General features: G+C 37.0%; 7 protein-coding genes across 7 annotated transcripts; 4 read left to right on the top strand and 3 right to left on the bottom strand.

Moving 5' to 3' along the window:
* Nucleotides 1–22,797: 22,797 nt before the first annotated feature.
* On the top strand, nucleotides 22,798–23,606 carry LOC142519450 (uncharacterized). The gene has a single exon (XM_075622479.1). The coding sequence runs from the start codon at nucleotides 22,860–22,862 to the stop codon at nucleotides 23,427–23,429; it is 570 nt and encodes a 189-aa protein (XP_075478594.1). The 5' UTR covers nucleotides 22,798–22,859; the 3' UTR covers nucleotides 23,430–23,606.
* Nucleotides 23,607–25,033: 1,427 nt separating this feature from the next.
* LOC142518903 (cysteine protease RD19A-like) lies at nucleotides 25,034–27,528 on the bottom strand. Its single transcript, XM_075621761.1, has 4 exons — nucleotides 27,021–27,528; nucleotides 26,241–26,360; nucleotides 25,833–26,079; nucleotides 25,034–25,473 (listed from the first exon to the last, which is right to left on the bottom strand). The coding sequence occupies exons 1-4, from the start codon at nucleotides 27,516–27,518 to the stop codon at nucleotides 25,205–25,207; spliced, it is 1,134 nt and encodes a 377-aa protein (XP_075477876.1). The 5' UTR covers nucleotides 27,519–27,528; the 3' UTR covers nucleotides 25,034–25,204.
* Nucleotides 27,529–31,848: 4,320 nt separating this feature from the next.
* Nucleotides 31,849–35,698, top strand: LOC142518921 (purple acid phosphatase-like). The gene is made up of 8 exons (XM_075621783.1): nucleotides 31,849–32,385; nucleotides 32,865–33,065; nucleotides 33,210–33,321; nucleotides 33,928–34,157; nucleotides 34,367–34,505; nucleotides 34,691–34,911; nucleotides 35,144–35,265; nucleotides 35,369–35,698. Exons 1-8 carry the CDS (start codon nucleotides 32,194–32,196, stop codon nucleotides 35,568–35,570), a joined length of 1,419 nt encoding a protein of 472 aa, XP_075477898.1. The 5' UTR covers nucleotides 31,849–32,193; the 3' UTR covers nucleotides 35,571–35,698.
* Nucleotides 35,699–36,889: 1,191 nt separating this feature from the next.
* Nucleotides 36,890–41,210, top strand: LOC142519085 (uncharacterized). The gene is made up of 12 exons (XM_075621987.1): nucleotides 36,890–37,362; nucleotides 38,068–38,177; nucleotides 38,413–38,482; nucleotides 38,784–38,928; nucleotides 39,018–39,155; nucleotides 39,639–39,778; nucleotides 39,869–39,916; nucleotides 40,099–40,209; nucleotides 40,295–40,476; nucleotides 40,552–40,673; nucleotides 40,794–40,870; nucleotides 40,965–41,210. The coding sequence occupies exons 1-12, from the start codon at nucleotides 37,153–37,155 to the stop codon at nucleotides 41,073–41,075; spliced, it is 1,464 nt and encodes a 487-aa protein (XP_075478102.1). The 5' UTR covers nucleotides 36,890–37,152; the 3' UTR covers nucleotides 41,076–41,210.
* A 1,517-nt stretch (nucleotides 41,211–42,727) lies between these two features.
* Nucleotides 42,728–47,227, bottom strand: LOC142518196 (chromatin remodeling protein SHL-like). Its single transcript, XM_075620914.1, has 5 exons — nucleotides 47,049–47,227; nucleotides 46,483–46,828; nucleotides 45,468–45,536; nucleotides 43,553–43,688; nucleotides 42,728–43,121 (listed from the first exon to the last, which is right to left on the bottom strand). The coding sequence occupies exons 1-5, from the start codon at nucleotides 47,119–47,121 to the stop codon at nucleotides 43,095–43,097; spliced, it is 651 nt and encodes a 216-aa protein (XP_075477029.1). The 5' UTR covers nucleotides 47,122–47,227; the 3' UTR covers nucleotides 42,728–43,094.
* A 1,148-nt stretch (nucleotides 47,228–48,375) lies between these two features.
* LOC142518071 (putative receptor-like protein kinase At2g21480) lies at nucleotides 48,376–51,696 on the bottom strand. The gene is made up of 2 exons (XM_075620692.1): nucleotides 50,623–51,696; nucleotides 48,376–50,307 (listed from the first exon to the last, which is right to left on the bottom strand). The coding sequence occupies exons 1-2, from the start codon at nucleotides 51,559–51,561 to the stop codon at nucleotides 48,598–48,600; spliced, it is 2,649 nt and encodes an 882-aa protein (XP_075476807.1). The 5' UTR covers nucleotides 51,562–51,696; the 3' UTR covers nucleotides 48,376–48,597.
* Nucleotides 51,697–52,790: 1,094 nt separating this feature from the next.
* Nucleotides 52,791–56,216, top strand: LOC142518072 (26S proteasome regulatory subunit S10B homolog B-like). Its single transcript, XM_075620693.1, has 10 exons — nucleotides 52,791–52,964; nucleotides 53,691–53,810; nucleotides 54,071–54,207; nucleotides 54,300–54,461; nucleotides 54,542–54,628; nucleotides 54,725–54,811; nucleotides 54,910–55,047; nucleotides 55,152–55,343; nucleotides 55,432–55,530; nucleotides 55,891–56,216. Exons 1-10 carry the CDS (start codon nucleotides 52,862–52,864, stop codon nucleotides 55,963–55,965), a joined length of 1,200 nt encoding a protein of 399 aa, XP_075476808.1. The 5' UTR covers nucleotides 52,791–52,861; the 3' UTR covers nucleotides 55,966–56,216.
* Nucleotides 56,217–65,145: the final 8,929 nt, after the last annotated feature.

Raw genomic sequence — 65,145 nt, 5'->3', positions numbered from 1 at the left:
AGATACAAAGAAATTGTTAAGTCTTGATGTACCTACAAGATGGAACTCAACATACCTAATGTTAGAGTCAGCAATATCTTTGAAAAGAGCATTTGATTCATATGCCAATTTAGATCTTGCCTACGTGAATGATCTCTTGAAACCACCGTATGATGGGATTCCATCGGAATATGATTGGGAAAGGGCTAGTTTGTTGGTCAAGTTTCTTGGACACTTATACAAGCTCAATTTGGCAATTTCTGGCTCTTTATATGTCACTTCGAACATCATATTTCATGAAATAAGTGCCGTTGACATGCTTCTAAAACAGTGGTTAGTAAGCAATGATTTTCAACTAAGTGAAATGTCAAGAAAAATGAAAGATAAGTTTGACAAGTATTGGGGTTCGATTGAAAAAATGAACATGATGTTGTATTATGCAGTGATTCTTGATCCTCGTCACAAATTAGAGTTTGTTGAGTTTTCACTTGATACAATGTATGATGATATCACAAAGAGCGCGATGATGAAGCAAAAAGTGAAGAGTGGAATGCAAGAAATATTTTTCGAATATAAAGTGACACATGGAACTCCAGGAAGTCCGGTACGTTCTGGATTAGGTTCTACATCATTTTCAAAAGATTCTCAATCTAACAATTCAATGACTTCTCGAACATACTTGAAAGATGAGTTTAGAAAATACAAACTTGGTGGGAAGAAACAATATATGAAGTCAGAATTGGAGAAATATCTAGGTGAGGATCCTGAGGATTATGATGAAAATTTTGACATCCTTCAGTGGTGGAAAGTCAATTCTCCCAGATTTCCTATTCTTTCTCGATTGGCACGTGATATCTTCGCTATTCTGTCTCCACTGTTGCTTCGGAATCAGCATTTAGCACAGGTGGTCGTGTTTTGGATGGTTTTAGAAGTTCATTGTCTCCTAGAATAGTTCAAGCTTTGGTATGTAGCCAAGATTGGCTAAGGTTGGATTCTAAGCCAATATGCGTGGAGGAGGATTTGGCTGAAATCGAAATACTTGAGAAAGGCATATTTTTTCTCTCTTTAATTTTCTATATTTATTCTTAGTGATTATGTTTTATTCTCTAATGACTAATCTCTTTGCTTTTTTTTTTTTACAAAGAATTAAAAAACTCAGGGAAGGATTCAACCATAATTGATATATAATTATGAAAAACAGCAACAATCGATTACTGTAAGTTTTTAGATTTTTAATTCATTATATTCGATGATTGTCAATTTTTGAAATTTAAATTAAATTCTTTATATTTATCTACTTTAATAATGATTGTCTTAGAAAACTAATAAAATTATAACATTTCAGGTACTTTGATTTAATTGGATTTTGAGTCTTTGAGTCGGTCCTGAATTGGAAGATGATATATTTGGGCAGATGATGCTTTAGCTTGGAAGCTGGAAGATGATTTACTTCTTGTTTTAATTTATTGTTGATGATTTGAAAAAGTTGATGTTTTACTTTTGAAAATGGTTGGATTGGTTAATATGTGATGAATTTTTTTGTCTATGATGAATTCAAGTGGTTTTTCCTTTGATTGGAATGTGTTTTATTTAGATTGATGTTTGGGATATCTAATCATTTCACTTTGAATTTAGGGAAACCATTTTGTACTAGATTTCAAGTACAGTGTGTAGGTAGCCGCGATTCATCTGTTGTATCTTATGATTCTGTTAGAGTAAATGGGGTGCCTTCTGCAGTGGAGAAGGGAAATAATTGATGCTTAGTCCCACAACCAAGAAAGGCCATGCCAGGGTGAATCCAGCCGTGGACATATGCATTTTTAGATATATTTTCGAAATATGCAAGTTTCCCTTCCCATAGGATATTCAATTATCCACATCATCAAGAAATCCTGGATCCCCAATGCCTGTAGGGGGTGATGCTACAGGTTCTGGGGGTGATTACCCCGTTCAGATGTTCCTTGGCCAGCCAAATATTTATCATTTCTTAATTCAGTTTGATTAATGAGTTCCTGTATGATGATTGCTACTTGCTAGTGATGATTGCTAGTGCTTTAATCGGAAAGGTGTATGCTTATAGTTTGCTTGCTGATGTAGGGATCGATGGACTTGGACTCGGTCTCACCCTGCCTCATAAGTCTCTTGGAAAGTAAGTCATCAATAGGCCTGCACAGTATGATTCAAGCATTTCTTGATGAATCAAAATTCTAACGCAAGGATCAAATCTGACAGAAATTTTACCATACCCGAAAATTTCGGGTACCCTAACCATCGGATAGCACCGATTACTGTTCGGGTAATAAATGTGCTACCCGAAAATTTCGGGTACCCGACCCGTACTACCCGAACCCGTGAAACCCGACCCGACGCCCACCCCTACCCACGGTGCTACGATACAAGGTTGCATCAGAGAAACATTCTGCATCTTTAGATGAAAGCTTTAACCCAGAAACCATAGGAGTGGGTAGTGGATTTGCTTTGTCCATATTTGTTTGTTTCAGCAGATCACGTATGTATTTGGATTGAGATAGGAATAAACCTGTGGGAGAGGACCTTGATACTTCAATACCCAGAAAGAATGAGAGATTGCCCAAATGTTTCAAGGAGAACTTCGAATTTAGTTGATGGATGAGATCCTTGACTTGAGCAGCATTATTACCTGTGATAATTATGTCATCGACATAAACCAAGATATAGATAATCAAACGCTTGTCATGTTTAAAAAATAGAGAAGCATCGGCCTTGGATTGATTGAAACCGAGATGTATAAGAGCAAATTTCAGCTTATCAAACCAAGCACGGGGTGCTTGTTTGAGCCCATAGATTGCTTTGTATAGTTGACACACAAGTTGTTTGCCATGACATTGTTGTTCGAAGCCAGGAGGCTGCTGCATAAAGATAAGCTCGTTAAGAGTACCATTAAGGAAAGCATTATTGACGTCAAGTTGTTGAATAGACCAGCCATAAGAGAGAGCAATGGTAAGAACAACTCGAATTGTGGTAGGTTTTATAACTGGACTAAATGTCTCGGTGTAATCCAGCCCTGCAGTTTGAGAATACCCTTTTGCAACAAGACGAGCTTTGTACCGAGCCACAGTCCCATCTGGATGTGTTTTGATTTTGAAAACCCACTTGTATCCAATGATTGGTGTATCAGTTGGTGCTGGAACTAGAACCCAAGTCTTATTTTGGATCAAGGCATTATATTCAGCCTTCATAGCAGCACACCAAGCTGGATGTGCTACGGCATCATGGGCAGTGGCTGGTTCATGAATGGTTGCAAGTTGAGAAGCAAACACCCTTGGTTTGTAGATACCTGCTTTGGACCGAGTAACCATGGAGTGAACATTCGTAGGGGGGGAACAAGCTGCTCATCAGTGGAAGGGATAGAAATGTCGGAAGTGTTGCTGGGAGGCACAAGAGTTGGAGAGGGTGAGTGGGACGGTGGTTGGGATGAAGAAGGGACATGAAGGATTGGGAAGAAAAGATTAGAAGCCTTTGGGGATGCATGTTGTGAAGTTTCGGAATGAGTATTGGATAAAGGAAATGAACACTCATCAAACTTTACATGCCGAGAAACGTAAATACGACCATCTTGACTTAAGCATTTATACCCTTTGTGTTTGTTGCTATAGCCAAGAAAAACACATGATTTAGATCTAAACTCAAGTTTATGTGTATTGTAAACCCGAAGATAGGGAAAACATAAGCACCCAAAGACACGAAGAAGGGAATAATTGGGATCAAGATTAGATAATTTTTTGAGGGGGGCAGTACCTTGAATGGCAAAGTTAGGGAGACGATTAATGAGAAAAACGGCAGTGGAAAAGGCATCGTCCCAAAATTTTATTGGCATGTGAGCGTGAGCTAGTAGAGAAAGACCAACGTCAACGATATGTCGATGCTTCCTTTCTACCACACCATTTTGTTGTGAAGTGTGTGGACAAGAGAGACGATGATGAATGCCATATTTTTGAAAGAAAGGAGTCAGTGGTCGATACTCTCCACCCTAGTCAGCTTGAAGAATTTTTATTTTGGTATCATATTGTAACTCGACGTGAGTCTTAAACTGATGAAAAATTTGAAACACCTCAGATTTTGCTTTGAGAAAATATATCCAGGTGTATCGACTTTAGGCATCCACAAAACTGAGATAATATTTGAAACCATTAGTCGAAATGGTGTGAGCAGGGCCCCATATATCAGAATATATTAACTGAATTGGTTTATCATAACATGTTAAGGAGGAAGGAAATGGGAGACGATGACTCTTGCCCAGTTCACAAGATGAGCAGAAATTAACATTGTCATTCTTGGAAAAAGAGATATTACAACCAGATAAAACATGTTTTACAGTGGAAATCATAGGATGGCCTAGTCTATAATGCCACTGGTTGAGTGTTGAAGATGCTACTGCAGTTAAGTTTGACACTGGTTCACTTGATTGAAGGGAGAAACAGCCGGGAGAGGTTGAGTATGCAAGCATGTGGCAGAGTGTGTAGATGAAGGTGCTGGTTTGCCCAAGGAAAATTTATACAAACCTTCATGTAAGGTTCCTTTGAGGAGGGTGTTTCCCGTCGCTAGGTCCTTCACAACACAAAAAGATGGATGAAACTCAAAATAGACATTATTGTCTTGAGCAAACTTGCTAACGCTAAGCAGATTTTTAGAAATATGAGGGACTCGAAGAAGATGATTTAGAGATAACGTGCAGTTCGAATCATGAGACAAAAAAGATGAAGAACCAATATGAGTGATCGGCAAACCTGTTCCATTCCCCATAAGAACATTACCTCCACCGGTATATTCAGTTCCAAGAGTGAGATTAGCAAGATCATTAGTAACATGATGAGAAGCGCCGGAATCTGGGAACCACCAGTCATCATTTAAGCTCTCTGAATTTGCCACAGCTACTGCAGCAGATGGAGGTGCTTCAGGCCTATTCCGATAATTGTTTGAGGAGTGATTTCCTCGAGTTCGTTGGTGTGAAACGAATTCCTTGTCAAAGTGATAATAGCATTTCTCTGCAATGTGGCCAGAGTACCCACAAATCTGGCAAATAGGGCGATTGTTGGTGTTTGACCAACTTCATCGACCACCCCGAGCAAATCGGCCACGACCTCTGCCACGGGGTGAAGAGCTCGGAGATGACGATGATGGAGATCCTTTGACTGAAGAAAAAGTAGAGATGTTGGCTGTAGGTATAGTGCCGTCCGCATTGACAGTATATGATTCGATGCGGCCTTCGTGTGACAGAAGTAGAGCACCAACTTCCGAAGGCGAAATTGATTCAATTCGAGAGGTCACATGGACAACAACCGAGTCGTACTCCATTCCAACGCCACCCAGAATATAGAGAACTTGATCATCATCGGATATATAATGCCCACAAGCAGCAAGTGAATCAACATAGCTTTTCATTTTACCCAGATAATCCTTCATGCTGAGACCACCTTTCTTGAGTGTCTGCAGTTGAAGGCGGTACTGCATCATTCTCGCCTTTGAGCGATTAGCAAATAAAGTGGAAACGCGGATCCAAATTTGAGCAGACGAGGAACACCCAATCATCTGACTTTGAATTCCTTCGATCATGGAGGCCAGGAGGAATGAAAAAAGGAGTTGATCTTGCCTAGACCAAGCGACGTATAGAGGATTAGGTATATCGGTACCATTTTCATCTGGGATGGAGCTGGGTGGGATGATTGACTGAGGATCAATATAGATGTCAAGACCCAAGCCTCGAATTCCAGCCAATACTTGAAGCTGCCAGAGAAGAAAATTCTCATCGGTAAGTTTGGTTGTGTTGATTTGGTTGGAGGGATTTAGGATCATAAGGTTGGGGCTGAGATTGGACATTGTGGCTGAGCTTGATTCTCCAGGAGATCTGGCTTCCGCCATACGTGCTCTGATACCAAGTTAGCAAAAATAAAAGAGACGGTGAAGGAAAGAAAAGCTCAGTAGAATTCTATTCCAATCTCCCTGTTTACAATGAATCAATACAAAAGTATTTATACTTACAATCATTAAGGATAAAAAGGTAAAATAAGAATATAGTTTGTTACATTGTTACAACAGCAAGAAGAAAAATCCAGGGCCTTCTAGATGGTGAGTATGTGATCTACTGCACATGTGAACATGTAGCCTCTTGTGCACTTGAGTTTGATGACTTCACTTAACAATCTGCAAGTTAGAGGCAAAAAAATGATACGACCACCTAAGAATTCATATTTAGACCCTCAACAAACAAAATTTCGGAGACAAAACTTCAACAACTCAAAAATTGGTCAGAAAACTGAGATCAGATGATTTTATCTGCAAAATAATGACAACAGATAATTATGCTAAACAAAAGGTAGAAAAAAACATAATGAATCTATTGTTGTACCGATAACATCTTAGCACTTAATGGTTCTAACTATAGTGCTAAACCTTGTCTATAAAGCCAAGAAAAACAAACTTGATGTTATTTGATATAGAACTTAGGACAGATCAAGCTTCTGCTCAAACTGTTGGTGCATTGTAGAAAATCCAATCAGAAGAGGTTCAGTTCAAGTAGTCCAACAAGACAATTTTTGGTCTCGCATTTCTTATTATGCATAACATTTACATCAGTAGGGCTTGCAAGAAGAAGACGGTCATTCAGAGCTCCAACCAGCACTGTACATAATTACATCGTAAAGAGTCGGGAATAGAGTGAAAAAAATCAAAGTGGTATTCAAATGCAAAACGTTACGCAGACAAAGACAACTAATAAGGACACATGTTTAGGAAAAGCATCAGATCTCATCTGCATTCGGCATACTGATCTAGAGTATGGTCCTCACTTTTCCATACCAACCAAGCACATTAATAAAAGTTGAAGTAGAGAATAGAAGTGCGGGTTTAAGCCACAGGAGAGATCTAAAATCAAACTTTGGAAAGCTGGAACAGTGTTTAGAAAAGATTTGCACGTGTAATTTCATTCTGAGCTAATAGAAAATTACTTAAATGCAAATATAAGTTTTATAAAATTGTATACCAAGATAAAGGAGAGAAAAAGAGGAAGATCAAAGAGAAATTCTATTCATGATTGAAATTTAGGGTTCGATTTCAACAGGTGATACTAGACTAAGTGCAGACTTCGAATTTAATCTAAGCCTGAAATCACAAAGGACCATTAGAAGAGGTCAGGGAGAGTGTCCCGACGTAGCACTCCGACGCTCAAATCAGAGACTGAGTATATAATGAGAGAGCAGCTAAAGGTGCTGCTGAAATTAATGAATGAACTGGGCGCTCAAACCTGATATTTATAGGAACGTACTTAGGCCGGGATGGGCCGGGAGTCCGGGATGGGTCGGGGGTCTGGATTGGGCCTAATCATGGGGTATCGATGACGATGTTTTTACATCAGAAAGCTTATACTCCAGGACTGCCAGCGGAAAAATAAAAAAGAGTAGGTCTCTTGTTAGACGGTCTCACGAATCTTTATCTGTGAGACGGGTCAACCCTATAGATATTCAGCATAAAAAGTAATACTCTTAACATGAAAAGTAATAATTTTGCATTGATGACCCAAATAAGAGATCTGTCTCACAAAATACGACCCATGAGACCGTCTAACACAAGTTTTTGTCAATAAAAAAATAACCCCTACGAAGTTCACACAGAGTCATTTAATTGACTAAAGCCCATTTTCCAGTTGTAATTTTGTACTGAATTCATCAGTTAATCATCCGATTAGAAGGAGGTTTAATAAGAACAATTCTGCTTCTACATGTTTATGACACAGAACTGAAGCAGTATCTTAAGAAACAACATGAAACCGGTCTTCTAATGGTTTGCAACCTTAAAGAAGATGAGACCAGCCATAAGATTACATATTTGCTTTCTTTAGATTAACAGTAGAATCTGAATAACTACCTGAAGTACAGTTTCACGTGCTTTCAATTTAGTGAATTTTCTCCCTCTAGCTTTTGTTGAGATGTTATGTCCATCAGAATTAGAAAGGCTGGTATCCTTGGACGAGTTTAGCCAAGCCGAAGTACAAAGTGCCGAAATAAATTATCAAAATTCGTACTCACCTCAATTTAATCAAAATGTTAAAATAAAAATCGAACTTTGAAAGACACGATGACATACATGACTCCCAGAACTTGTGTTGGGGTCAATTTTATATGTTAATTGCGTCTTAAACAAGATTCTCCAAAAGCAAAAACGATAAATCATCTTATGAGTTGTGGAAAGTTCATGAACCTTCTTACAAGTACATGAAGGTGTGGGGGTATTTGACCAATGTTGAAATATCAAAGCCAAAGCAAGTCAAGATAGGACAAAAAAACTGAACAAAAAAACGATCGATTGCATATTCATCTGATATACACTTGTTACGGATATTTAGGCCACATATATGGGTGGCATATATTTGCATATAGTTGATTTCCTTAGATTAGGCTAGATATATGGGTGGAATATATTTTGATAGGATTTTTCGGCTTTCTAGCATGTATAAATATTGATAACAATGAATGAGAAAAACCAACACAGATTATCTAAAATAACATGGTATCAGAGCCAAATTAAATCCAAATCTTTTCGGCACTATGGCTGCCGCCACTCCTCCACCGCCGCCTGCAAAAATCGACTCCAGCTCGCCATTTTACTTAGGGCCACAAGATTGCCCTGGCGATTTCATTACTCCCATCCGTCTGAAACTCGATAACTTTGATGATTGGTCTCATGCTATTCGCGTTGCTCTTTCCTCTCGGCGCAAATTCGGCTTTCTTAACGGCACAATCACGGATATTGTTCCTCCCTGTACGAATGATGATTGGGTAACGATTCAGTGCATGCTTGTCTCATGGCTCATGAATACGATTGACCCCGAGGTACGTTCTATGCTCTCGAATTACGATAATGCAAAACGCTTATGGGACGATTTGCATGAAAGATTCTCGGTTGTGAATGGTCCACGTATTCACCAGCTTAAGGGCGATATTAATCGTTGTGAGCAAACAAAAGTTATGCATGTTGCTGTTTACTTCAGTAAATTGAACGTTTTATGGGATGAACTTGATAAACATGAGCCTTTGATTTCTTGCAAGTGCGGTAACTGTACGTGTCAGGTCGGTAAGCAACACAGCCAACGGCGTGATGATGACAGGTTGCATCAATTTCTTCTTGGCCTGTGTTCTGATTATTATGCACAATTGCGATCGACTCTCTTGTCACAGGATCCTCTTCCCACGTTGAATCGGGCATTCCAACAAGTCGCTCAAGATGAGCGGGTTCGGGGGATCACACGCATCACCGAAGAGAAACCCGATGCAGTTGGTTTTGCTGTGAAAATGGAGCCTCGATCCAAACCACGCCTCGACAAAACGACGAAGGCAGCCTTGACTTGTTCTCAATGCCACAAATCGGGTCATGATATTACAACCTGCTTCGACATACATGGCACTCCAGATTGGTACTTGGAAAAATATGGTTCTACCCCTCGTGACAGCTTTAAAAGGTTATGGCTTTCTTCAATCCTACTCCGATTACTCCCTCTTTACTTACACTAAAGATCTCGTCCAACTCAATGTCCTTGTGTATGTCGATGATTTAGTGATCTCTGGCAATGATTCCGCTGCGATTACAAGTTTTAAAGCATATTTGAGCAAGTGTTTTTATATGAAGGATCTTGGTGTGCTTAAATATTTTCTTGGCATTGAGGTGGCTAGGAGTTCGTCTGGGTTGTTTTTATGTCAACGCAAATACGCCCTTGATATTATTTCTGAGGTAGGATTATTGGGTTCAAAGCCGGCTTCATTTCCGCTTGAACAAAATCATCAATTGACGCGCATCATGGGGCCATGCCTCTCCGATCCAGAGCCCTATCGTCGGTTGCTTGGACGTCTTATCTATCTGTCTGTTACCCGACCTGACTTGGCTTATTCGGTTCATGTGCTGTCGCAGTTCATGCAGGAACCGAAACAGGCACATTGGGATGCTGCACTACGGGTGGTTCGTTACTTAAAGAAATCACCGGGTCAAGGTATTCTTCTCCGCTCAGACAGTGAGCTATCCTTGACTGGCTGGTGTGACTCAGATTGGGCCGCATGTGCTCTTACTCGGCGTTCTCTTACTGGTTGGTTTGTGTTTTTGGGGCATTCGCCAATTTCCTGGAAAACTAAAAAGCAGCATACTGTCGCTCGCTCGTCAGCCGAGGCCGAGTATCGTTCTATGGCCTCTCTTACTTGTGAACTCAAATGGTTGAAAGGCTTACTTCTGAGTTTGGGTGTTCATCATCCAAAAACGATTCCTCTTTTATGTGATAGTCAGTCTGCTTTGCATATAGCGCATAATCCGGTCTTTCATGAACGCACGAAACATATTGAAGTTGACTGCCATTTCGTGCGTGATGCCATCCAAGAGGGTCTTATTGCTCCGTCTTATGTCCCGACATCTGTTCAACTGGCGGATATATTTACCAAAGCTTTGGGAAAAACTCAGTTTGAACTTCTTCTCGACAAGTTGGGCATTCTGGACTTGCATGCTCCAACTTGAGGGGGGGTGTTACGGATATTTAGGCCACATATATGGGTGGCATATATTTGCATATATTTGATTTCCTTAGATTAGGCTAGATATATGGGTGGCATATATTTTGATAGGATTTTTCGGCTTTCTAGCATGTATAAATATTGATAACAATGAATGAGAAAAACCAACACAGATTATCTAAAATAACAACACTTATAGTAGTGCATATATATTAATAGTGCACAAATATGAAAATTATGAAATAAGTAAAGACATAGGGATTGAATCTAGGAATGTCATGTTCTTTAAAAACATTTTTCCTTGCAAAGAAAAGAAAAGAAAAATTCTAGCAAAAGAAAATTAAAAATGGTGAATTAAAGTTCTGCACGCGATGATTAGCTTACACACAATAAAATGCTAGAACAAATTAAGGTTATGAGGAAGAAGAGGAACATAGTCGAATTAAAATGGTTAGAGTTTTGAAGTCTTTTGATCCAGACTTCCACACCTATACGCTAAAAAATGAACAAAAAAGCTTACAAAATGCCCTGTGTAGCCATAAAGAGCCATACTGGAAAGAAGACATCAATACAGAAATGAACTCCATTGTGCAAAACCATACTTGAGAATTGATGTATCTTCCACCAGGTACCGAAAATTTGGGATGCAAATGGATCCTAAAAAAAATACGAAGTTGATGAAACTGTTGAAAAATATAAGATCTGATTGGTGGCTAAATGCCATGGACCTTCACTTCTTCGACAAAATTTCATAAGTCTAAAGAAGTAATTTTTTTATGTTCTCATTGTAATTGCAATTGCAACATTGCATAACCTTGAGATACACCAAATGGATTTCAGAACAACATTATTAAATGGTGAACTAGAAGAAGATACATATATGAAACAACCCGAATGTTATATTGTTTGGGGTTAAGAAAAGAATGTGTTTCGAATATTTAAGTCACTATATGAGTTTAAGCAAGGACCTAAACATGACATGCAAAATTTAACAAAATAATGTTGTCAAATAATTTTAAAATTAACGAGTGTGACAATTGTGTTTATATTAAGGGCACATGAGACTCTTACATAATAGCATGTTTATATGTTGATGACATGTTTATTACAAGGAGTAATCAAGACGTGATCAAGTCAACAAAGAAAATATTTACAAAACATTTTGATATGAAATACATGGACATAACTCATGTTATACTAGGAATTAAAATATCTAGGACTTCAGAAGCAATAGTTTTATTTCAATCTCATTATATTGAGATAATTTTGAAGAAGTTTAATGCTTATGACTATTCTCTGGAAAAAGACGCTTATGGACTTGAGCGTCCATTTGGGCAATAATAATGGAAAACAAGTGTCTAAGTTGGAATAGTCCAAAATTATTATAAGTCTTATGTACATCACTAATTTACTCGACCGACATCGTCTGTCTGATAAATAAGTTGAGTCGATTCACGAGCAATTCAAGTGAAGTTCATTGGAAGCTTATTTATTTATTTTGAAAAATGCCTTTTGTGTTATAAATAAAATTAACAGTACCATTACCATGTTTTTATTTTATTTTTTATATAAATGTAATAACTATTTATTTTAATTTAATCATCGCCCATCCTATAAGTTTTATATTATTAATCATATCAACGCAATATAATAAATTATAAAGCTCAATATAATATTAAAAAAGCAATTATCAAGCAAAAATTTATACAATTTGACCGGTACAAGTATTGATTTTTCTATAAACATAACCCAATACGTATTTCATTTCGTACATTTTTACATACAAAAATAATAATTTAAAATTTGTAAACTTGAATTGATGGTGTAAATGAATCGTATCGAGTCGAATATTAGTGAAATTTTAATACTCAAATTCGGCTCGAATTAAGTATATTCGAGCTCGAGCTCATTTTTTTAAATTTTTTTTGCTTGAGTTCGTCATGAAAAGAAGTTCGACTTCGAGTTCAAGATCTATAAATCAATTTGCGAGTTATTTGAACTATTATTCAGTTATTCGGATAGTAAAGTTCGATAACGAATGTTCGAAAGTTCGAAATGTCATATATATATTTAATATATAATTATATTATATTGATAAAATATTAGTGTTTGCGATTATTGAATAAAATAACTTTGGCTGGAATTCGAAAAATCCGAACATGTTTGAGTTTGATAAATTCGAATATGATTCAAATACTTATGGAACTGTCTCAAAAAATCTATGAACAAACTCGATTCGATTATATCCCAACGTCGTTGCACGTGATACTAAAAAAAATCTCTTTAAACATACACGATGTCCATGTAAGGGTACCACACTACCGGCTGATGGTGTTATTTTGAGATATTTATAGCTCCACTGTATCAACTTTTAACTTGTATGTAAAACAAATCTATCAAATTTCGCCAATAACCGTTCACTTTTCCAAACTTATAATGTGAGACATTTAGCTCCTAATCGTTATTACAATGCAATCTGATTAGGGTTAACTAATTACAACGGAAAACGAGTTTAAATTTTCTTTACAATGAGCCCAAATCATTTTATTTGAATACTAAAACTAGTATTTAATCTCACGTCATAAACATGCCCACACGTAATCAAAACCAATCATATACAAACAACTCATATCCTCGGGACATGCCCCGGTATATAGATACATATACATATATACTGGGAACAAGACATAAACATAAACATCAGCCCAAACTGTGGCTCCCTCCAGAAGTATCCTCTCCGGTCTCCTGATATCCTGGAGTACCTGCCATTGTCCACACAAAGACAACAACAGCCCCCCTTGGGGGTGAGCAAAGCTCCGTATGGAACAACCAATCATATATACCACAGATATCTAAACAATGATATATGATATGCAATGCATGTATGTCGTGGAGGTATCAGGTCAAATGCTCATCCACTGAGCACATGTCAGAATCAAACGAATCGCTATCAAATCAATGCTCGAGCTGGCACACCGGCCTCAATAAGGGATACTCGTATGATAGCGTCGACAAAGCGCCATCAAATCCCAAATCTCATATCCAATCATCGGGGCCACAAATGTCTATGTTTTTAAGGGTCATATAATAACAAACATAGCATTGTGTTCACAAACCCCAGAATCCAATCAAATCATATCAAGGTATCCAAGGATCATAGCTCAACGTGCATGTCATGTATCGATGTTTACATCAAACGATGTGTGTTAACAAAACATTTATTTTATACATCGATATTCAAATCTCAATGTCATGTATGCCACATAAACTCAACAATTAAGGCATATAGACACATATTCTCAATCCAATCAGTCAAATCAATCCAACATATATCATATAATACAGATATCTGTCGTATGTTACCCGGTCGCAACATACCTCAATTCTTCGTTCCCAGTTGATGTAGCCTGAAGATATCGGTATAATACTTTATCTACATCAATAACATACTCATTCCAATCAATAACATAATCCAAAATCATTAATATGAGTTTCAAATATCATTTGAAACTTCAAAAATTCATATCAAATCCAAATCATATCATAATTCAATTCCGACTTCAAAACTTAGTTTCTTGTCGGTTATTCTACCGCATATATTTATCAGAATTAATAACAACTGACAAATAATTATTCAATCTCAACCCTACGATTAAAATTCCCTAATTATAATAAATTAGGAATAATTCAAAACAACATCACTATAATTTTCTCTACTTCGTTAAAATCATACATTATTCAACGATCTTCAATTTCTGTATGATTTCACAATTTATCGGATTTATTCCAAAAATTGATGGATTTCAAACATCACCAAAACTATAAAATTTATATCTCAAATCGAAGACCTCGTGTCAACGATCCCAGAACTGAAGTCGGTTCGTCAATTGGATAAACCGTTAAATCACAAGACCGAAAAGAAAATCTCAAAATCTTTTATTCCTCTCCTCCCCCTCTCTCGTATTCTGTTGAAAATGGTGAATGCGGTGGAATTGCAATTCCACCGCTTCAACTTTATTTTTTTATTTTTTTTATATATATTATAATATAATATATACTGTTTAAAATTTTAACGTCGGTATACGTCTTTGGACCAGTCAAACGATCCAATTTTTCAAAACTCAAAACATGAAACTTCTATGTCTTTGAGTTTTCTACGTTATATCCAAATCTCAAACCATTTGGACTTCATATGACCAAGATATGTCATATTTTATTCTTAAAAATTAATTCATTATTTTTCAACTTATTTACGAAAATGCCATCAATACTATTTTATTTTCGGGGTCTCACATTTCTCCCCAACTTAAAAGATTTCGTCCTCGAAATCTCAAACATCCCTATATACATAACATTGACAAACATATAATATGTCACCAGTTATAGTACATATCAAAACTAAAATCAGTAAATGGATCATCATACATTGAATACAATGGAACAGGTGGAATAGAATCAAACAAGTGCGGATATGATTATCTCATTTTGCTCTCCAATTCCCACGTCGATTCTTCCGTGCCATGCCGTGTCCATTGTACTCGAACTAAAGGAATCGATTTGTTACGCAATATCTTCTCCTTTCGATCCATAATGCGAATAGGTTGTTCGACATAGGAAAGAGAAGGATCAAGTTCAACCTCATCAGGGACAAGTACATGTGATGGATCTGGTTCATACTTCCTCAGCATAGAAGCATGAAACACATCGTGAATGGCAGATAGAGCTGGTGGCAATGCCAACCGATACGCAAGATCACCAACTCGATCAAGAATCTCGTATGGCCCAACATAACGAGGAGACAATTTCCCTCACATGCCAAATCGAACAGTGTCTCTAAAGGGAGATATTTTCAAAAACACTCTGTCATCTTTCTGGAATTCCAAGGGTCGTCTTCGTTTATTTGCATAACTTGTTTGACGATACTGAGCAGCTTTCATCCGCTGCCGAATTAACTGAACCTTATCGTTCATTTCCTGTATCATTTCAGGCCCAGTCAATTGTCTCTCACCAATCTCATCCCAGAATAACGGTGATCTATATCGTCTCCCATATAGAGCTTCAAACAGTGTCATACCGATACTCGTCTGAAAGCTATTATTATAAGAAAATTCAACTAATGGTAATGCATCTTGTCATCCCATTCTGAAGTCCATCACAACAGCACACAACATATCCTCTAACGTCTGAATCGTACGCTCGGTCTGGCCATCAGTTTGAGGATGATAAGCAGTACTCATAGCCAAACGCGTACCCATCGCTTCTTGAAAACTACCCCAGAATTTAGAAGCAAATCTGGGATCACGATCAGATACAATTGAGACTGGCACATCATGCAGTCTCACAACATTCTCGATGTATAAACGGGCCATTCTCTTATAAGGATAAGTCCGTTCATACGGAATAAAATACGCAGATTTCGAAAGCCGATCAATAATAACCCAAATAGCATCAAAGCTCTTGGGCAAACGAGGTAAATGAGTCACAAAATCCATAGCAATATATTCCCAATTCCATTTCGGGATTTCAAGACTATAGAGCAATCCTCCCGGTTTCATTCTCTCGGCTTTTACTTGCTGACAGACAAGACATTTAGAAATAAATTCAGCAGTGTCCTTCTTCATACGTTTCCACTAGAATTGAGGTCTCAATGTCAAATATATCTTTCGGCCTCCAGGGTGAATACTGTATTTGCTACAATGTGCTTCTCGAAGAAGGGCAGATTTCAAATCAGAATTATCAGGAACTACCAGCCGACCATTAAGTCGTAAAGAACCATCAGAAGAAATCTGGAATCCAGACTGATGTCCAGTAGATACAAGCTCTTTCGACTTTTGGATCTGAGCATCGCTTCGTTGGGCCTTTTGTATTTTCGATATCAAATTCGGCTCAATTTGCAATGCTGAGACAATGACAGAATTCCAATTCGAGTGAAAAGTCCAACCAGAAGTACAAATATCCTCGTGTACTTTGGCGACACAAACAGAAGTTAGAACACAATCGTGAACTTTCCGACTAAGGGCATCCGCAGTAACATTCACCGATCCAGGGTGATATTGAATCTCACAATCAAAATCCTTCAGGAGATCCATCCACATGCGTTGCCTCATATTCAAATCAGATTGAGAAAAGAGATATTTCAGACTTTTATAGTCCGAATAGATAACAAACTTTTCTCCATACAAGTAATGGCGCCAAATCTTCAAAGCAAACACAATGGCAGTCAATTCGAGATCATGAACCGGATAACGTGTTTCATGAGATTTCAATTGACGAGACGCATAAGCAACCACTTTGCCATGTTGCATCAGAACACAGCCCAAAACTTTACCAGACGCATCTGTACACACCACAAATCCTCCGGTACCTGAGGGAAAAGTAAGTACAGGTGCTTTGGTCAATCTCGTCTTCAATTCAAGAAAACTAGCTTCACATTCATCTGACCAAATGAATCGATGATTCTTCTGTGTCAGTTGAGTAATAGGTTTAGCTATCTTCGAAAACCCTTCAATAAAATGACGATAATATCCAGCTAAACCCATGAAGATACGGATCTCAGGAACATTCGTAGGTCTCGGCCAATTCAATACAGCTTCGACCTTCGCAGGATCAACAGATATGCCATGTCTCGAAATGACGTGGCCCAAAAACACTACTTTGTCCATCCAAAATTCATATTTGGACAATTTAGCATATAAATGACTAGTACGAAGAGTTTGAAGTACCAGTCTCAAATGTTCAGCATGCTCCTTTTTCGATTTCGAATATACAAGAATATCATCAATAAAGACGATAACGAATCGGTCAAGATAATCTCGGAAGACACGATTCATTAAGTCCATAAAAACAGCAGGAGCATTCGTGATATCAAAAGGCATAACCAAGAATTCATAGTGGCCATACCTCGTACGAAAAGCAGTTTTCGACACATCTTCGTCTCGAACTCGTACTTGATGATAACCAGATCGAAGATCAATCTTAGAGTAAACAGAAGTACCCTGAAGCTGATCAAATAAGTCATCAATACGAGGAAGTGGATACTTGTTTTTCACAGTAGCCCGATTCATTTGCCTATAATCGATACACATTCGCATCGTACCATCTTTCTTTCGAACAAATAAAATTGGAGCTCCCCAAGGTGATACACTCGGTCGAATATATCCCTTATCGAGAAGATCCTGTAATTGTTCTTTCAGTTCTTTCAATTCCAGAGGTGCCATGCAATAAGGAGCTTTAAAAATAGGTGCAGTCCCCGGTACACGATCAATACTAAACTCAACTTCTCGATGAGGAGGAAAATCAGGAATCTCATCGGGAAATACATCCGGGAATTTTTTCGCAACAGGAATCTCAAATAAAGAAGGCTCCTTCTTAGAGACATCAATAGCGTAGATAAGATAACCCTCATCTCCGCTAGTCAAAAGTCGAGACATTTCCAAGGAAGATACCAATGGAATTTTGGCTTGGGAACCCTTGCCATAAAAATTCCACTTGGGTCCATCAATCAGTCGAAATCGAACCACTCCATGACAACAATCAACAGTAGCTCGATTTGTCATCAAGATATTCATGCCAACAATACAATCAAAGTCCTGCATTAGGAGGACAATCAAATTCAGAAATACCACATTATCCTCATATATCAATACACAATTATGCACAACCTGCTCAGACAAAATAATCTTTCCTGCTGGCGTGACTATCGATAGTGTATCATACAATGGGGTACACATAATATCATGTGATGCAACAAATGCATGAAATATGAATGAGTGAGATGCTCCTGTATCAAATAAAACACGTGCAGGATAATCGCAAAGCGTGCAAATATATGCAATCACGCCACCAGGAGCTTCTCTCGCCTGATCCTCGGTCATGGCGTACACTCGAACTTGATGAGGAACTTGGGCAGTCTGACCACCAGGTCCTCGATATCGTGGAACATTCGACTGCTGAAAAGAGGGAACAAGAACAGCAGGTCTCATCATACTAGGACCACCTCTAAATCCTGGCTGGGGTTGAGAAGAAGTTGTACCCCTGTTCGGACATACTCGAGAGAAATGACCTTCCTGCCCACACTGATAACAAGTACCAAACATACCTCGACACTGCTCGATAGTATGTTTGCCTCCACAATGGCTACAGTAAGGAGCAATCACAGGACTCTCTCTCTGTGATCCACTCGAACTCGAAGAAGACGAAGAAACAGAACCAATCTTCTTAAACTTCTTACCTTTTGGACGCAATGTAGGCTGCTGAGCTGACACTGGTGGTGGAGGAGTATACTGTGGACCTCCCCGCCTAAGTCCAGCCTCGGCTGCCTTTGCTCGTTCAACTGCCTCTGCGTAGCTGGTAGGCAATCCTGAAATGACAAAAGTATATATAGCAGGATGTAATCCATTCACATACCTGTTATATTTTGCTTTTGCATTTGCAGCTACGTGAGGTACATACTTCAACAGAGTCGAAAACTTCGAAGTATATTCTGCAACAGTCATCGTTCCCTGCTGCAGACTATTGAATTCATTCTCTTGGGCAGTATAATAGGATGGAGGGGAATACTGCTCCAAAAACTGGGCCTTGAAGACATCCCATGTGACTTCAATCCCGGCCTCTTTCAATCCAATCTCAGCGGCTTCCCACCAAGATTTAGCTCGGTCTTTCAATTGATACAAAGCAAGTTTCAGTCTCCGAGCCTTGGAATACTCAACAATGTTAAACAAGTGCTCGATATCCTTTAACCAAGCCTTTGCTCTTTCAGCACTCTCAGTGCCAAAGAAACTCGGTGGTTTCAGATCCTGGAATCGAGCCATTACTACATCCATGGACAATCCTTCAAATTGTCCAATTATCCTCTCAGTACTGCTACTCGCAGTTTCATTTGTGGGATCCATCTACAATCAAAGGATGAGTATCACAAATCAATATCAATTTCACATCATCATCATCTCATATCATCAATCTCATCAGTAACTTACTCAAACTAAATCAAGTAGTAGCAAGTAATACAAATAAATCAAACACATACGCACAATTCATTTGTGCCTATTCACGTGTACACAAGACTCAATCGAGCATTCCCAGCTATGCTCTGATACCACTCTGTGTGGGGCCCTTAGCTCCTAATCGTTATTACAGTGCAATCTGATTGGGGTTAACTAATTACAGCGGAAAACGAGTTTAAATTTTCTTTACAATGAGCCCAAATCATTTTATTTGAATACTAAAACTAGTATTTAATCTCACGTCATAAACATGCCCACACGTAATCAAAACCAATCATATACAAACAACTCATATCCTCGGGACATGCCCCGGTATATAGATACATATACATATATACTGGGAACAAGACATAAACATAAACATCAGCCCAAACTGTGGCTCCCTCCAGAAGTACCCTCTCCGGTCTCCTGATATCCTGGAGTACCTGCCATTGTCCACACAAAGACAACAACAGCCCCCCTTGGGGGTGAGCAAAGCTCCGTATGGAACAACCAATCATATATACCACAGATATCTAAACAATGATATATGATATGCAATGCATGTATGTCGTGGAGGTATCAGGTCAAATGCTCATCCACTGAGCACATGTCAGAATCAAACGAATCGCTATCAAATCAATGCTCGAGCTGGCACACCGGCCTCAATAAGGGATACTCGTATGATAGCGTCGACAAAGCGCCATCAAATCCCAAATCTCATATCCAATCATCGGGGCCACAAATGTCTATGTTTTTAAGGGTCATATAATAACAAACATAGCATTGTGTTCACAAACCCCAGAATCCAATCAAATCATATCAAGGTATCCAAGGATCATAGCTCAACGTGCATGTCATGTATCGATGTTTGCATCAAACGATGTGTGTTAACAAAACATTTATTTTATACATCGATATTCAAATCTCAATGTCATGTATGCCACATAAACTCAACAATTAAGGCATATAGACACATATTCTCAATCCAATCAGTCAAATCAATCCAACATATATCATATAATACAGATATCTGTCGTATGTTACCCGGTCGCAACATACCTCAATTCTTCGTTCCCAGTTGATGTAGCCTGAAGATATCGGTATAATACTTTATCTACATCAATAACATACTCATTCCAATCAATAACATAATCCAAAATCATTAATATGAGTTTCAAATATCATTTGAAACTTCAAAAATTCATATCAAATCCAAATCATATCATAATTCAATTCCGACTTCAAAACTTAGTTTCTTGTCGGTTATTCTACCGCATATATTTATCAGAATTAATAACAACTGACAAATAATTATTCAATCTCAACCCTACGATTAAAATTCCCTAATTATAATAAATTAGGAATAATTCAAAACAACATCACTATAATTTTCTCTACTTCGTTAAAATAATACATTATTCAACGATCTTCAATTTCTGTATGATTTCACAATTTATCGGATTTATTCCAAAAATTGATGGATTTCAAACATCACCAAAACTATAAAATTTATATCTCAAATCGAATACCTCGTGTCAACGATCTCAGAACTGAAGTCGGTTCGTCGATTGGATAAACCGTTAAGTCGCAAGACCGAAAAGAAAATCTCAAAATCTTTTATTCCTCTCCCCCCTCTCTCTCTCGTATTCCGTTGAAAACGGTGAATGCGGTGGAATTGTGGAATTGCCATTCCACCGCTTCAACTTTATTTTTTTATTTTTTTTATATATATTATAATATAATATAATATATATTATTTAAAATTTTAACGCCGGTATACGTCTTTGGACCAGTCAAACGATACAATTTTTCAAAACTCAAAACACGAAACTTCTATGTCTTTGAGTTTTCTACGTTATATCCAAATCTCAAACCATTTGGACTTCATATGACCAAGATATGTCATATTTTATTCTTAAAAATTAATTCATTATTTTTCAACTTATTTACAAAAATACCATCAATACTATTTTATTTTCGAGTTCTCACATATAAACATACCGAACAAGAAGAAATTAAATAGTTCTCCCCCTAAGTTTGTATTAATTTCGAAGATTAGTTTAAGCTGTCGTAAGGATATTATTACACAAACGGTTGATCTAATGACTCATATTTTATAATATTAAAACTATCAATCAACATAAATATTACTCATATTATTAAGATATGAACAATTAGACACACGATTTTAATAATAAATAAAAACTTGTGTGAGACGGTCTCACAGGTCGTATTTGGTGATACATATATCTTATTGAGTCATCCATGAAAAAATATTATTTTTTATGTTAATATTATTATTTTTTATTGTGGATATCGATAAGATTGATCCGTCTTAGAAATTACCGTCTCATAAGATATTTATTATTAATAATAATAGTTAAGCTAATTTCGGTCACGAAGAATTGAAAATAACAAATTGCGTTTTTTATTTCTACAATAATTCAGTCAATCACGACAATATTTTTCTTTCTGAGAGGACAACTTATTGCGCAAGCTACCTTCGCCACGTAAAATGAACCAATAAAATCTCAAGTCCACACGCGTGGCCAATAAGAGATGAATTACTGCCACGTGACTCCGAAAAAGCCAATTTTCATTTGGCTTTTCTTCCGATTTTAAATGGGTAAATCGACAATTTGCAGTTTGCACCATATAAGCTTTTCACTATTCGAATCAAAAGGTAATGTTTTTACTTTTAAATGATAAACACATGGGACCTTTTTATATTATTGACTGATTGAAAAATATTTGAACAAACAAAATTAACCCAACAATCTTATTACATTAAAATATATATACTTGTTTATTTGTACACATATTAAAGAAAATCAATGAAAAATATTACTTTTTATGCTAAGAGTATTACTTTTTATTGTAAATATCAATAAGGTTGACTCGTCTCACATATAAAGGTTCGTGACCGTCTTACAAGAGACCCACTTAAGATTAATAGACACAAGAAAAATGCTACTAATTATAGCAATGGAACTACATATTTGAGACAACAGAAAATTAAAAGAAATCTATATAACTAGCATCGAAAAAGTATATATTTTGTAGAAAAGATATACAAATTTTTGAAATGTGAGATGAGTTTATTATATTAGATATTGAAGCTATATCTTAGGTCAAATTTGGGACATTTGTCTCTCGAACTTCACCAAATTCATATTATTATTTTATAAAAATACCAAAAAAATTAATTTAAATAGTAATTTGTTGGTTTAATGGTGCAAAGTGAAACATAAAGTATTTCAAGGGCTAAACGCGAATTACCATGTAATTTTTTTCCATAAAGCAGCGTGACAGCTGAGGGGAAGGGGGATAACCGAGAAACCGCAACAAGTTCCCACTCCGGAGGAATCGAGAAATGTTGAGTATTTTGAGGAAAACCATGGTTAACAACGGAGGATACAGCTCCACCCACCGGCACGACGCCGTCGAGGACCTTACCGCCTGGGAGCTCGTCACCCCTTCTCTCTCGGACGACGAAGACCTGTACTCCTTCGACAGCGATGACGCCGTCAGCGATTGCGATGACTCCATCGGCGGCGAGAGTGAGGAGGATCGCAAGGGAGAGGAAGACCTGCGTGATGTGTCACATCTGGACGACGTCATCTCCATGCAATCGCTTTCAGTCTCACCTCAGCCCGTGGTGTGTTTTCCTGTTGAAGACGTGATAGGTATTCATGTGTATGATGATGATGATGCTGGTGATGAGGAGGAGGATGGTGGTATGGATGATGACAACGACGACGACGTGGATGACGAGTTGATTCCATGGAAACTGAAGGACAGATTTGGTAAGCAGAGGATAAGGAAGATGGGGAAGCGAGGTGGGCCAAAAGTCAGCAAATCGAAGAGGCTGCCACATTACCACAACAGGCCTGGATGTTTGTATGGAAAGCATGGCCTCGGTGTGCAGCACTACTACATTTAATTGGGGGGAAAATCTGTATGTTAGATTTGGATTAGTGCTGATTGTGATTGGATATTGCTACTGCTTAATCTGTTTCCTCTATTAGTGGCTGACGTGCTTGTGTATGTGAATATGGATATTTGACAATCTAATTCAGTGAAGATTTATAATTCAGTTATCTTCGACTTTTAAGGTCTGTAGATATGTTGTTAAGCAATAAATTTCATCATTCTTATGATTGGATTCAAAATGGATACGTTTTTACAAAGTTTTTTATTCAGAGTTCTTGGTACATCAAGTTGTTTGCTTTTTTGTTTGGGTTGTTGAATGTGTGGATATGTTGTGAATGGAGATATCTGATTCTTGATGTGAATCGACATGGCTATTTGGATCTTGACATGCCTTGGTTTTGATGCTGACTGTATACTAAGATCTCAGACAGGTTCTTTTTAATAAACTTTGAGAATCGGTTTCTCTAGGCAATGATTTTTGAATCACTAATAAATTTGAGAAACTTTTGCATCTAAAATGTTTATCTTTTGGATTTTGTATCTCCTCTGATTTATGGGCTGATGATTTTCGTGTTATTTTTTTTGGGGATTTAATGTCGAATACCTTGGCGACTCGTGGAAGTTCTATCTATCGATTTGCTTGATGCTTGGGCTATCATAGAATTATTTCAGGTTGTACATTTCCTAGCTAATTACAGATCAGAAGCCATCTTTAATTTTCCATTTAGTTGATTATATATAGGTTTAAAATGTGTAAAGATCACCCATCTGATTTAAAATCAAATATTGGATGCCTCTTCTTCATACTCGGTTGAACAGGTATAGATAGAAGTTTTGTGCATGTAGATAATTAGGGTATAGGTATCCACAGCCAAAGTTTATTTTATGATTATGATGCCCTGAGATCTCCACCCCCTCTCCGGTAATTGTATTCCTGGGGAAAACGTCGGTTTATTAAGGTGGAATCTTCACTTATCGGCAGAGAGAGAGTCATTTTCAGTCGATGGTGGAGGGGTGTGGCTTGATGAAGACTCCTCCAAATCAAAAGTGAAGGATAAGACATGAGTTAATCTTGAGAAATGCCTCAGGTAGAGAAGAAACTTGGCAACCATTGATCGTGTGGACAACAACTGCCAAAAATTTATAGTTCTTTTATGCCTTTTCCCTTCGAGGGGGGCTTCAAATTTATTGGTGAAGTCAAGGAGCATATACATTTTGTGCATGGATCAGCTCGTTGCTTATTGTCGGCATCATCATCTTCGTGTGATTGTTGGAGTTTATTGGCTAGAGTTCCAGCCAATAAATCGTTTGGCCTAATTTTCATACATAAATGATGTAAGTTACCCATGGAGTTCTTCATTGGACCTGGCATAGACCAATTCCGCAATGCATATGTGTTATAATTAAATTGTTTGGTCTAATTATTATGACCTGAGTAGTTAGTTATTGCCACTCAATATGTTAAAATAAAAATCATACTATAAATGTAAATTCAAAATATATTGTATGAAGAAACTAAATAAGATCTTACTGGAGAAATAGTACAGATTACAAATCGATCTTCTTCTTCTTCTTCTTCTGTTTTTTTTAGGAGAGCAAAGATTAACATCTTGATTCAACAAGCAAACAAACATTGCATAAACATTGTAATTTCTCTGTAAATCGACTTCTTACAAATTTGTTCTTCCAATAATATAATCCAATACAAGCTCACCTCTATTTACAGGGTTGGTGTGAGACAATAGAGTAAATTAACTACAATAGATATGCTGCTAGTGTGAGTTACTAGTACTTAACAGCAGCAACACTTGAGACCATTGAATCCACCCCACAAATATTGCGGCCACGACAGATTTTATAATACCCATTCTCACCCCAATTTTCTCCCCAAGAATTCTTGATGATCCAATATTGTTTTTCCTTCATTCGAATGGGGGCATAGCCAGATTGACCATAACCAACCAATAGAACACCATGATCCAATTGCTTTGAACATATGTATGGGCATGAAACTCCCCTCATGTATGTTTGCATGTATACCGCATTGATAGCCACTGCATTAAGAGAACAAGGAGCAGTTGATGCCACATAATCCTATTTGAAATTCAATTCTATGGAGCCCATATATAGTAAAATCAGGCGATATTTTGATGAGATGGTTGGCTGAATGTTTGTCGAAATACTAAGTACTGAAATTGGAATTAGGGAACTCATTTAAATGGCTAGTTGGTTTTTAATCTCCTGCTAGATGTATAGCAATCTTGAATTTTTTTTCTTCAAACAAAAATTTACCATTCTTGATTTTACATGCCCCCGGTTCGATTCAAATTCAAAATCTAAGCCTTGGAATCATGACTGGATTTCATATTGCGACTTGAACCTGAAAAGGATGTAAAGGAGGGCAGATACATACCAGCGAGAGGACCATGTTTGACAAGATTGGCTGCGATTTGGTCTTCATCAAGGGACACTACACTAAAGTTAGCGACCTTTGCGGCAATCTGAGTCTTGTCAAATTTACATGCTCCACGGTCCGTGCCGGTGTACGGGTAGTCTTTTTCACGCATGAGTCCACCAGCTTTAAGAGTGTATTCAAAAGCGCTATTCATCAATCCACCATTGCAGCCTGAATCACATGAATCCTTTTCTTCGGGATCGCACTAAAGAAAGTACACAACATGGAGTCTTTGAAGGTCAGATACATATATTTCCTTGAGTATCAAAGAAAGTTGATTTTTTTTTTTTAAATTTGAAAAGGGGAAGATTGTTCGTTTTTGTTGCTCTGCCTTTGGAGATACGGGTAAAATTGAAGTATACAAACCTCATGGTCGCAATCCACAAGCTGTTGCTCACTGAGGCTCTCGAGTTTTCCAGTTGCAAGAAAATTGGCACCTTCTATTGCTCCGGTTGTGCTAAAAGACCAGCACGATCCACAAGAACCCTGTCCAATCAATCACGCAGCAGTTACAAAATTAAGATAAATTCGAAACAATGTCTTTAAATCAATAACCCTTGTCCAAACAAACTCGGCCACTGAACTAATTTGTTGATGTCTTTGGAACAATCGAGCATGTGAAAAAAGCAAAAAAAAAAAAAAAAAGCAGAGTTTCCGCCTCGATCAAATTGTTCTAAAAAATACAACAGTTCGACAGATCAGTCATTTCTATATATTAGGTCGCACCTGTTAGAATATTCCCCATCGTTGTAAAAACAAAATATCAAACAGAAAATGGAGCCAGTGGCTTCTTCTTCTTACTCTTGATTATCTATTGTAGAGAAAACAGCTGAAGAAATTTAGCCGGTTTAAAATAATAATAAGACGATGCATGTGATCCTGCAAAACAGTCAATTACTTAAGTTTTACGTTACGCTTAAACCAGCCAATTATATGATGAATCGAGTCGTTCATTGAATCAATGTGCCCTGGTTTGATACTTTGCATATTGCAAAAACTAAATCGCACCGCTCCGATGATAATTAGGTCTGTTGTCGGATATGAAACGAGTAACTATTGAGTCGAATCGACTATAAATCAAACAGAATAAATGTAAAAATTATTCATATAAAAACTTTGAAAAAAAGAAAGTAAATCTACACGCACCTGATTCTTCACCGGCGAAACAGCACCATGATCTCGCCAATCCAAGTCCGTCGGCAGATCATTCGTCGGTAAAATCTCCGCCTTGTGAGCATCAGAAGGTAATCGTAACCTCCTGTTCACACCAAGAAGCTGGCTGCGGAACTCACGCGACGTGAGATCAGAAAATTGCGTGACGCCATGAACGGCGGAAGGATCCAGCTTCTGATGTCTCCTGGCTCGGTGCAGATTAGCCCTGAAAACCGAGAACCTGTAATCGTGCTCCTCCTGCGTACGATACGCTTTGTTAAACCTCCTCTTGAAGATCGCAAAGTGATGATCGGCATTCAGCAAGGAGTTTTCGTCCAATACGCCATCCTCTCCGCCGTCCACCACCTGACGGATCAAGAGATCTTCGGCCGCTCCGACGCCATCAGTGATGCCATATTCAGCAAGGGCGGACCGAAACGACGTCGCCATGAGGAGGAAGGAGAGGAAGAAGGAAGCAAAATTTCCAGCCATAGCGCTTTAAGAGTTTGTTTCTTTACCATTTGTATATGGCATATTTATAGGGAGGGAAAGGCTAAGTGGGGGGTTAAATAGGACACGTGTCGGAATATTATTGGTTCGTGGAATGGTGGTTGTAACTTTACTTCTTTAGTTGGTTAAAGTAAACAAATTTAAATAATTAGGTCATGCGAGTGATGACATTTTCTATGGATAATGTCGGACTTTTGAATTAGTTTCATGAATTATTACTATTTTTTAATTTAATGACGTAAATGTAAAAGAATATAATAATAATACGACAAAAATTTGTGTGAGACGGTCTCAGGGGTCGTATTTTGTGAGACATATATCTTATTTGGGTCATCCATGAAAAAGTATTACTTTTTATGCTAAGAGTATTACTTTTTATTGTGAATATCGGTAGGATTGACCCGTCTTACAGATAAAAATTCGTGAGATCGTCTTACAAGATACATACTCTAATCATAGATGTAAAACATTATTATCGTAAAAAAAAAGTTTGAGAATCACGATTTATCCCATTGTATATTTCCTACTTGAAGATATTATTAATATTATAATAGCGAACGCAACATACGCGATACATGTGTATTTTGAAATGGCTTCCACCAAAAATCCTAAGATCTTACTTGAATTTCTTCCAACAATTTTTCCAAGATTGGTTCAAAGGATTGAGATGATGCCGTTTCTTAGCTTCCAAAGAAGTATAATGGAAGTGAGCAAAGGACGGATTTCAACACATATTTTTCATCTAACATTTGACTCGAGTTGATCTACAAAAGATTAGAGTTATAAATAAATATGTTATACATATATATTATTTTATCATACATCATTAATAAACCTATTACATATTAGTCAAATGGTATCTAACATGTTCTCTAGAGTTATATCAAGTCATTCGAGTATGCTAAATAGGAGAAAATCAAAATAATATTCACAATTATAAATGAAATTCGACTAAAAATTCGAATAGTTTCGTGTTCAATTCATCCTTTCTATTCGATCTCGAAATAATTCAAATGTAAGGAAAGGAGAGGGGCAAGATCACTAGGTTGATAGTGAAATATGCCAGGAAAGATTTAGGGGCCATAGTCTTTCCAGACTACTTAATTTCAAATTAGCATCAAATTTCGCATGAGCGACGAGCGATAATGAAAAATTTTATATGGAATATATTTATTTTATTGGAGTAGACATCCATTCATTTGCAATGAAAAATGAAGACAGAATAATTCAACATGTTTACTATGTAACACAAATTTAGAGAAAATTGCATTTTTAGTTATGTATATTTGCTTATTTGCTCCTCTGTGATAGTGAATTTCAGTCTATATCTTCTGATTTTTGAATATTTTAATTATTATTTTTTTATCAAGATTGCTGATCATACATTACACACATAAACATCACATCAGAGCTGTAATAAAAAACTGAGAATTGAAAGTTTATTGTATAATAGTTGTTTAAACATTTTCTTGATATTTTTAAAGATAAAACCTTTTTTATATAATAATTTTTCAAACACATTTATTATTAAAACAACTTATAAAACATTTTGTAAAAATATTTTATAAGTCCTAGTTCAACAGAGCCTACGTGTACAAAACAAAAAAAAAAATATCAAACCGCTATAATCAAACAAGAAAAAGTATCAAACCGGTAAATATAGTTTCAAGAATAAAATTTTCCGGATGGAACTTCCAATTTGACTTTGGCCCATAAAGTTAGGAGTCACTTTGGCTTTGTGCCGGGGAATTGAGGGATATAATTGTGGGTAATAAAAATATATGTATTTGTTAGGTTGCATTTGGACTAAAATAAATTCACATTTGAGGGAGAGAGTCGAAAAATGAATTTGAAGGCTTCAATGGTCATTGGATTTGATTAAAAAAAAATTTGTTGGAATATTTCGTGTTCGCAATCTTGATTTTAATGTTAACAAAACTTGTTATTTTATTTCTAACGAATTTACCTAAGTGCGTAGGAAGCTACCGAATCAAAACTGAAGTTATCGAGACGTAAACTGAAAGTACCAACTGATTGTCCACACTGAACCAGCCCAAATGATATATCAAAGAACAATTAAACTGATTGTTCAGCTGATAAGTGGTTTAGCAAAAGACCTTCAGAAGCCCGGCCAGCTGATGAAGAGTTCAACTAATGAAGATCTCAGCTGACCAGTTCAACTGAATCAGTGAAATCAGTTTAGCTGACGAGCCAACTGATTTCACCATACTGGTTCAAGACCAATTCAGATCATCAGTTAGGAGCCGACCAGTTTGCAGAACACGACAAGATTATATAAGTGAAATCCAGTTGTGCGCATTAAGAAAAGCAAATGGCCGATCAAAGGACAATAATGAACGTTGCAACAGAGCTTAAAGTCGAGATGTTCCAGAATGACTGTCAGAAAAGACAAGACACAAATTTCGAGAAACATATTCAAACTACAACGAACACATTTGATGAGTTTTGATGTACTCTAACATTGCCTCTATAAATACAAGATCAAGACCATCAACAATTAAGAGTGTGAAGAAAGGGTGTGGAAAAACAAGTGTGCATATCAGCTTACAAGGAGCAACCAGCGCAGATTTGAGGGAACAGTTCAACGTGTTATCAGCTTAGATTAGAAAAGCAATTCCCTCAGTATGTGAGAACAATTTTGTATTGTATTCATATATCAGTTCTCACACACGCATACACCATCACTCACGTATACACAGAGAATAGAGCGTATTGAAAAGCTGAATGAGTCTTGCACAAAGATATTAAACTTGTGTATGTAGTATTTAACACATAGACTTTAAACAAGTTTTGGCTCGAAGGTGTTGCCTTCAGTCTTGACTAGGAGTTCAGTTTAGGCAGTGGCGTAAGTCCTAAGCTAAGTGGGTTTGTATAAGGTGTTGTATAAATCAAAGTCTTTTAGTGGAACTTATCCAATGTGGTAGAACGAGTGACGTAAAAGCAGTTGAAGTCTCCAAATATGCATAAACATATCTTGTGTATTTAACTGTTTAACTATTATTTTAAACTGATTTCATCAATTCGAGCTGATATCAGTTCAGTTCTCACCATAACTGAACTGATAAGCAAGAACTGATCCCCCATATTTCAGTTAATCAGTTTACGCAAGCTAAAAGCTTTAAACTGATCAGTTTTCTTAATGAATGATTACTTCGAGTATTTTTCACTTGGTTTAAAACCAAACTCGATTAATTTATCGGTCTTTACATTCTTAGAACACGAGCTATTGCAGCTCATTGAGAATATTGTGTTTGAAGCATCCTCGTAGGTGCCTATAACCGATCCCATCAAAACTCAAGATTGAGATTTACATATTAAAATCAATATTTTTTTCCATATATTTTGAATTGATTTGTGGTAGTGATGAAAATTTTCCATCTAAATAGAAACTCGATTTTTTTTTTTAGATGAAAATTTTCCATCTAAATAGAAACTCGATTTTTTTTAAAAAAAAAAAATGGAACATCTACATATAAAATCCGGTTTAATGTATAGAATCAAGTCATGGTAAACAAATTACAATAAAATTCTCTCATAAACAAGAGTAATGAGATGCTACAATTCATGTATTTCATCGATCATATTTAATTTTTGAGTAGGTATCTTGGAGAGAATCATATAGATTTGTATTCATGAAACGAGTCAGTCTGCTCATATTTACAATAAAAGTAATATTTTTGACATAAAAAGTAGCATTTTTTTATTGGTAACCAAATAGAACATCCATATCACAAAATTAATGAGATCGTCTCACAAGACTTTTTTTTGTTAATTTTTTTTAGCTTTATTCCGGCATACTGGCTATGTATTCCCACCTTGTAAGAAATCCAATAAATAAACATGATTCCGTTCAAAAAAATAAATAAACATGATTTTTTTTATAGTACAGATTACAAGTAATTCCTTTTTTATAAGAAAATCCTACGTATATATCAATATAGCATATGAAAATATTAGTATATGATAAATTATGAGCACCCTAGGAATCCACTAAGGGGTTGGTTTAGGGTTTGCAAACACAAATCACAAAATTCTCTCAACAAAGTTAACAATGCAAGTAAAAAAAAGCAGTAATGCGATTGTTCTACGAAAATTCTACGCATACAATACAAGAAGTGATCGAATTTTAAGCTTCGGATTTCCTTAAATCTTATGATTTTGAACATGGAGAGGTTAACTCCATATGAAGCATAATCTAGTTCGCGAGATGCGTTGTCTGTATGGACATGAGACCTTAAAATTTCCGCTTAAAATAGTGTTCAACGTCGGCCTTTTCGCCCAGGGAAAAAAAAGATAGGATGTCCAACAGAAAGCAGCCTTTCCAATGAAAGATTGCATCTTTTTCTTCGAAATTTTGTCGCAACTCGAGAAACAAATTTCCACGCTTCCCAAGATCAGAAGCCCATTAAATGGTTCCCCTTTATCGCTCAAACGAAAAAAAATTCTTCACTCTTCGTCACACTAATTAATATCAATCTATCTACAATTTGTTTGAAAGTGGAAACTAATATTCTTCAAAAACAAAAAAAATACAGAAAATTTTTATTAATTCTTCGTACTCGTACTACCACCCGAATGCAGTTCACTTGAAGAAGAGAGGTGTTTGTGTTTCGGGTATGCGCACAAGGACAAGAAGATGGGTAGTCATGTGCCGAGAACAGGGATTCGTTGTTTGATTTCGGTGCTGATTGCTGCTGTTCTGAATGCAGCGGTGCTGTGCAATGGAGGCGATACGAGCAGTTTCGTGAGAAAAGTTGAGAAAAGTGGCGATATGCCGCTTGATAGCGATGTATTCGCGGTGCCTCCTGGCTATAACGCGCCTCAACAGGTTTCTGCGCACCATGCTCAACTTTTTCTTGTTCTGCCTTTCCTATTTATCTTGTTTTTAGTGTTCCCATTTATTATTTTTATTGTGTTTCTTGGATCTAGGAATTATAGCGAAAAAGACTGCTGTAAAGTTTTTATTTTATTAATTATTACTGCATCACGAGAAAAAAGTCTTGATTTTTATGCATATTTTAAGACTCTGTTGGTGTTGTTTTGTGGTAATATATATCAAGCATTCCCAGCTTGTTCATCTTTAATAGCAGAAAATAAATTACAATATTAAAAATCTTCAACTGCTAGATCATGAATTTCTTATACTTTATGGTAAAATCTTGATTTATAAAGATGCTTTCGAGGTGGACAAGTTTTCTTGTCACAATTGCTACTGGTATCGAATCCACCCACGAACTTTTCGAAGCAGCTCGGATGTATCATGTATGATTGAACGTGTGTATGCTGTTATTTTGTTATTATTATAAGGTGCATATAACACAAGGAGATCATGAAGGAAAAGCAGTGATTATATCGTGGGTTACGGTGGATGAATCTGGTTCAAACAGTGTTCATTACTGGGCTGAAAACAGTAAGCATAAGAAAAAAGCGAAGGGAATTGCAACAAGTTACAAGTTCTATAATTATACTTCAGGATACAACCATCATTGCGTCGTTAAGAATTTGAAGGTAAATTTCTTAAATTGTTTTGTTTTCTCGTGAACAACGTTCCTTTTCTTTTAACTAAAGTAATGTTATATATGTTCTCTAATTAGATTCGAAATTGTGGCAGAATTTGACATGAAGTTTTTACTTTCGATGGTTTTATGGCAGCATAACACCAAATATTACTATGTGGTTGGTATCGGGCACACATCACGAATGTTCTGGTTCACGACTCCTCCCAAAGTTGGCCCTGATGTTCCTTACACTTTTGGTCTGATAGGTATTGATGTTTTTTCAAGTCTTATTAGCAGATTATGGTTCTTAAATAATTGATGCTGTAATCAATGAAAGATTCTTTGCCTTTGCTGAATTTTTTTTTTAAAGCCAAGAGTTTTTCATTTGAGATAGGTGACTGCAGTAATCGCCTCCTTCCAAATACAAAGTCAGCATGACCATTTTGATCATGGCAATGCGCCGTATTTTGTTAGTTTATTCAACCTTTTACCTTATTTTTGGTCTTGAATTAATTTTTTAAAGAAAATCTTGAAATGCACTCAAAGTAAGATTGTTGACCACTTGAAATGGCATTTGTTTGGCTTCACATTGAATGACACAGTGATGCACATTGTCTAAGCTTGAGCTATTGCACCATTTGAATTATGTAGGTTATAATGTAATCACGGGTTATAACTTTTAAAACTTGGCCGTATGATTACACTACCTAAAATTACTTAAACTAGTCAACAATCATAGTGATGAGGAAAACACTAGATGTGATCAAAATGTAAGTTTGCAAGTTGAAAAGACTAGTGTTTTGGTGTTTGATTAAATGTTGATTTTAATGCACACAACTCAATATATCAATTGAGCGTTTTGTTTGTTGTAGGCGACCTTGGCCAGACTTATGACTCCAACTCGACACTTACTCATTATGAGCAAGATCCAGCTAAGGGACAAACCGTGTTGTTTGTTGGAGACCTCTCTTATGCAGATACCTATCCTTATCATGACAACGTGAGATGGGATACATGGGGAAGATTTGTTGAAAGAAGTGTTGCCTATCAACCTTGGATTTGGACAGCCGGAAATCATGAACTTGACTTTGATCCGGAAATTGTGAGTACCGTGAAATTGGTTGTTTCATGAATGATATGAACTCCTTTAGATGACTACTTGTTTTTGTACTTCAAGACTCATATTCTACATTCTATTTTCAGTGTGTGTGTGTGTGTGTGTGTGGAGAACATGAGATGAAGTGGGATTTGTACCAGATTTATTTGATTTCCATTGTAAAATTGATGAAAGACGGTGGTTTTTTATCGCAGGGTGAAACAGAACCATTCAAACCTTATACCCATCGTTACCACGTTCCTCACAAAGCATCATATAGTACATCTCCATTTTGGTACTCTATCAAGAAAGCTTCAGCACATATCATAGTTTTGTCATCATATTCAGCATATGGTAAGGAATTGTCATTCAGAGACCCAACGATGATGAACCTGGGCAGTATCCCCCATCAAATTTTTGGGTTCACCCCGAGCTCATCATCATTAAATATCATTCTATCTCTCCATGATGGTCGTTTGCTTTACACGATTAGACCAGAAAACATTTAGAATTGTGTAAAATATACTATTTCTTTTTAGGCAAATACACTCCTCAATACATGTGGCTCGAGGCCGAGCTACCAAAAGTTAACAGAAGTGAAACACCGTGGCTGATTGTTCTTACACACTCTCCATGGTACAACAGCTACAACTATCACTTTATGGAAGGAGAAACGATGAGAGTTTTGTATGAACCATGGTTTGTTCAATACAAAGTTGATGTCGTTTTTGCGGGTCATGTTCATGCATATGAACGCTCTGTACGTATACTCACCCTGTACTTTTATCGTTCTCTATATACAAATATTGATCGTGCTAGTGAGTCTGCCGAGTTTTGAGTTCTACAATGTGCCATATATACAGAATCTTATAATTTGTCCTGTGATTTTATAAGAACTGGAAGAATTTTCAGCAAATAAGATTGTTTGTGACATGAGCTCTATCTATTCTTTCTTCCTAATTGTATCATATGTTGCATTGTTTACATGACAGGAACGCGTGTCGAATATTGCATACGACATCGTGAATGGTTTATGTACCCCAGTGAGTGACCAGTCTGCCCCTGTATACATAACCATTGGTGATGGAGGGAATATTGAGGGCCTAGCCAATAAGTAAGAAGACTATATCAATACGTACACCCTCTCAGGTTCAATCATACATGATTTGCAGAAGAACTTTCGATTACAGATGATATATTTGTCATTCTATTTTCAGCATGACTGAACCACAGCCTAAGTACTCGGCGTTTAGAGAAGCAAGCTTTGGCCACGCGATATTTGATATAAAGAACAGAACCCATGCTCATTTCAGTTGGCATCGGAATCAGGATGGATACGCGGTACAAGCCGACGCCATGTGGTTTTACAACAGGTACTGGCACAGGATTGATGATTCTACAAGAACCATGAAATCTTGATAGTTTTTGGGTTTTATGTGATATTTGGTCGATGGGAACCTGTTGTGCAATTTTAGCGATGAGGATTGTGTGATGATACACATAAAAGGCAAAAAAAGTTGATGAAATTACCATATTTAAATTTCTTATATTTTCCTAAATGGTCCCTCAATAAATTACCATCGTTTTCGAATTTTTTGAAATTAAAATTGTCTAATTAATAATATATCATCAGTTCTAATATTTAAAATTAATACAATAAACTAATATTGTATATGTTTATATTATCTTATTGGAAAATATCTTATTGAAAAAAAAAACAAGTTCTAAAATGCGTGACAACGACTAATGTTCACGATCAAGCTTCAAGTTTTACAAATTTAAATGAGTTTAGCATGAGTTTAAGTGAGTTTAATACGAGATTATATGTGAAAAATTGTTTGTAGTTTTTATTAATAATTTTATTTATATCAAGTCTATTAATAGATTAAATAACATATTAACATACATATTTTAAAAATGTAAAAACTTGTGTGAGACGGTCTCACGAGTCATATTTTGTTATACATATATCTTATTTGGGTCATCTATGAAAAATTATTAGTTTTTATGCTAAGAGTATTATTTTTTACTGTGAATATCGGTAGAGTTGACCCGTTTCACAGATAAATATTCGTAAGACCGTCTCACAAAAGACCTACTCTGGGCAAAAACTTGTGTAAGACGGTCTCACGGGTCGTATTTTGTGAGACAGATATCTTATTTGGGTTATCCATGGAAAAATATTACTTTTTATGCTACGAGTATTGCTTTTTATTGTGAATATCGGTAGGGTTGACCGGTCTCACAGATAAAGATTTGTGAGACCGTTTCACGAGAGACGTACTCTTAAATGAGAGTCTGACTACGAATCTATACTATTTTATTAAGTTTGAGACACTTGGAGTAACTAACTTTGGTGTCATGGTCTGTTTTAATAATTATATATATTAATAAAATGTTAAAATTTTAATGTAAGTTATATATAGTTCAGCGGAAATAATTATTATTTTTTGGGTTTTAGGTTATATGTTCAATTCTCACTGAGGTCATTTTTTTATTATTTTATTTTTCAATTTATATATCAAAATTACACTGTAATCTCACTATTTTTTATAATTATATTTTGATCCTCATTTAAATATAAATCAGATGAATTATAAAAAATATTATGTAACGCGTGCGTCGATGCACTAATATATACAAACAATATGGCATTCGGAAAAGAATTAAAAAAAACTACTATTTATAACATGAGGGCATGTAGTTTATTATTTGTGATGGTCGCTCGCGTTATAAGTAGTCATGACTCAATGACATGTTAGAGTTGAGTTGAAAACTGGAAATCTAGCCAAGAGAATTATCTCCGTACGAATTTTAAAGCGCGCGGTGCAACCCCGGTCGAAGATCAAAGGCTGCAACCGAAGAACTGTCAAATCGCCAATTTTCTTCCCTGATTCTGCAATTGAATTTCCTCCATCATCAATCAAGCACACAAATCATAATTATAATCTCCATCAACTGATTGATGAAGAATAGTATTTGAGAACGAAGCTTAATTACAATGGCCGATCCTACGGTCACCAGAAACTCGCCGGAAGTGGTAGACCAGAGATCCGGAAACAATGAAAAGAGTAAAGAAGAAATGATTTTGGATCCGGAATTGTTCAGTTGTTTGCTTCAACCATCTCCTCCTGACTCTGATCCCAATTACATCGGAATTCGCCGTTTACTCCTCCATCAAAAGGCTAAATCCGGCGTTTTCGGCCGCAAGGTATGCTTCTAATCTAGATTTTTTTTGTGTGTGTGTGTATCTCTAAATAAGTATAAATGCCAAAAAAAAAAAAATCCTGTATCTATTTGGAATTAGATGTTTTGATTGGATATCGTGAGAGATTGTTGTTGGAGCTGTGTTGACCAAAATGCGTTTCATTTTTCGCAAATTACAGCATAAATTGCTATCTTTAGCATATTGTTCCAATTAGATAAGAGTTTAAATTTGGCCGTAGTTGTGTCTGATTCGTTTGAGTGTGGAAGATAACAAGCGAAAAAGGTAAAAACTACGTATCGAAAACATGCACACAGATCAGTTTGTTAAGATTCATAGTTGAATGAAGTGTATGCTGGAAACTGATCCTCTAGGGGGCTAATAATTCAGGGTATTACTGGTTCTTGGGGCTTCCTACTTGCTGTCTATCCAGCTTGATATTATAAACAGATCGTGTGAAAGCGCTCGTAATTTTCTAAATGGGATCAAGGCGATATCGTAATCTAGAATTCTAATAACCATGTTATAACTTACAGTATTGCTCATTGAGTGAATCTATGCTTTAAACTTATTTCAATGGAAGGAAAAATAGAATAATCGAATTTTCATATTTTATATACAACTTTTTGTTTGTTGCTTTGTGTGTATAAAAGTTATTTTTGTGAATAAATTCTTTACACCATGAGTAAATGCTGGAGTTGGTTGTTGTAGGACTGGAGATGTAATGGAAAAGGTTATGTCGCCTACCGTAATTTTATTAATAGGCCAAGAAATTGGGACAGCGTGCAGACACCAAGTCACCCGAGCACTCCAGGAGATAGGTATGAAAAATCCGACTTGATTTAGGTACACACTAAGTTTTCACCGAATGAGTGTTAACTTGTGTTTGCTCGCCATTGTTAATACCACGCAATGTCAGTATTTTTGTGTTTGAACTTTTAGTTAAATGTTGTTAATAAGTTTATGACCATGCTTCATTCTTCATGTATGGTTATTGTTTAAGTTTTTCTTCCATACGACTCTCACATCAGGTTAATTTACTGGTTGATGCATCAGCGGACGATGGATATCATCTCCCCCGTCTCTATCCCATGTGTTTGATGTGAGCAGCTGGAGTATTAGCAGGGTACGGGACATTCATCTATTGAGTCATTTCAGTCTTTCCTATGCTTCTGCATCAAGATTTTTAGTAAAATCAGTAATAGATCATCGGAAGTTCATTAGTCACCATGCAATTTTTTAGTAAAATCAGTAATAGATCATTGGAAGTTCATCAGCCACCATGCTTCAGACGCTAAAAATCATGCCTGGGGCCAAGTATTAGACTAAATGAAGAGAAGTTAACTTAGTTGCTTATCAGTAGCCTCCTTTATTTGGTTCTATCTTATCAACATTGTTATGTCAGTTTTACTGTCCATTATTTCCAGGATCTTCGAAGTTCTAGTCAAGCGTTGAGTCACAGCACAAGTTTTAGTTCTAATGCAAGTGATATAGAGCACCCAAGGAAAAAGGGTGAACCTGCATATTCATTTGTAGGAATGCACTGCATATTTGACCAATGCAAGGCCATGGGTAATAATTCTAAGAGAGCAAATATTCTATTTTCTAATGCTTATTTTCATAGCTGAAATGTCTTTAAGAACACAGTTTAAATTTCACAGTTACGGTCATAAAGTTCGGGCATATGAGTTCTGATCTGCTTGCTTACGGAGCATCAGATGGAAGCTTGACTGTATGCACTGTCTCGACGCCACCATCAGTTCTGCATCAGTTAACAGGGCATACAAAAGATGTCACAGGTTGGATTAACTGGTACTGACTATATGATCTTGCTATACTTCTGTGCTGTTTTTTTCCTTCTGGGTTTGTCACAAATGCTTCGGGAGCTTCTATAAAAATCACATACATTATATTTTACAGTACATTATATTTTACAGTGTTAAACTTTAAGATAGAGGAAATAAAGAAAATCTGAAAATCAGCGTGCAATCAAATGTATTGTGCTAGGATACACGGATGTTGGTCGTTTTACCTTGCTTCAACTATTATAGAGAAAAGTGGCTGATTTATTTTATTTATCTATAAATTAAATAAGAATTTATGGTTTGAGTTGGCCTGGGCTAGATAAGTTGTATTGATACTTTTATCGTGGTGCAACTATGGTAGGCTGATTCTTGCTAGCTGAGTTAAGTTATTTACATATGATATTCTATCAACATTTCTACTTTAAAGTTGCCAAGTGTTCTCGCATTATTTGGATCTGAAGTGTATACCTTGTTCAGATTTTGATTTCTCGGCAAACAATCAGTATATCACTTCTTCGTCAATTGATAAAACTGTACGAGTATGGGATACGTCAAAAGGGCTTTGCATGAGGGTGATTTATGGAATTTCTTCACAGCTATGTATTCGCTTTCATCCTGTAAGTACACGATAATATTATCTATTTCAATGTTTTCGCTACTAGCAGATTCCAAAATATCCAACAATTATTACTATTTAATTCGTGCAGATGAACAATAATTTCCTCTCTGTTGGCAACTCAAATAAAGAGATCACGGTAATGTTGTGTTAGTTTCACTTTGTTTTTTCTTGTCTGTTTTTAGATTTCACATCCATGGTTGCAAAATTTTGGAAAAAGTTTAGGCCTCACAATGTTGGGGAGTAAAGTAGCACTTTTTGTTGCATTTTATTTCCATCGGATAATTCTATTTTTTGTATTACCACATTCTGGCATTCTAGGTGTTCAACTTTAGCACTGGCAGAATGATCAATAAATCAAATTTTGACAGTGAGGTTACCGCTATGGATCATGACCACACGGGTCAACTTATCTTCTGTGGTGATGCTCTGGTACGGTGGTACACCATCAGCTAGGGTGATTTTATACTGCAAATAACCTTTTTTAAGACACGCCCTTCTTCAACTGATTCTACAGGGATGTGTTTACACGGTTACAATGAATTCGCGTACTGGTGTTCTATCCCGGTCTCACCGCTATCGAAGCAGTGGCAAGCAAAAGTCCCCAGTCACTACCGTTCAGTACCGAACGTTTTCTTTGCTCGCAAATGGTCCAGTATTACTGACTTTTTCTCGAGATGGAAGTTTATCTTTCTTCAGGTTAAAATATTTTCCAGAATTCACAATCTAATTTTAGAATCTCGTTTTTGCTTGAACAATTTTTTGTTTCTGCAGTGTGTCTTTGGAGATACAGGGATATTTGACCCTCCGCTGTGCGCTGAAATTGTCAGCTCGTTTGCATAGTATTCGCGCCTCTTTCTGCCCTTTGCTTTCCCTCGAAAAAGGAGAATATATAGGTACAAATGCATACATGCTTACACTTGATGTTACATTATCTTGACATACTTAAGTGTAATTGACGATTAATACCGAATTAACCTTTCTGATTCCTGAGATTGATCTGTACAACATTGTAGTTGCTGGAAGTGAGGATACTAATGTCTACTTCTACGATTTAACTCGACCAAGGCACGCATGTGTTAACAAATTACAGGTTTTTTTTACCATATTCTAGATTTTACGGTTTTTAAACCAACACGCATACATACATACATACATACATATTGATGATTAATTCAAAATTTCAGGGTCATGGTTACCCAGCTATAGGCGTTGCTTGGAATCACGGGGATAATTTATTAGCTTCTTCTGATTTTGGCGGCACTGTGATTGTATGGAAGAGAGCTAAGACAAGTTAAAAGGAAGTTATCGATTCTTTTTCTTTTGTAATCACGTCGATGTTTGCTAATATTAAAAAAATTATGTAGCAGAAAATCTCCTACCTCTATAGTCAAAAGTGGAATTAATGAAAGATCAGATATAGGGATGTAAATGAATCAAACCGTTTGAGAGGGATATTCGGAGTTCGGCTCGATAAAAAGCTCGTTTAAGCTTGTTTATTAATCATATCAAACCAAGCTTAAGTTCGATTTCGAGCTCGAAAAATTAATCAAACCAAGCTAAAACTTGAGGATATTCGGCTCGTGAGCTCACAAACATGTTAGATAATAGGCTCGCGAGCTCGAACTCAAGCTCGGCTTATTTAGGTGGCTTGTAAACTCGAGCTCGACTCGTTTAGGTGGCTCGTAAGCTCGAACTTGGCTCATTGTTGAGTTGAAAAATAAGAATATTAGTATTAATGTCAATGGAAGGAATTGAAGTATTAAATGAGTGGAATTATCGCATTGTTATTTATATAGTGATATCAGTATATGACGAATATTTATTATCTGGATGCTAGATGTATTATTTTGGGATGTTCAATAATACACTGAGTTTATGTTTTTTTTAATTGTTATTTTTGTCGTTTTGGTTATTTATGAATGAATGTATATGTTATCTTTAATTTAAAATTAGATCATAGATATATTTACTTTTTAACAAGCTCAAACTCGAGCTCAATTATATGCCACAAGCTAAAAAACGAGTCGAGCTTAAGCCAGACTTGTTAAAACATGATAAACGAGTTATTAATGAATCAAGCTCGAGCTCGACTTGATTAACATGATAAACGAGCTTTTAACGAGCCGAGCTCGAGTTTTTCTCGAGTTTAGTAATTTCAAGACAAACCGAGCTCGAGCCTGATAATAGAAGTTCGAAGCGGAGCTCGAGTCTCAAACAATCTTAAACGAGTCAAGCTCAAGCTCAAGTTTGATACTGTTTGATTTCGTTTGGATCGTTTATATCTCTAATCACGGATAACAAATTATTATTTGAGTATTAAAATTTAACTCGAATGAAGATGACAAATTAAGTTGTTTGTATAATTTATAAGCACTGTTTCTTTTTGTTTCTGGAATTTAGTGCATATGTTATTGCGAATAATCACCGTTGGTAACAGTCTTTGTGATTCCATTTTGACCCTTTTTTGGTTCTCCCCTCTTGATTTGGTACTAAAATATGGAGAAGGCAGGCGAAGAGAGTGTACTATAATGGATGGGGCTAAACTGGGAGGATTTTTTAAATAATTGCACATAAATTTCTTATGGGTTGCCAATCGATCCATTGGGTCTACCGTCAAACATCTTTCGCTTGCATTTTCGCGTAATCATGAACAGTGCTTGTCATATCGGAAGACGTCGATTATGAGAACAATCTAATTATTTTTAAAATGTTAATTTTGACACTTGAGACAGCCCCCAGTCATTTTATCAAAATACGTTGGTACACCTCAGAACTATGCTCACTGATTTCTGTGTTGAGTTCATATATCCATTCTTGAAAATTTGCTCTATACAAAAATAAATAACAAGAATTCACGTAAATAAAATAAAGGGAACGAGAAATCAATACCAGATATAAAATTCGATATTTGCAAACCCTAAATTCTGAAACTTGGAAGATAAACATGAAAAAAACCCTAAATATCCATAAATATACACGCGCTGTTCATTGCCTGTATAAACAACTAATACATAGAAACAACAAATCACCAAGCATACTACACAACACAGACCCCTTCATCTATGACTTCATTGGAGTTGAAAGTTGAAATAAAAAGAGAAATAAGACGAAAAAAAGGGAGGGGGAGGGGGGGGGGGGGGGGGGGGGGGAGAGAGAGAGAGAGAGAGAGAGAGGATCATATCTACATAACATACTTACACTTAACCAAACACATCCTCAAGGTTTAACCGTCTTCCTAACAAGATAGAGACACGTTGTCACTGCTGACTTGGTGTTTGTTTGCATCCTACGGGAACATACAGGTTCATATAATATCACCTCCGGCGGCGTTTTGTATCTACCTGGAAAACCCAAATTGACATATATTTGAAAATGCAGAAAACCTAAATGCAATTATCAATACAAGATTCGAGGATCTAAGCATGTGTTGCTATGGGTGAGCAGATGTCTGTCCGGGAAAAAGTAATATAGATATTATCAACTTCAAAGATTAAAATATTTCACGCCTACATAATCTAAATGATCTTGCAATTAACATGGAATGCTTTTTAACTTGAAATCATCCCAAAATGTATTTTACTGGCAAGACGAGGTAGTGTCATCTTTAAGTGCAACAACAGATAATCCTCATCTGTTTCAGTCCAGGTCGTACCCTTAAGTTTAACTATTCGTAATTGCTGAGATTGATCAATGTCGTGAATACTGTTATTTAACTGAATTTTTTTAACAAGAGTTACAAGGGGATCAAAGATTGCAGCAGTGACTGAGTTACCTTTGCATCAGCATGTCTAGTAGAAACATGAGAGTTATGTAATTTCTTCTGATCCTCGGATGAACAGTTATGACAGAAAAAGTGGTCAAGTCTTTTGGCTTCATCAGGCGTCATGTCTATACAAATTGGATGGAACCTGAACAAGATCAAGAATGCTTATTTCACTTCCATGTATGAAGGTTTTTGGTTCAAGAATCCACTACGCACAATGTTCAGTGTAGGATTAGAAGCATTAACAGAATGCCAGCATCCATATTGACGCAGCAAGATTTACAATCAATTGATCGAACCTCTCAACCCACTCACTAAATTCGAAACAAGTTTTGGCACCCGCCGCATAGGTTTTTATTGTTATAGTCCATGGCATTAAATATCTAATGTTAAGACCAAATTCTTTCCCTCAGCAAATATGGTAACATTTTACGTTCTCCATTCAGTTGGCAACTAAGATAGCTCTAACTAAACCGGGTTGTAGCATGCTCTTAAAGTAAAAAAAATTAAGCATTTCCATTTCAGCCAATTCCTAATTTAACACCTCCGGCATGAGACCACGGAGAAATATTCGAGCCTTCTTATGAGGCAAAACAATAAATCGTAAAAGAAACACTGTGTTTAATCCATTACCTGATAGGATCCCAAGAATTGCTTAGGATCATCACATGGCCTCGATAATTTTACCCCTCTGTAATCCTACATATAGTCTGCAAATTTTTAAAACCAGCTTTTCGTCCCGTGCAATCCGATCCCAAGTTCAGAAGTCATAAACAGGAATCACAATAGTAAGCAACAGAAATTATATTTGTTACTTAATCGGGTGCGTCCTGTTTCTACATATATGCGGGATGGATCTTCCTTGTGGACAAGGATGCAGAGGTAGCATTCTAGAATGTATTACATCAATACAATTTGTTGCGTGCTTTCAAGTTACATCCTCACCATAAAGTAGCACTATTTATGTTTTATTCATGTTAAAAACTGTTGGATTCCTCATGGAGCTGCCAAGGATTTATTTGTGCGGGTAGTATATTTAAACAGTCAAGCATATGTATTCTTTCATTTTATTTTTTTTACATTATGAAATGGGATGTCACACAACATAAGTGTCTGTGAATTAGGAAAGGCATACTTATCAGGAACAAGCCGGAATAATTGTCGCTCAACCACAATTTATTAAAAAGCTGAGAATAAAGTGACAAAACAAATTTCAAAATGAACAAACTAGAGTGACATCCGACGATCATAGGAAAAGTACCACAACAAAACTGGATAATCAAAAATTGCAATGCCAACCAAAATTTGAATGCCCGAGAAAGTCATTCAGAAAGTGAATTCTTAAAAAAAGAGACAAAACCTGAATAATTGGAAATAAAGTAAATGACCTTACACAACAGAGAGCTTCATCAAAACAGGTGTAAGAGAGTCTTACCTATGAAGTTCGAGAACGGTCAACTTGAATTTTTCGTGCCTAAACTAAGACCAAGGAAAAACATTACTGAAACCCATGGTACATACAAGTTTCTACCGGTGCATATACAACAAACACTAACACGTGTGTCTCGCTTTGGAAACATTTAAATACAAATACAACCTGCCATACAGTTATGGAGAAGACTCAATCCGTAAACCAAATTCCAGGAGAGGAACCAGCATAGCAGAACAACATACCAGTTTTATATGAACTGCTGCTTATCCAAAATAGTGTAACCTTACAGAAATGCATACAACATAGTTTTTAGCTCGACACAATAGAACAGAAGCTAAAACGAGTAGAATGTGACACTAAAATCTTAAGGAAGATCCACAGAATATTGTTGTATTACGAATCTCTCCACAGCATGAAGCAGATCAGATATTACAATACAAGTGCATGCCAAATAACCAACATAAATTGATTTTGGGGTGTATGTGGACTCACCAATCACTGCATTCTTCACACTGAACCATAAGATCGTCAGGATTGTAAGGCATCTCACATTTACAGTAGCTGCAGCCATTTAACGACATGGAAAATTAAATAAAACAATGCAAAAACCTTAGCCACGGATCAATAACTAAAACTAACATACTAGAAACCAAAATGCTACCTTATTTAGTGCAAAAAGGAAAGCAAATATTGCAGTCCACCAACATAAGACACAAACTGAAGTTCCAACATTTATTTGTCACATGCGAAACAGAAAAGAATTGGCTAGCCACAGACAAGGAGTGATAGTCAAGCTTCATACATGCCAACAACCATCTTGCATTTCAGCTGAGGCAAAACTTAACAGCATTCCAGTACCTAATCAACGTCTTTCTATTAAAAAGCTCGTAACCCAGTATTCCCCAAAAGGCGAAATCAACGTTTTTACTCACGGTACAATTGAACTTAGCAACACAAAGCCACAATTTTAGACACAGGTAAAGATTGGAGGTGCTGAAGCGTCCTAATTGCTCGAGTGAAGTATATTCAGTTACTCAATTCAATTAAAATTAATCAGTAAACTTTATAAATTTATCTCTTCCCAGTTAACACTCCGGTTTCTGTTCCATCAAGAGTTTTCACACCAGAAAATGGTTAAAAGCAGCCAAAAAATGGGACACTTTCAGACCAATAAGAATCTTTATTAAAATAAGGTGATGACTAAAGCATGGATTTAGAATCAAGCCAGAAATATTATAGCTTCTCAACAAATATATATATATATATATATACTCATTTAAAGCAGGTATATTTCAAAATATCTAAAACTTCCCCTACTGTTGTATTAGGTGATGACATAAATTTTAAAAACAACTACATAAATTCCAATGTCAATTCTAAAATACTAGTGATATTGATTGATTCACATATCCTTCAAAGTCCAAATTTACATAAAATTCACCAGGAACCCCTTGAATACAACAGTTCAACTCAGGCAAAACAGGATGTACTCCAAGAATAAACCTACACTGCAACTCTGTCGGGATTGAAGGCACCAGTAGAAGAATTGTACTCGAAACGGCTGAAGAAATCATCATTCCCAACGGCATCAAGCTTAGTGTAGCTCTTGAAGCTGTGCACCGTGCACTTCCCCTCAACAGTATCGACGCTCTGATAATCAAAGTGATCAGACAAGAACACCTCTTTTAAGCTGTGAAATTGCCGCCGGCCTCCGATAGACTCCTCCGGCCGGTAATACCACCTCACATAGATCCTCACATTCGCGCCGCGGCTGTCCGCCTCGATCCTCTCCACACGCGCGACGTACGACGGCTTTGACGAGTCCGAAGGCCTCATTAAAACACAGTCTCCAGCTGGACAAACAAAAAAATAACCGTACAGGTCAGTAACACCAAATTCGACCTCACAAATTTAGGTAGAAAAACAACAGAGCTAACAACTTGCGATTCGAGAAACAAATCGAACTGATCGATTAACAAACAGCTCTAATTTGAAATTGAACGAAACAGACAGATAAGCAGCTCAGCTAAGACCAAATTCAGATAAGAATTTGAGGAGTATTATAAAACTAACGGCGAATAGTTTTCCCGATGTGCTTTACAGTGATGGAATCAAGAGTACGGCGCGCAGATTTGGGTTTAGCCATGTCCGATGCGGCGGAGAAGTGGTGGAGGAGAGAGTGTGTACATGTAAAGAAGATTGCCGAGGTAGAACAGATAGAACGCCGCTTTTAATTCTATTTTAATGTAATTGAAAAATGTTTTAATGCTTCGCTCATTAGATTAATTCAACGGTGGCGATTGATTTATGGGTTTCGACGTTGATTTCCGGTAAGGGTAAATTTGAAAATTGAAAGAAGTTTGGAGGTGAATTTGGGACAAAATTCAAAATTGTACGGAGCATGCCTGATTGGATATATTATGATACAATGGGATTAATTTCAACCTGCCTTTTTTTTCTTCTCTCATGTTTACCCTATTTTAAATTATTATTTTTTATATAAAAAATAAATTTATATAAAAAAATAAATTTTATATTTTATTTATCTAGCAACATATATGTTTTTTTTATGAAGCAAATACCCGCCAACATATTCAATCTTAGAAAATTAGACAATTTTAACATCGTTTATTTGTCATATCAGATTGTGTAAATGAAATATCTTGAATTATGAGTCCACTCGGATTTAGACTGTGTTTGCAATCATTAAAAAATGATTCTTGATTTTTTATTTTAAAAAATCAGTCTGGTGTGTTTTTTAAATTCAAAATATGTGTTAGCTACTGTTTAATTTAGTTGAAATTAAGGTAATGTTTAAAGAAGAACTTATTTTAAATACTTCCAACCTTCTAACAATTGAAAATGTTTGGAAATTGTACGTAGAACTTGAGAAACACTTAAATAAGCTCTTGCAGAGTTGGTAGGACGTTGATTCTATTTCTACCAGAATAATTATGATAAAAAGTTGGTCTTAGAATAGCTTGTTTATCAAACAATACTCACTTCTGACTTTTAGTTTTTTTCACTATTGTTTTCAAACTCTATTCTCTTCTAATTTTTCTTCATTTCTCAAAAATCTATACATTCAATAGGTTTTTTTTTAAAAAAAAAACAAGTTGTTTGTTGTCAACGCTCCATTAATAATTGACAAATACTTGTGTGCGACGGTCTCACGGGTCGTATTTTGTGAGACGGATCTCTTATTTTGGTCATCTATGAAAAAATATTATTTTTTATGCTAAAAGTATTACTTTTCATTGTGAATATCGGTAGAATTGACTCGTCTCACAGATAAAGATTCGTGATATTGTCTCACAAGAGGTTTACTCTTAATAATTACCAAGATTTTTTTAGTAAACCAATTAATGAAAATCAACAATTATGACAAATGAAATCCGTGTTTACAATCGTTTGATCTTTTATTCTTTTACGTAGACATTCAAACAATTATACTATAATTTCTGGTAAATATTACATAAAGTGGTGATACATACACCAAAACAAAGATGTGTGCTTATGGAACACAAATGGATGATGCAAGATTATTGGTTCTAAACAATTTTTGCATCAAACCATTTTATTTTATTTTATTTTTTTGCAATCCATCGGTTGGACAGGTGATTTAACGGCCATTGAGTGCAGCAAATTGGGCAAACATTGCAGTTCCGGAATGTTCCTCGATGACTTGAACTTCAGCAGAGCTTTTTCCATCCTGCGGTGTAGAAATTGGCCTATTATCCGAGGCAGGAACAGCTGGAGGAGTAGGCATGACGACAGGAGGAGAAGGCGGGCTCGAAAACACCCTATTTTCTTCGCCATTGTTACCCTGTGACCAGTTTTCTTGCAGCTGCAAAGCGTACTCCAGGTTCCACAGCACATCCCCCATAGTAGGCCTGTCCACCCCGTATTCGGCTAAACATTTCTCCGCTGCCTCAGCAAGTTTATTCATTGACTCGGGGTTGATATGACCAACCAATGTTGGATCGATGATCTTCTCTAATAGCCCTTTTCTCTTCCACTGCATCGCCCATTCTGCCAAGTTCACTTGCTCTCTGGGTAAGGCAGGGTCGATGGCGGGACGTGTGCATAAAGCTTCCAAGAGGACGACACCGAATGAGTACACATCTGATTTATCCGTAAGTTGCTGCTTCCGGAAGTACTCAGGGTCCAAATACCCGAAGCTACCCTTCACCGCCGTGCTGACGTGTGTTTGCTCAGTGTTCACGTCCTTGGACAGCCCAAAATCAGCCATCTTGGCGATGAAGTTGTCGTCTAACAAAATATTGGTTGTTTTCACATCGCGGTGAATGATCCCTTGTGCGGCACCAGTGTGAAGGTAATGTAGCCCCCTAGCTGCCCCAATACAGATTTCGAGCCTCTGTTTCCACGATATAGGGGGCAAGTTCTTACCGTACAGGTGGTCTCTGAATGGTCCATTCGACATGAACTCGTACACGAGAATCATCTCCGAGTTTTCGTCGCAATAACCAATCAACGAGACCAGATGACGATGCCTTAGTTTCGAAAGCATCTGAATCTCAGTCTGGAACTCGTTGAGCCCTTGCTCCGATTGTGGGTTGCCTCGTTTCACCGCTACTTTCGTGCGATCGTCGATCACTCCAAGATAAACGTTCCCGAATCCTCCAACGCCTATAATTGCGCTGGGATCCCAATTCTTGGTGGCTTCTTGCAACTCATAGAATGAGAAGTACCTGCCTAAACCAGTAGTAGACGAAAAAAACTGGCTTTTTCGAGACCCCAAAGAAGTCTTGCTGCTCGACATAAAGCTTGTATCCCCTGCATGAACTGGTAGCAACCAAGAGGAGAAACTGTTCCTTTTCTGCCAATCTTGAGGTCTTTTTTGCCATTTCACAGCCATTGCACCCAATCCAACGAACGCACCAAACATCATGGCAAATCCAACGGCTGCCACTGTCCCTTTAACTTGGCTATTACCATCTGCCTTCTCCCCATTGACACCAAATTCTCCATCAAGACTTCCAACAGAATTGTTCATCTTCAAGATCTCTAGACCATTGAGAAGGGCGTTTTTGGTACCGGCGTTTTCCCCCATCGGGCCTACTTGAACTGTCAATGGGTCGAAACCCGTGACCATGGATGAGTTCAGGACAAAATCGGCATAATAGGCTGCTGTTAATCCGCCTGCTTCGGTGGATAAATCGAGCCCCGTTATACTCGGCTTACCGTTGATATACACATTAAAGTATAGGTCATTTGGAGATTTGCTCACTATGTCTGCAAAGTGTAATCGAACGAGATATTGGAACGAAGTATCAATGCTCATTTTCCATGTGATGTTGAAATTAGGAACCTGGATATGAAATTTTTGTCAGATGCAAGAAAACTAATGCAATTTTTTGTACTGTTTTCTAAAATTTATTCTTCATTGCCAAATGAAGAATTTTCTCAAAAATGAATTTTTACCATTATAAATTTCTCAACATCATCGTCAAACACACATCTGATTCAACTTTTCTACACCTTCCATAAGTTATTTTACGACATTTGATAATCGAATATATTGAATTTTACAAAATTATGTTATTTCTTGAAACGTGGATTGAAATATTTTTCTAACTATTTAAAGAGAAAAATTTGTTATCGCAAGAAAATCAGCGTCACTCACCTGAACATTGGCGTCGGCCATTTGGGTCGCGGTGGCGTAAACCACCGGCGGCGCAATTAGCGGTGACTCACCATCAGGATACGTTATCACGCTCGGGTCCACAGATACGTCGCTCCCCACGACTTTCGGCTCCAGGTACGGCTCATCCGAGTCCCACGTTCTTCCTAACGTGTCGTTTTGAGCCGTGATCACGGGGCCGCCGACATTGAGTCGATACACCGTTTGATATGCGTTTTTCATAAGCCCCGAGTAATCGCCTTTTGGAGATACGGCGGTGGCGAGATCGCCGAGCAAAATATCCGGCGCTGAAACGAACTCTATAGCGTTGATGTAAGCCAAGCCGCCTTGAGATGGCTCGAAGGTTAGAGAGAACCTTTCCGTGGTTACATTGACGAGGAATTCTCTGAATTCCCACGTTTGATTTTCGGGGAGCTTGAATTCGTGAATGAGTACGAGGTTGTTGCTGGTTTTTACTTGGAATTTTGCGTTTTGCAGGTCCTTTTCGTTGTTCGGGACGGGGGCGAAGTGGAGCCGGACCCAATGCCAGCCGGGCCGTGAGGCATGGAAAGTGTAGGTAGCTTCGGTCTCAAAAACTTTGGCGGAGAGGTAAATCGGTGATGGGGCTGCCGGGAAAGCTGTGGCGGGCGCGGAAACTTGGACATCGAGGCCATTGTAGGATAAGTAGTTGCTGGTTTCTTGATCGCCGAGGAAAACACGTTTCCCGGGAAGGGTTGTGGCGGCGGAGCTGCCGCAGTCGAGGAGGTAATTGTCCGGTGGGGTGAACGAGTCTGATTTTGCAGGGGCGTTGATTCTTGCGGCGTGAGTTGAGACGACACCGTTTGACACGAAGGTTGAAAGAACCAGGAGGATTGCCACGGCGGAAGACAGTGGCTGGTGGCGGAGATAGGCGATACACCGCCGTGGATATGTGTTTTCCATATCTGCAGCTGCCCTCCTGGGAGGATGAAATTTTCTGAGGGATGACTATGGAAGAATGTGGGAGAAAGATATAGGCATTGTGTTGATTCTGAACCTTTTTTTTGTTATTATTTTTCTATTTTTTTTTTTTTTGAAGAAATTAATGTTCACTTCGAACTCATTTTGTGATGTCCAATGTTGTCGGATGATTGTGGGGTAGAGGGAGGCTTCGTTTGAGCTTTTGGTGCCTATTTTTGGCAACAAATATTGGAAGGTTGGAGGAGTGTATGTCGAGTTAAATCACTTTTTATTCGAACAATGACTAGTCAATTATCACCTATTCATTCTCCTCTTATCCTTCCATGGATTCTCTGATTCAAAATTTGAATTAACTTTATATTATACTGTAAGTAGGTCTCTTGTGAGACGGTTTCACGAATTTTTATTTGTGAGACGGGTACTCTATCGATATTCACAATAAAAAATAATACTCTTAGCATAAAAAGTAATATTTTTTCATGGATGATCCAAATAATATATCAAATTAAACATGTCATTGATCATATTCATTTTTAGATCCATCAAAATAAATTCACTTGTAAAAACACATGGATAAATTCACTTGTAAAAACACATGGATCCACATTTTTTAATTCATATAAACTTTACACAAATTTAATACAATACGTCAATTATCTCGTATTACATCAACATTGTCTAATATCAGTCAAATACTGATAAAATAAAATTTATAAAACATCGAAACAACTATTAAAATCAAATTTGGACTACTTAGATCAAAATACAAAATAAGTCCACTTACACGACCAATATTACCACACATATTCGTGACATTAAATATGTGATGCTCATGTAGTTCAACTTAATTAGATTTAGGTAAAAACTTGTGTGAGACGGTCTCACGAGTCGTATTTTGTGAGATGAATCTCTTATTTGGGTAATCCATGAAAAAGTATTACTTTTTATTGTGAATAACGGTAGGGTTAACACATCTCACAGATAAAAATTCGTGAGACCATCTCACAAGACCTACTCTTAGATTTAACACTACTGCTTTTGTTAGTCGGTATTTGGGTCATCTTGGTCGATCTAAGGCCCACGTAGGACAATGCTCTTATTTAGATGGTCAAGTCCAATTTTTAAATTGGGCTATATAATGGGCTTCATCAAATGTAGGCCCAAATCTCCATAATTCAACAGTACAAAACTGCACCTTTACGTGCACAGCAAGCTGAATCATCTGCTGCTCACCACAGGAGACAGTTTGTTTACCCGAACAGGAAGAAAGAAGAGAGCTGCAATGGCAAGCGAGAGCGACGAAGGAGGCCGCCGTAAATTGGCGATAGCGGATTATCGGAAAAAGCTTCTTCATCATAAAGAACTCGAAGGCCGCGTTCGATCCGGTTTTTTTCTCTTAAAACCTAATTTGCTACGTTTTTTTTAGTAATTTAACATCATTTCGTTCGGGTAGAGCTGATTTTTTATTGATTTATTTGGCATTGTGCTATTATGAAATTGTTAAGAGATGTTTGTTTGATATATTTTTTTTTATTTAAAGAGAGTTTTCCTGCAATCTAATGTTGTGGTGTTTGGGTTTATTTTCAATAACATGAATCTAGCTACATTCAGTTCAGTGCGTTTTAGGGTTTTTATTTTGAATCGTGAATTTACTGGTTTGAGGTTTAAGATTTTACGTTTTATACTGGTTATGGAATCTGGTTATATGATGCTGCTGAGCTAGATTGAGGTTTTTCACTCATTAGTCATGAAACTTAGATCTGTAATCGTAGTTCATTTGTGTAATCTCTACCTGCATTGAGATTTTTTTACTAGTGTGGCCAACTACTTCCTTGGCTTTCCAGGAGCAAGCTTTGTCATTACTAGATTAAAATGTCATATTCACTTGTTGATGAGACTGGTTGGCTTTGGGTGATAGGAGTGTTGATCCCATCTGTATATATTCGGTACTTCATACAGTTAGAGTTTCATAGCTCTCAGTTTATGAGAGTAGTACTTCATTACTTACGATAGATCAGACGACTAGCTTCGCAAGTTTTTGCCTTATCTTGTTTTTTATTGAAGATTGTTTACAAAAAACAGTGGCTAAATGACTGTTGTCATTACTGTAGTACGGGATAATTTGAGATCTACAAAGAAGGAATATGCTAAAACAGAAGATGATTTGAAGTCACTCCAGAGTGTCGGGCAGATCATAGGCGAAGTTCTGAGGCCTTTGGACAATGAACGCTGTATGGGGTCTCTTTCTTTTATTCTAATTTTTGGAAATCGTCGTCACTTTTGAATTTTATTGTGACAGCACAATATCGTTCCATCTTTTTGATGTTTTTCACCAATTTGTTGGTAATTCGATAATAATTACAAATGGTTCTTACATCACAGTTTGCTCCTGATTTTGACCGATTCTTTTCGTTTATCAGGATATTTTGGGCTTTTTTTTCGTTATTTTCTTATTTGGACTGCACATAGACATTGTTTGTTATCTGTTCAGTGATCGTGAAAGCCAGCAGCGGACCAAGGTATGTGGTGGGCTGCCGCAATAAGGTTGATAAAGAGAAACTTACAGCAGGCACAAGGGTTGTTCTTGATATGACCACACTCACAATCATGCGAGCGCTTCCTCGTGAGGTACATGGATGTGCTATATACAAGTTCTTGGTTTTGGCTGGCTGCTGGCTATGTTTCAGGTTGATTAGTCAACTCAACTTTGTGCGACTCAGGTTGATCCAGTTGTATATAATATGCTTCATGAAGATCCTGGAAATGTGAGTTATTCTGCTGTGGGTGGTCTTTCAGATCAAATTCGAGAACTAAGAGAATCTATAGAATTACCTTTAATGAACCCTGAACTATTCCTTAGGGTTGGCATTAAACCTCCCAAGGTAACTATTTATTGTCACGCTGTGGATGAATTTCATGTTTATTTGGTTTTTGAGTTCATCAATCACATGGATATTTTCAGGGTGTACTTCTGTATGGACCTCCTGGAACTGGAAAGACATTGTTGGCCAGAGCGATTGCTAGCAACATAGATGCTAATTTCTTAAAGGTGAGAACATAGTGTTCTCTCATACAGTCATACTATGCTTATCTTCAACCTTTTGTTATCTTGGAAATTTGAAATCATAAAGTTGTACTTATTCAGGTTGTATCAAGTGCAATAATTGACAAGTATATTGGTGAGAGCGCAAGATTGATTAGGGAAATGTTTGGTTATGCCCGTGAACATCAGGTGAAGATTTGATTCAGTTCCAACTTTTGGCTTTTATTTAGGAGTTTGATTAACCAAATTTGATCCACGTAAAAGATGATCGCTTCCTTCATATGTAGCCATGCATTATTTTTATGGATGAGATTGATGCCATTGGTGGGCGTCGTTTCAGTGAAGGGACAAGTGCTGACCGTGAGATTCAAAGGACACTTATGGAATTGCTGAACCAGCTTGATGGTTTTGATCAGCTTGGAAAGGTTTAGTTTGATATTGACCTTAGAAGCAAGTTTATTCGGTTTCACTTCATTGCTACTTGAGAAAACCAAAGGTAACCATTGACATTCTTGAATGACATGTGCAGGTTAAAATGATAATGGCGACAAACAGACCTGATGTTCTGGACCCTGCACTTCTTCGTCCTGGCCGATTGGATCGGAAAATTGAAATCCCATTGCCCAATGAGCAGTCGAGAATGGAAATTCTCAAGATCCATGCAGCTGGGATAGCAAAACATGGAGAAATAGATTATGAGGCTGTTGTGAAACTAGCTGAGGTAAGCTAAGGATGTGCTGATATAATCTTTTTTTCTATTTTTTCTGAATATTTTCAACATACGCTATATTATTGACCTGTTGCTCCAGGGTTTCAATGGAGCTGATCTTCGTAACATTTGCACTGAAGCTGGGATGTCAGCAATACGTGCAGAGCGCGATTATGTCATCCATGAAGATTTCATGAAGGTAAAAACACCTCAATTTGAAATATGAAAATAAATTGTACGCAATTATATAGCCTTTTAATTGACTAAAAATCTCTCATGCAAGTGGAATTCATCATTTCTATACCTATTTAAGCTTTTTGTGACGCCTTTTTGGTTTTTCCTAAAATATCCTATCCTCCCATTTTATATTAGTTCACAATTTTTATTTATTTCAACTTTTTTCTCAACTATAGCTTCTCTTGTTTTTTATCCCCTAAAGTTTGGGTTCCGAAAGATGAAAAACTCCCCGTAGTAGGATGTGTTGGTCACTATTTTGCATTCATGAGTTCTGCATTCATCATTCGTACAGTGTGTTTATTACTATGCTTCTATGTTTCAGGCTGTGAGGAAACTGAATGAAGCTAAGAAGCTTGAATCAAGTGCGCACTACAACACTGATTTTGGTAAAGAGTAGGAGCACGAAGGAGACTCTTTAACTGGTATCATCGCTCCAGCTGTGCTCTATACCAACTGCTTTGCGGAATATCTTTCGCTGAAAACTGACTTGCAACCGGATACTTGATCTTTAAAATGAATGGTTTCCTGGATCTATGTACCTCCCATTAATTTACCTGGTGCATCTTCATTCATTCTTATTTACAGTGGATTGTTTTAAGCTACCAAAATGCTTTTGGAAGGTATTGTGGGATCATTTCATCTTGAGAATTATCGTGTGCTGAGAAACCTTAATGGTCAGAGAATCAACAAGTAGCTAATATTCTCTAATTACACACAGCAAACAAGATTGATTTAGGTGGAAATGGTGCAGATGCAATCGTTGCTGATAGGGAAAACTCACAAGACTTGTGATCGTATGAAGGTCGGGTTGGTAGAGCAATCAATTATTTTCGCAGGCTATTCGTCATTATTAATATTTATGAATCGAACATCGAAGATTAACAAGAATTGGAGAATGAAATATATGTATTCTCGTTGTCAGAGAAGAAGACAAAAGTTGAATACAATTTATGTACAGATGACTATTATAAATACTAAGAATGATCCTACATGTACATCAATTTGTTCAAGACAAAAAATTCAATATAAAAATTTATTTTGTCAAAATCTCATTATTTATTGAATATAAAATTTCGCGATATAACAGTAAAATCTCGCGATATAATGAATATAAATATAGTTGGATATATTGCTTGTACCTTTAGCATTCTTCTGAATACTAGTGCATTGACACACGCGTTGCGTGCTTGTATAATATTTTTTATAATTTATTTGATTTATATTTAAATGAGGATCAAAATATAATTATTAAAAATAGTGAAATTTTAAAATAAAAGAATAAAAAAATGATCCCAGTGAGAATTGAATCTATCTATAACCTAAACCCAAAAAACAATGACTCTATCCACTGAACCACGTATAACTGGTATTAAAATTTTAATATTTTATTGATATATATAATTATTAAAACAGACCATGACACCAAGATTAATTACTCTACGTGTCTCAAACTTAATAAAATAGTATATATAAAATGTTTTGGTAACTAATTCATGAGCTGTCATTAACTAATTGGTGACAAAGTAACGAAGCTTGATGACATCTGTTAAATAGATGTAAAACGCTCCCTCAAGATGGACAATGGATATCACGAATGGCCATCTTGGACAATACTGTATATTTAGTGAAAACGTTTGCAAGTTGACGTTGAGAATGCACATCAATCAGCTTGATAGAACCGGCAGCAACCTTATCACGAATGAAGTGAATGTCAATCTCGACATGTTTCGTGCGTTTATTAATTGTTGGATTGAAGAGCGGTTTTGGTTGTCACAAAACAATAAAGTGGGTGAAATAGCTGGAATAAAAAAAATCCAATAAAAGTTGTTGGAGCCACACTAACTCACTAGCTGTTATCCCGATTGCGCGATATTCCGCATCGGTAGAGGAACATTCAATGTTAGTTTGCTTCTTAGATTTCCAAGAGACTGAGGAATTACCAAGGAATACACAGAAGCCTGTAGTAGACCTCCGTTAGTCAGGACGTCTGGAAACGCTTTAAGTTGGAGTGGAGTTGAATAAGCAAAAAACAGCCCTTGACCTGGAGTCCGCGTGAGGTAACGGAGGAGGTGAGGAGTTCGTGGATGAGCAACAAATTGACTTAATATGTGTACAACAAACGTAATATCTGGACGTGAAATTGTGATACATAAGAGCCTACCAATTTCTGTATTGTGAAGCATCTGCAAGAATTTCACCATCAGTGCTATTGAGTTGTATTTTTGGGTCCATGAGAATTCGAACAGGTTTACAAGCAAGAAAACCAGTGTCCTCGAGCAACTGCAAGGTGTCACAACGTTGAGACATAACTATGCCATCAGTAGAATGATCAATCTCAAGACTAAAAGTATTTCAAAACATCTAAATCCTGTAAATGAATAACACATTTCATATCTGCAGTATCTTGAGAAAAGGAGCCAACAAGTATAATATCATCAACCTTAACAAGTAATAAGATAAAATGTGACCTAGAATCCCTTAGGCATAGTTTGGTACATGAGATAAGGGAGGGATTGATAAATAATCATCCATATCCAATGTTTGGTACCTTTTTCAAAAGCTCATGATATAAATAATTTTTTAGAAGGATAAAATGTCCCTTCTATTAGGTGTGATAATTTTAATTTAATGATAAAATACACTACAAATGACTTAATTACCCTCAATTTATAAATGATTTTTATAAATCTATGATAGTAGGTAGAAATTAAAATCAAATAAATATTTTTGTTTATTTGATTATATTATATAATATGATAATTATATAAATGAATTCAAGATAATTATATAAATAATTTTTTATAAATATCAATAAAATTATTAGTATCACTCGATTAACCTTAAAAATTGATATTTGGCTTGACTCACAAAATCAAGGGCTCAATTATCATATTATATAATATATAAAATTAAGTAAAAACAAATAAATCATGCAAGCACTATCGGCACATGAACAGATAAAAAATATGCAACAACTTTGAAATTATTAAATTTATTATGATAAGGTTAATTTTGTTATTACAATCTAATATATAAATTTAATCACTCTTATTAAAATCATACTAAACATTAAATATAATATCCTATATCTTATTTATCCTTAACTTATCCTTATATTATATATCACATTTTTATCCTATCATGTGTACTAAACTATGCCGTGAATAAGGAATGATCGACTTAGATTGAGTGAACCCAAGCTCAAGAGATAAGATGAGAACATGGAGTACCATTGGGCTTGCTTGAGTCCATAGATAGACTTTTGTAATTTACAAACTAATTTCCATGACCAGTAGAGGAGATGCTGGAACACTTGTAACCAAGAGGGAGGTCCATGTAGACGTCTTCAAACAAATCGCCATGTAAAATGTATTATTGACATCCAGTTGGACCAAGTTCATTTTTTGAATGGCAACTAAGGATAAAAGAACCTTCACAATGACAAGCTTTGCAACCAGTGAAAACGTTTCAACGAAATCAACACCATCTTGTTGGTTATACCCTTGAGCCACTAAACACGCCTTGTGCCATTCAATTTCACCCTTCGAATTATGTTTGAGTTTGTAAACCCATTTGCGACCAATGGAGTGCTTACCGTGAGGAAGTGAAACCACAGTCCAAGGATTATTAGCCTCCATAGCATTCAATTTAGTTTGCATCCCAATACTGTTGGTCCCACGTGCGGAATTTGAGATAATAAAACCCGAAAATAAAGAATAAACTGGACACCGAGATTTACGTGGAAAACCCCTAAAAATTATTAGGGTAAAAACCACGGGTAAGATGAAAAGAATTCAACTATAATATTTTGTGGTGTACAACTCACTCACGGTGTTTCCAAAGAGAACACACACTCTTAATACAGGAGAACAAAACACCTCACAAATATTATAGAACTAAGCACTCAAATGCTTATAGGATGAGAGAAAACTCGAAGAAGAGATGATTTCAGAATGAAGGAGGAAGCTCTATTTATAGAGCCCCTTGTCCGTGTGAACACGCGTTTTATACGCGTAAAACAATTCCTCTTCAAATTTGCCTACAACCAACCCACATTTTTAATGCATGTATTGACTGGTCCCCCCTCATTTATTTGCCCACTTGACCGACATTTCTCCCACTTGGAGATTTGATTGAGAATCAAACACATCTCCACACATCTTTTCAATCTTGCCATTCCCTGCTGCTTACGTTTCTGCTAGACCACTTGAGGATCTACACCACTCAAACTTATCAGTGTTCACTGGCTTGGTCAGAAAATCAGCTATGTTATTCCTTTGTATGGATCTTCTGCATATCCACACTTCCTTCCTCTACTACTTCTCGCATAAAATGAAATTGTACTCCAATGTGTTTCGTCCTGGAATGAAAGGCTGGATTCCTTGCGATGTGCAAGGCACTCTGACTGTCACAAAACAAAGAAACATTTTCTTGTTTGTGCCCGATCTCATCCAATAACCTTTTGATCCATATTGCCTCCTTGCAACCTTGAGTAGCTGCCATGTATTCTGCCTCTGTTGTAGATAACGCCACAACTGTCTGCAGTTTTGAAACCCAGCTTACTGCTCCCCCTGCAAGTGTAAACACATAACCAGTAGTAGATTACCTCTTATCAGGATCACCTGCATAATCTGAATCGACATAGCCCCTGAGTGTAAAATCCGATCCTCCTTAACATAATGCAGCATTTGAGGTACCCTTAATGTATCTAAGGATCCTCCTAACAGTGCTCCAATGCTCTCTTCCAGGATTCGTCATATACCGACTAACTGCTCCCACTGCTTGAGCAATGTCCGGTCTTGTACATATCATGGCGAACATCAAACTTCCCACTGCTGATGCATATGGTACTCGAGACATCTCCATCCTCTCTGCTTCACTGCTAGGACACATCTCGGAGGATAACTTGAAGTTAACAGAAAGAGGGGTCGAAATTTGCTTACTATCTTGCATGTTGAAGCGTTGGAAGACTTTCTTCAAATAATTTTTCTGGGAAAGCCAAATCTTTCTGTTACTTCTATCTCGGTGAACTTGCATCCCTAGAATCTTGTTTGCTGGTCCCAAGTCCTTCATATCAAATTCCCTAGCTAACTGTGCCTTCAATCCTTGGACCTGATCTTTGTTGGGGCCTGCTACCAACATGTCGTCCACATACAACAGCAAAATGATATAATCATCACCAAACCTCTTGAAATACGTACAAGGGTCTGCACTCAGTCTGTTGTATCCAAGGCTCATGATATAGGAATCAAATCTTTTGTACCAACACCTCGGCGCCTGTTTGAGACCGTACAGAGATTTCTTCAACATGCAAACCAAGTTCTCTTTGCCTATTTCTGCAAAACCTTCTGGCTGGAGCATATAGATTTCTTCTTCAAGATCTCCATGAAGAAATGCTGTTTTCACATCTAGCTGTTCTAGATGTAGGTCAAACACCACACATAATGTCAATACTACTCTGACTGTTGTAAGTCGAACCACAGTAGAAAATATCTCATTGAAGTCAATGCCTTCTTTCTGAGCATACCCTTTTACCACCAATCTAGCACGATACCGCTTCACTTGGTTATTGTCATCTCGCTTGATCTTATAGAACCATCTGTTACCGATGGCTTTCATCCCTCGTGATAGTGTAACAAGATCCCAAGTTTTATTCCTGTCTAATGCCTCCAATTCTTCTTGCATTGCTATCATCCACAAATATACATCCGAGCTTTGAGTATCCTCGTGGAAACTCGATGACTCACCATCCTCTGATAATAGACAATATGCAATGTTACTTTCAGTGACATAATCTGAAAGCCAACCTGGTGGTCTTCTGTCTCGAGTTGACTGCCTCACATTAGAAACCTCAGACTCAACATGTTCTTGTTCTTCGTGCTCTGGTACTGCTTCACAAGAAACTTGACATTCGTCCGTCTTATTTTCCACCTGAAAAATAGTAGTTTCTGAATTCGATGTGCCTTTGTCTCCCTTTACTTTATCTTCCTCGAAGATAACATCCATGCTGATGGCAAGCTTGTAAACAGTAGGATCCCACAAGCGAAACCCCTTTACTCCATCAGCATAACCCAAGAAGATACATTTTCTGGATTTCGAATCCAACTTAGATCTTTCTTGCTCATTGTACAGAACGTACACAGGACTTCTAAATGTATGCAAATGAGAATAATATGTCGGCTTCCCGGTCCACATCTCCATCGGAGTCTTCAGATCAATCGCCACTGAAGGAGAACGATTCATAATATAACAAGAGGGTTTGACTGCTTCTGCCCAAAATGACTTTTCTAGACCTGCAGTCCTCAACATAGCTCTTGTTCTATCCAACAAGGTCATGTTCATCCGCTCCGCCACTCCATTCTGTTGAGGTGTGTAAGCCGTCGTGAATTTCCTTTTGATGTCATGTTGACAATATGTATCAAATTCGTCACTGATATATTCTCCTCCATTGTCAGTCCTTAGACACTTGATTTTCTTTTCTGAATCAAGTTCAACCCGCGCTTTGAAATCTTTGAAGACTTGGAAAACATCTGATTTCTTCTTGATTGGATACACCCAACATCTCCTAGAGAAATCATCAATGAACGAGACAAAGTATCTCGTTCCTCCTATGGATACAACCGGTGCTTGGCAAACATCCGAATGAATCAGCTCCAATATGCTTTTTCTCCTGGCAGTAGAAGTGCCAAACTTTAATCTGTGTTGTTTACTGGTAACACAGTGTTCAAAAAAGGGTAGTGACACTTTTGTAAGTCCCGGCAGTAGCTTCCGTTCTGAGAGAATTTTCAACCCTCGTTCTGACATATGCCCGAGCTTTCTATGCCATAACACTGTTAATTCTTCACCTGAACCAATTGATGCAACAGCTAGTTCAGCCTCTTTGTGTGTTTCTCCCAAAAGTACATACAGATTTGCAGCAACCTTTTCCGCCTTCATAACCACAAGCGCGCCTTTCACAATTTTCATGATCTCGTTCTCGATACGAGTTTTGCACCCGATGTCATCCAATTACCCCAAGGACAAAAGATTTTTCGCCAGTCCTTTCACATGTCGTACCTCCTGTATGGTGCGAATGGTGTCATCAAACATTTTAATTTTGACAGTACCGACCCCAGCGATTTCCAAGACATGATCGTTTCCCATGAATACAGATCCTCCTGAGACTGGTTCATAATGATCAAACCATTCTCTTCGAAACGTCATATGCCACGTCGCTCCTGAATCCATAATCCATGTGTCACAAAATTTGTGCCTGCCTTCTGCAACAGTTGCTGCTTCGCTGAATAATATTTCACCACTGCCTGAAGTACGGGCCACATTTCCTTGAGAGCTTTTATCGATACTCGTACTCTTTCTTGAAGTGCCCTTTACCGCCACATTTAAAGCAGTAAATATTTTTCTTCTTACTTCTTGACTTTGATCTACCTCGTCTTTGACTCCCACTGGAGTCACGGTCCATAAATATTCCTCTTATCATCGGCAAAGCCTCTACCTGCTTCGAAGTTACCAACTTGTCTTCCTTATTCTTGCGCCGGCTTTCTTCTCCGAGAACCGCAGTCAAGACATCGTCGAATCTTAGAAAGCCCATAAGAATATTGTTGGTTATGTTGATGATAAGTTGATCATATGAATCTGGTAGACTTTGAAGTAGAAGCTCCGCACGTTCATTTTCCCCCATTTTATGCCACATGGAAGTGAGTTGGGCAAATAGAGTATTTTGTGTGTTGATATAGTCGGTCATCGATGAGGATTCCGTCATCCGAAGAGTATAAAGCCTTGTTTTTAGGAAAATCATGTTGTGTAGAGACTTGACCTCGTACATCTTTGTCAGAGTATCCCAGATAACTTTGGTTGTTTTTATCTCAGAGATACTTGACAAAACTTCATCTGCTATAGTCAAGTGTAAATTGGAAAAAACATTATCATTCATCTCATTCCACTTTCCATCATCCGTAACTTCCACCGGTCTATCTCCAATAGCCGCCAAGCAATTTTTCGTTCTTAAAACTGCTTGTATCTTTATTTTCCACAGCATAAAATTGCTTCCATTGAACTTTGCTATCTTGTACCTTCCCGCCATTATGTCTACAACAATTTTAGTAGACTGGACAAAATAATCTCGCCTTAAATAAAAAATCTCAAAAAATCTTTTCTGATGTGGAAGATCAGTCTAGGCTGCAACCACAGAGCATACTCAGAATTTTAAGAAATTTTAAACCAAGGCTCTGATACCACTTGTTGGTCCCACGTGCGGAATTTGAGATAATAAAACCCGAAAATAAAGAATAAACTGGACACCGAGATTTACGTGGAAAACCCCTAAAAATTATTAGGGTAAAAACCTCGGGCAAGATAAAAGAATTCCACTATAATATTTTGTGGTGTACAACTCACTCACTGTGTTTCCAAAGAGAACTCACACTCTCTTAATACAGGAGAACAAAACACCTCACAAATATTATAGAACTAAGCACTCAAATGCTTATAGGATGAGAGAAAACTCGAAGAAGGGATGATTTCAGAATGAAAGGAGGAGCTCTATTTATAGAGCCCCTTGTCCGTGTGAACACGCGTTTTATACGCGTAAAACAATTCCTCTTCAAATTTGCCTACAACCAACCCACGTTTTTATGCATGTATTGACTGGCCCCCCTCATTTATTTGCCCACTTGGCCGACAAATACGCCATTATTGATGTTTAACAGATTGATGGTAAAACTGTGCTCGGGATGGGAAGAAACACTTAGCACCAAATGTTTATACGAGAGTGATAAGGAAGCATAAGAGATGTGGTTGGACAAAGGATATAAAGTATGAGGTTCTGGAAACTCATGGTGATGAGTTCAAAATCAAATTACAGAGGAACTTACGTGTATAAAGTGGCGACCTAGTGTTTCGAAAAGAACGGCAAACTGGGGCATCACAAGAAGGTAAGGGGTCAAGTGTTTGTGTAGTCGGTTGCAGGAGAGGGAATGGCAATATCAGAAATATCATTTTGGGAATGAGGAATAACAAATTCAGAAAATGAATCTAGGATGGCAGGATCAGGAATACGTGAGTAGAATGGAAATATATCTTCATGAATATAACATCACGAGAAACAAAAGTTTCTCTTGTTTCGACATCAAGAGGCTTATAAGCTTCATACCCATAGGATAACCGAGGAAGACACAAACTCTGGCATGAGGCTGGAACGTAGTGCGATGAACTGAAACAGTAGAAGAAAAGACCAAGCATCCGAATACCCTAAACCTCGTGTAATAGACAGATTTCTTATGTAAACAGTAAACACTCAAATGGAGACTTATGTGATAGTAACTTGGAAGGGGTACGATTAATAAGGTGAGTTGCTATCAAAATGCAGTCAGTCCAGAAGCGAGTAGGAACTCTAGACTGAAAATACATAACACAAGAAACATTGGGAAGATGTTGGTGCTTTCTTTCTACTAAGGAATTTAATTGTGGACGATAGGCTCAAGAGCTTGACCAAGCGGTAGAATTGGTTTAGAATCCAGTTTTTTGGATCAAATTTGAAATCAACTTTTGTCATTTTAAATGAGGTTGGTAGAAAAAGAAA

The sequence above is a fragment of the Primulina tabacum genome, chromosome 11 (assembly GCF_025594145.1).
Source record: "Primulina tabacum isolate GXHZ01 chromosome 11, ASM2559414v2, whole genome shotgun sequence".
Lineage (NCBI taxonomy): Eukaryota > Viridiplantae > Streptophyta > Magnoliopsida > Lamiales > Gesneriaceae > Primulina > Primulina tabacum.
The sequence above is the reverse complement of the archived record's forward strand: the minus strand, read 5'-3'. Positions and strand labels throughout refer to the sequence as shown.

Bases quoted from the DNA above. Each gene is read 5' to 3' on its own strand.
- LOC142518921 (XM_075621783.1), top strand. From the start codon at position 32,194: ATGGGTAGTCATGTGCCGAGAACAGGGATTCGTTGTTTGATTTCGGTG. The intron at 34,912-35,143 runs GTACGTATACTC...TTTACATGACAG, and splicing joins TTCATGCATATGAACGCTCT to GAACGCGTGTCGAATATTGC. The intron at 35,266-35,368 runs GTAAGAAGACTA...TTCTATTTTCAG, and splicing joins ATTGAGGGCCTAGCCAATAA to CATGACTGAACCACAGCCTA.
- LOC142518072 (XM_075620693.1), top strand. From the start codon at position 52,862: ATGGCAAGCGAGAGCGACGAAGGAGGCCGCCGTAAATTGGCGATAGCG. The intron at 54,462-54,541 runs GTAACTATTTAT...GGATATTTTCAG, and splicing joins TTGGCATTAAACCTCCCAAG to GGTGTACTTCTGTATGGACC. The intron at 55,531-55,890 runs GTAAAAACACCT...TCTATGTTTCAG, and splicing joins TCCATGAAGATTTCATGAAG to GCTGTGAGGAAACTGAATGA.
- LOC142519450 (XM_075622479.1), top strand. From the start codon at position 22,860: ATGTTGAGTATTTTGAGGAAAACCATGGTTAACAACGGAGGATACAGC.
- LOC142518196 (XM_075620914.1), bottom strand. From the start codon at position 47,121: ATGGCTAAACCCAAATCTGCGCGCCGTACTCTTGATTCCATCACTGTA. The intron at 46,829-47,048 runs GTTAGTTTTATA...TTGTTTGTCCAG, and splicing joins CATCGGGAAAACTATTCGCC to CTGGAGACTGTGTTTTAATG. The intron at 45,537-46,482 runs GTAGGTTTATTC...AAATGGCTGCAG, and splicing joins AATCCCGACAGAGTTGCAGT to CTACTGTAAATGTGAGATGC.
- LOC142518903 (XM_075621761.1), bottom strand. From the start codon at position 27,518: ATGGCTGGAAATTTTGCTTCCTTCTTCCTCTCCTTCCTCCTCATGGCG. The intron at 26,361-27,020 runs GTGCGTGTAGAT...TTGATTGGACAG, and splicing joins TTTCGCCGGTGAAGAATCAG to GGTTCTTGTGGATCGTGCTG. The intron at 25,474-25,832 runs GTATGTATCTGC...CTCTTAATGCAG, and splicing joins CAAACATGGTCCTCTCGCTG to TGGCTATCAATGCGGTATAC.
- LOC142518071 (XM_075620692.1), bottom strand. From the start codon at position 51,561: ATGGAAAACACATATCCACGGCGGTGTATCGCCTATCTCCGCCACCAG. The intron at 50,308-50,622 runs GTGAGTGACGCT...TTTCATATCCAG, and splicing joins TGGCCGACGCCAATGTTCAG to GTTCCTAATTTCAACATCAC.
- LOC142519085 (XM_075621987.1), top strand. From the start codon at position 37,153: ATGGCCGATCCTACGGTCACCAGAAACTCGCCGGAAGTGGTAGACCAG. The intron at 39,156-39,638 runs GTTGGATTAACT...TACCTTGTTCAG, and splicing joins GCATACAAAAGATGTCACAG to ATTTTGATTTCTCGGCAAAC. The intron at 39,917-40,098 runs GTAATGTTGTGT...CTGGCATTCTAG, and splicing joins ACTCAAATAAAGAGATCACG to GTGTTCAACTTTAGCACTGG.